This window comes from Micromys minutus (genome assembly GCF_963924665.1).
Source record: "Micromys minutus genome assembly, chromosome: 4".
NCBI classification, from domain to species: Eukaryota; Metazoa; Chordata; class Mammalia; order Rodentia; family Muridae; genus Micromys; species Micromys minutus.
In genome coordinates this window covers 77,067,757-77,139,845 of record NC_137973.1, presented here as the reverse complement: position 1 = coordinate 77,139,845, position 72,089 = coordinate 77,067,757, and the positions used below count along the sequence as shown (strand labels likewise).

Genomic DNA, 72,089 nt, shown 5'->3' with positions numbered 1-72,089 from the left:
TGAAGGAGCTTGAGTAATTCAGCTGTATGGTCCCATGGCAAGTGATGACTTGTAAGCCACCCATCATCTACATCCAATACACTCTAGCGTCCTCCAAACGTATCCGGGGCAGGAAGGGTCTGTAACTAGAATCCTGTCTGCTCAAGCTCCGTGTCTACACCTAGAGGCAGCCTTTCAGTGTTGTTGCCATTTCTGCAGATTCAGCAGTCACCATGACATTTTTTGGTCTTCTTGCTGTGACCGTGCGTCACTGTACCGTGGTTTCATGATGCTCAGTGGGCATGTGGTGAGGAAATATCTACACTGCAACACTGCACTCTTCATTCATGGTTTCCGACCTGGGCTGCGTGTGACAGTCACTGAATGTATCCATAGATCCCAAGAGAATCTACGCAAGTCTCAAAAAATCACATCGCTGGAGTCTACATATTGCCCAATAAAACAATTCAACGCTGCTTATCTCACAACGTCACTCTAGGATGGAGAGAATTTATTGTCTTCCTGTATGACCACACCCTAAATATCTACCTACAAGGTTCACTGTAGATTGGACTGGAATCTCTCTACCTAGTCCTTTACCCCCATGTCTTTCTCTGTTTGTTTATGGATATGACAGCATTCTCTGGAGCCTGTACAATCTACCAGTGGCTACATCCTTAAAGAAAAATGGCTTCGCCTTGCCAGTAGCCATCAACTACCAACAGCCCCTTAACTACTCGTGGGCATACAAGCCCATCCTCCACCCATGCTGGGGTTTTGACTGACCTAATCTTGTCCAAGTGGTGTGCAGATAATTACAGCTGGCATGAGTTCATGGGTGCAGTGGTTATGCCATGGTCAGAAACAACATTTCCAACACTCCTCATATTCTGACTCTTTTTCCATGAAGTCCCTTGACCCTTATGGTGGTGGGAGATTGACATAGGTGTCCCATTTATAGCTAAGTACTTGATGGTCACTGGCTATAAATATTTTTGACAAGTTATGAAACTTTGTATTAATCACTTATAACTGTGAAAATAAACTTCTTTGATAAGAGAGTGTCACTATTATGAGGTGTGGCCTTGTTGAGGTGTGTCACTGTGAGTATGGCTTAAGACCCTCACCCTAGCTGTCTGGAAGTCAGTTTTCCACTAGCAGCCTTCAGATGAAGATGTAGAACTCTCAGCTTTGCCTGTACCATGCCAGTCTAGATGCTGCCATGTTCCAACCTTACTGGTAATGGATTGAGCATCTGAACCTGTAAGCCAGCCCTGATTAAAAGTTGTCTGTTATAAGACTTGTCTTGGTCATGGTGTCTGTTCATAGCAGTAAAACTCTAAGACAGTTATCCTTATAACATTCATTTGTTGCCCCAGTAGGCACATCTTGCTTTGCAGGTCAATGTTGTATTGTACAGGGTTGTCTACATTGCTGTCTTTTCTCCTTTAGTGACCTGCATGTATCATCTGGCTCTATGAAAGCTAGCCAGCAGGGAAACAGTTTGTGGCTGGTTCCAGATTGATTATTCTAAGTTCTAAACCACATACCTTTATCACTATGGTCTGACTGTCTAGTTAGAGCAGCCAGGAGCAACAATGACAGCTAGCATTGTTTTGGGGGCTCTAGAGTCCCTGTGATCAATAATTTAATAGGGAGATACCCTATGCCTATATAGAGATTTTTTTTATAAGTGTGTCTTCTTGGAGCACCACACAGGTTACTTCCATTTGAACACTTAAAGTATCTTTAATTAGTTTACAAAGTACTGAGTTTCCATAAGGTTTTCTTCATACATATCTGTTTTCAGATAAGAGTTTGTCTGTCTTATTTTCTTGCAGTACCAACTCTTTTTTTTTATATTGTATTTGTAGTTGTCTGTTTCCATTTTACTAGTTTGAACCCTGATGATTTCTTGTCCTCTACTGATTTGGGGTTTGGCTTGTTCTTAGTTTTCCAGAGCCTTAGGTTATCTATCTAATAGCTTTTGATTTATTAATGCAGGCACTTAGAACTGTAAATGATCCTCTTAGGATTGCTTTCATTGTATCATATTTTTATTTCTTTCCTGATTACTTTAAGGACCCCTTTGTTTCTCAATACTGTGTTGTTTAATCTCTCTGAGTCTGTGTATCTCTAGTGTTTCCTTTGGCCCTTGATTTGCAGTCTTACTCTATTGTGGTCGACTATATCACAGGAAATTATTTCCAGTTTTCCTGTATTTGTTAAGACTTGCTTTGTACCCTAATATATGGTATATTTTAGAGAAAGTCCCACAAGCTATGTGGAAAATACAATTTCACAGTCAGTGTCTTTTTGGAATATTCTGTGGATACATGTGGTCTATGATATCATTTTATTCAGATTTTTTCCCTGCTTATTTTTTGTTGAGATGACCTGCCAATTTGTGAGACTGGGATACTGAATTCTCCTCCACTTCTGTGTTGAGGCTCTGATGTCACGTTGCATCGGGCAGTGCTTGTTTTATATAATTGGCTATGGCTGTGCTTGGTGTGTTTACAATCATAATGTCCTTCTGGTGAACCATTCCCTTAGCCAGTATAATGTGACCTTTATTTTTCCCACTTCTTTACCTTGCAGTCTACTTTGTCAGCTATGAGAACAGTGATACTTGTTTCCCAGATCCATCTTCTCAGATGTCTGTTTCCATTCTTTTGCCCTTAAGTAGCATCTTCCTTTTGTGATCATGGCCAATTCTTGGAGGGATCAAATGGGTAGCTCCTAATATTTTTTAAAAATCCATTCTATTAGCGTGTGCCTTTTTATTGGGGGGAATTGAGAATATTGATGTTGTTATCGATATTAATTAAATCTATTATAACTATTTTAATAGTGTTACTATTGTAAGGTGTGTGTTTATCCTGTCATTTTGTTGATTTTGTAGTATTCACATTTTTCTTCTTTCTTGCTTGCTTAATTGTTATTCTAAAAGTTTATTCTTTCCTGTAACCTCATGCATTAATTCTTCCCTCAAGTCTGAACTACTTCAACTATCTTCTGTAGAGTAAGCTTAATGGCCACAAATTTCCGTAATCTATTTTTGTCATGCAATGTTTTCATTTTTTCCTCAGTTAGGACAAATAGTTTTGCTGGGTATAGTAGTCTGGGTTGGCAATTTCTTTTACAACTTGAAATACATCTTTCCAGGAACCTCCTGGCTTTTAAAGTTTCAGTTGACAAATCAGCTGTCTTTCTGATAGGCCCAGCTTTGTATGAGACCTGGTGTTTCTCTCTCACTACTTTTAATATGCAATTTTTGTTTAGTATAGTTAGTATTTTGATTATAATTTGAGGGAAGTTATATATTAAATACAATAAAGAGAGGTTTTTTATGTTTGCTGTTCTAAATACTTCTTGAATATGGATTGTTACCCCTTTTCCCAAGGCTGGGACATTTTGGGATATGATTCTTCTGCAAGTGTTTGCTATGCCCTTAAAATAAGGTTCTTCTCCGTCCATGACAATTATCTATAGATGAATCACAAATTAGCACCAGTGACTTTTATTGGTTTGTTTGATCCTTCACATGTCTTTAAGCTCAGATAATTTGTACTGTCCTCGAGTCATACGTAGTAATGCTGAGACTTCCCAAAGAGGTTTTCACTTGACTTACCGTGGGTCTTTTCTGTTTTGTTTGTTCGTTTTGTTTTTTTAATTCCCAGTACTTCAGCAGTTCTGCCTCCTTTGCATTCTTCTTCCACACAATTTATTGCCTTTCTCATTTTATTCTACTGATTATGTCTTTGAACATGTCTTGAATCATAATTTTGACTCCTATGTCCAGAATTTAATCTAACTTACTCTCATTTTGGTATTTTTACTGAAGGGTTATTAATTTTTGGAGGAATTGTCTTAAGTTTCATTTGTGTGTATGTGTGTGTGTTTAGATTACTGCATTAGGATTTATACACCTGGGCTTATCTATATCCATGGTTTACTTATTTTATCAACTGTTTCCTTTAATCAAAGTATCTGAAATGTTCATCTGAGATGTGGATACAGTAGACTTCAATGTATAACTCAGAATGCAGTTCCTAAGTCCAGGAGTTCAGGTGTCTGGTGTTGAGTTTTACGTTGCTCCCAAAGTACAATATTACCTGAGAGTAACAGCTCAATACAACTGTTATGTAAATGTCATAGTTGCCAGTTAATAGCAGTGACCCCCTTGCACTTCTATAGTTTTTGGAGGATAAACAACCAAAGATGAGATTGAGTTCACTCAGATCGTGGCAGATGAAGTAGCTGGGAAGGGAAAATTAGGATACTGTTATGAGCCACAGACTTTAGAGATTGTGAAAGTTATGGAAGATTATAATTAAGAGTAAAAGAAGAAGAAAAGAAGAGAGCAAGAGAAAGTGAAGGAATAGAAGAGAGAGTCTGAGGTGTGGCTGAGAGTGTATTGTGTGACACAACATTCCCCCAGTGAATAAAGCTTTCAAGGAGCCAATCACTGGGTGAGTAGGCGGAACTTCCGGGGAGGAGAGAGGAAAAAGGGAAGGAAGCAGGGGAAAAGATGGGGCTTTTTGGACAGGAGAGGTGATGGAGGTTAGAATGTAGTTAGTGGAGGCCCCCTGGGTGATCCACCTGAATCTGCTACTGGAGGATTTGTAACTTAGAATAGCTCACAAATTAGGATGCTAGATGCTGCGCCCAGCGATTGTGTTACCTGATTCTAAACTAAGTTTGGGTGGTGTTTTTCTTCACGTGGTAACTCAGTTGAGTTCCAGAGAGAAAGGTGTGGCGGCAAAGTGTGGGTTTGTGAGAAGTGCACCCCAACTAGCCGTGGGAATTTGGAAGCGTGAGGCTGGCGTGACAGTGACCCGCCATGGGAACTTAGCGAGCCAGGAGGAGAGATTTCAGAGCTCCGGGTCCTGGAGTCTGTCAGGCTGAGAACGGGACTGTTTGTCCGCAGGTGCCGGCAGTAGCGTGGATTGTTTTTTAAATATTTTACGCTACAGTAGTGAAGTATGCTTCCTAGAAAATTGGGTGGAAAACATACAGTATTCCTAAGACTCGACTGAACAATACACAAACAAAAGCAAAACCATCCCGAGATGTATCTGCAAGAGTGGGACCTAAGTAATGGGAATAAGAACTTTAAAAAAAATGTGGAAAGTGGATTTCTGCCTTAGCTGCCCTGGGTTGAAGAGCAATGCTCTCAAACCCTCAGGCTCTGGTAGGTTCCAAGTAGTGCCAGGGTCAGGCAAGTGGGAGAGGTTGGTGTCTGCAGCCTCAATGCTCCTGTGTGTGGAGTGATGTGTGGAGAAGGGGGGATTATAAATCTGTTCGCGGTGGTTTCATCCTCTCTGGCCTCACCTGGCTCTGTAGGTAGAGTGATGGCCAGAGGCAGGATGCTCACTGGAGCTGGGCTTCCTGCAGAGCGCTCCAGTTCTTCCCTGGATCAGTAAGTTCATAGCATTGTCTCTTGAAGGACAAGATTACACTGTGTTTTATCTCTGCTATTTTCATTCGTGGAGTATCCATTGTAAGACCTGGGCCACGATTTGTTATCCTTAACTGACCCCTAACTCATTCAGATTTGGCTCATTCTCTGCTAAGAGAGCCCAAAATACTCATTGACCCACAACATAGGAGGGAATACGAGACCACATCTCTTTTTCACTGTCTTCCCATTCATGAGCACAAACCTTGCCTTCCGGCATCTTACTATGTGGACATCCCTGTAGGACCAGACCCTTTGTGAATCTTCCCATCCCTTACATCGCTGTCATTGGTGTCCTGAGTTATCAACCTTCCTCTCCAGCATCTAATCCCTCGCAGACCTCACATGCCCTCCAGCTGCTACTCTTTTTCTGTGGTCCCACTGAGGAAAAGCAAAACAAAAACGAGAATTGCCTCAAAAAAAAAAAAAAAAAAAAAAAGCGCCCTGGCTGCTTCCAAGCCTCTCCTCCCATTTTCCTGTGAACCCGTTCCAAGCTGGCTCCTGTCCCCACCACACCGCTGAACTTCTGTGTCAATGTCCTCAGAACTTCTGAAGCCAAATTCGCAGAGAAACCTCAAGCCTTAACTTGGAGTGTTTGACATTAGTTGTGCGCTCCAAGGTCTCTGTGGACTTCTGGATCTTTTCCTTCAGCATGGGTTTTGCCGTCTGTCTCCTTGATTGATCTCATGTTTCTCTGTCTTTCAGACACGAATCCTCAGGGGCCAGTCCCCCAGCCTTTCGTGACTGTATTCACTCACGAGCTAAGCGAATGCTCGACCTGGGGCTTCAAAGTTCCCCACGCACACGTATCTCTGAGACGGAAATCTGCAACCTTGATTTGTTTACCTGGCTGTTTCGTTGGAATCTCCACCTGGTATTGTCTCCAAAAAAGCAACTAATGTCACAACTAAACCCGAATTCTAATGGGGTGTTTCTGGTGTCCTGTTTCTGCAAAAAGTAATTCTACTTTTATAGTAGCTCTGACCCAAGTCTTTAATGTCATTCTTAAGACACATCTCTTTGTACATCAGGTCTGTCAGAAAAGTCTGTAATACACATGCTTTGGGTATTAGATTATTCATGCCTGTAATTTTAAATGGCTACGCAGCATTCCATTGATAATAAGAAGTAACCTTCTGCTTCCAGTGCCCGGTTCTCTTCTACACCTGAGTATATGAAAGAGCCATGATTGTGGCCTGGATTATGGTCCATCACATTCTACATTTGAGTATTTACAGTTTGCAAGCTCCTGGTTGTCATAAATCATGCTTTACTAGTCACATTTGCATACAAAGTCTTTTCTCAGTTTAAAATCATTTCTTTAGCATATATTCTCAAAAACTGGATTACTCTAGGAGTAAAATCCTTCTTCACCAGGAAAACGTATTGTTACCAAACAGTAGCTTTTGGAATCTAGAGTTAGACATAGTTATTTTTTTTTTTAAGATTTACTTATTTTATGTGAGTACACTGTTGCTGTCTTTCAGACACACCAGAAGAGGGCATCAGATCCCATTACAAATGGTTGTAGTTGCTGGGAATTGAACTCGGGACCTCTGGAAGAGCAGTCAGTGCTCTGAACCATTGAGCCATCTCTCCAGCCCCTATACATAGTTATTAAGAAATCAATATTCTTGTTAATAGAGAAGACTGCACTCTTAGTCACATCTTATTTTGAACCTTCATCCAGACGTGTGTTTTTTAGGCTCCCCAGGGGTTATATTGAGATAATCTCCATGACAATTTCCTCCCAGGTGCATTAATCATATTTTCCTGTCAAATGAAGAACCTTTACTGTTACTGTCCCTCAAAACATCAATAACAAACCCCACACTCTACTCTTTGGTTCAAATACTGCTGCTTTCTACAAAAGGTCACAGGGACAACGTGTCTTATTTTTAATGACCTACAATGTCTGAATTTTATACCTACCTTGCTATTTGTTGTTGTGGCAAGATCCTAGAGATGTGAGAGACTGATGAGGTCAAGAAATACTGTCCATGGTCGTATGCCAACTATGACCATAAAGAATGTCATTTGAATTTTGATGGGAATTACACCACTTCCGTTGATTACTTTGGTGATATAATAATGTCCATACATTAATTCTGCTGCTTCAGGATGATGAAAGGTCTTTATGTTTAGTATCTTTTAAATTTCTTACTGTAACATATTAAATTTTTTATTTTATACCTCGAATAGGATATTTTTCTTAGTTTCCATCTGAGCAAGATCATTATTGGTATATTTGAAAGGCAGTCGGATTGAATGGTTTTGTCACCTGATATGTTGCCAATCAGCTATCGCTAGGTTGTGGAGAGACCCTGCCTCAAAACCAAGCAGGGACAGCATCCAGGTGAGTGACATCTGGTCTTCTCATACATGGATAAACATGTGCACGCATACCGTACCCGTGAACATGTGCCAACACAAACCAATGTATGCACACATGAGAAGTAGAAAGTGACGTCAGGGAGCAGCAGGTATTTCCCTGTGTGCACAACGATGCAGCAGTGGGGTGTGGGCACAGCTCTCCCCTTTGGAGTCAATACACCCTGCCATGTACTGTTCGAGCTTTAGTCTCAACAGCACAGCGCAGGTGCATCTTAAGCACACTAGATTGTACAAGTCTGAGATTGCTGATACAGAAAAATAGCATGTGTCACTGCATAAAACTGCAACTTAAAAAACAACAACAACAACAACAAAAAAAAAAAAAAAAACAGCCATGGACTGCACGATTCAAAACTAGGCTGGACTGGTGAATGAAAAAGTCAGACCACCGATTGCCACCCACAGTCACTGTGTTACACGGTACGACGTGACCCACACCATTGGCGTGCTGAAACCTCGGCACTCAAGTCAGTGCTGCATGCATCACTGTTTGCATGCTAAGCCTCATCCCAGGTGTTACAGGCAATAAACCACCCAAGCTCCTAACAACTGTAATCGATAATCTGTCATCTGATATTTTGAGAGAGAGGGTGCACTCTAAGATGCAGTGGAGAAAAATAAAACGTAGCAGCAGGGACAAAAGATAAACCCACAGCCGCAGCAAGCCTACGCATACCTATAGCTCTGTGGAAACTAATGTTAAATTATGAGCAAATCGTGTGATGTGTTTGGGAGAGCACCCATCACGCAAAAATGCACTTTCTCTCCCTTTAAAAATCCTCCTAGCAATTTCAACCCCAGCTTCTGTGCCTGAGAGACAATATATAAGACTGGAAGGAGCTTTGGGGATTTCCAATTTAAAACCATGTTTGGTGATCCACAAAGGGGATGAGATTCTATGGTAAGCCCCCCGGGAAGCCAGATCTGCTGCCTGTGTTTTTAATTCTCTCCGGGACCCAGTGAGATGCTTCAAGTTCTGGGGTAATGTCGAGGCTATTTTTATTCCAGATTCTAATGAGTCTCCAGTTTGTTACCAAGTCACCTTCATGGGTGTCTTCACGAAGCTTACCTTCATTTTGCATGTTCCTCAGTGGGGAAAGGAGAACCACATAGTCCTATGCCCTTCCCTGGAGCAATCAGAGGACTAATGAGCTAGCAGGCGTAAGGTGAGGCTCATCAGCAAACAGCTCAGGGGAAGCTGTGGCCTGCATGGAGCGACAGCTGCAGGTGAACAGAATCACAGCTGTCACCTATGCTGGCCATCTTAAGTTAACGTAAGATGGGCATGTACTCAGCGCTCCAGGGAACCCAGGGCATCAGAACTGACCCCGGACCTATTTGACCTTTTAGCATTTGTAAAAAGCATCAACCTGGGAGTTCACACGGTTGGAGACATACAGAGATGTTGGAAGTTAGCTGGACTTGTGCAAACGGAATAGGGGTAGTTCTGTTATTGTATTCATGAACAGGCCCCTCACCTACCACTCAGTTCCAACAAAATTGTTTCTTACCAAGAAATTTCAAGCGCTTATTTTCAATTTTTTTTTCTTTCCAAGATAGCAGTTTTGATACAGGACTAATTTCTCCCAACATCACAGATTGATCAGAACTGCGCAGGTAGTGCTGGAGATTTAAAGAGATGAGGAGTGTTTGACCTGTGCTTAGACACAGACACAAACCTGATAAAGTCTGGGTGAGACGTTCAGTAAGAACAGTGCAATGAAGGCAGGTAAGACTTGCAGACTCGGGGCCTTACAACTGCTTTGTCTAAGGGAACACGCTTTGTCTCTGTTCCCCTCACACACTAAACGCTGGATTTTCTGAGTGGTCTTGTGAACTCTGTAACCCCTCCAACCATCATTTCCAAATATACATGAATTCCCTATTCCTCTGCAGCTCTCCAGATGTGTGTGAGCATACTAACAAAAGCTATATATCCCCACCCTGTGTTTCCACATTTGGAGTCCCTCCAGACACCATTCTGAGTATGACACTCAGATGCAGGACACTAAAAAAGGTTCTTGCCTCAAAATAAAACCTTTAAAGATCCCTTAGTAGCTATTCGGGGACTGGAATTCAATTTCCATTCTCCACCCTTTGGCCAGCTGTAGATTCGGAATGCTCACATAAAACACCGAGAGTACGCACTTCGTAGCAAATTTGATTTTTCTTCTACAATAGGAGTGTGAGTCCCAGTTACCACAAGCTGTATTTCTGCTTACAGAATATACAAAGCAATAATGGACCTCATCAAGGGATAACAGAACCTTTAAATTTTTTATTTAATAGGTAGCTTTCACATAAGCTTTGGGTACATCTACCCTACTGCATCAAGCATGTAAAAATCTAAGATTTCAAGTCATAATGCTCTGTATTTTAGGCCATTGTATCTCAAAGCATTACTTCTTAAAATCTTTTATTACAAGTAGTTTGTGCACATAAATGTTACATCACAACAGCAGGGGAGAGAGAGAACATGTAAACGTTTGCAAACTACATAAATACTATACCTGCCTTGAAGTTATTCTTACTTTAAGTCAGAATATACTCTAAATGTGTTACGTAGAAAACACTGGTCAGTAGCCTATGCGTGTGGAACATTTTGGTTTTTAACTGATCTGCCCTTTCCTAGGTCTTTAAAGGAGAAAAATACAAGATCAAAAGTTCAGTCCGAAAGTAAGATTAGGTGTGGTGGCAGCTTTGGGTAAAATACTAGAGGTGCAGTCAGCACATGGGATCCAGCCCATCAGTGTGTCCAGATAACCAAGACTGGGGACCTGATCGTGCTCGTATGTGATGCTATCTGGAAGAGGTCCAGCCTGACACATCTCATCACTTACTCTGCTGTACCGTCCCATTTAGAAGTGAACGGTATTTTTTCTTCTCCAGCTGTCTAAGTAGAGGTGTGTGCACGCCCGTGTACAATGTGCACCCACACACACTAACAGGCACAAAGCTCTTCCTACAAGTGCTTCTGCACTTCCGCCCCTGCAGTCTTCTCTTTCCTCAGAAAGTTCATTTGGCTATACATCCAGTTTACTTCAGAGCCCGTAGTGGGTTTTGCCAGATTTCTCCAGTACATCTAGCTCCTGGACATGGCTTCTCTGGGGGAAATCAAAGTCCACTGCTAAAATATTTTCCGAGCATTTTAAACCCGTGTGGAAACTTCTAGAGTCTAACAGCTACACATGGAGGCTCAGGTACCATTATTTACTACCTAGGACCTTCAACACCATCTTTGAAAACAGTCAATGGCGGCAAGATGGCGGCAGAGCCCAGCATGCGCTTCACCACGAGCTGGAGGACGTTCAGAGCGGTTCACAGACAGGAACCCACTGTTCACCTCTCCCTTTTCTGTGCGCTTTTACTAAATGCCGGCTCTTACCTTCCTTGACAATGAAAACTTTAAAAAGCCCCAGCAGTGATTCCCGGAGCCCTCAGACCATACTGTCCATGCGCTTTGTGAGACAGGTGCGGGTTCTCAACAGCTCTTCCCCCAGGGGCAGGGGGCAAAGGCGTCCTTGGCTTAGGAGCTGTTTTTATTGCACCCCTGACCCTGGCTGATGCTGTCCTCCAGGTACTGGCTGCCCGTGTCGCTCCTGCTGTGGATGGTGGAGGGGATGCGGGAGGGGTGCCTCTCAGCGTTGCTGTCCTGCGGGCCGCAGCAGATCATCTTCCGCATGGTGTTGTACATGTCCTCGTCCTTGTAGGAGTAGATGATGGGGTTCATGACGGAGTTGAGCAGGGCCAGCAGAAGGAACCAGCGTTTCACGTGCTGCACGTTACACTGCGTGCAGTTCAGGCCGTCCAGCAGCAGCACAACCAGACCCGGGGTCCAGCACACCACGAAGGCGCCTGCAGGAAGACAGAGTTAGAGGTAAGGGCTGCTCAGACCTCCGCATGCCGACTGGGGGTTCTGTCCCCTCCTTTTGTGTTTTGTCACCTGCCACGGGGAACTTGCATCTTTTAGTGGAAGGTTAGAGGTGAGTGGGTGGGGCCCCCTATATCCATGGTGTTCCAACTTAGTATTTCACAGACAGGAACTCCCCAGCAGTGAACCACGTTAGAGGGCTGTTGTAGTTATTCACATGTGACAGAGAGGAAACTGCAGTTTCATTATTAGTATGTGTGTGCAGGGCTCCAGAACTCTCATTCCCACCCCTTCTACTCTTCCCAACTTCAGACTTTCTAGACACTCCCTTGGCAATTCTAGCAATGGCTAATGCACCTCCCCCCCCCACCAACTCCCCCAAGTCACCCCGCCACCACCAAACGACACTATACAATGGGCATTGTCAGAGGCAGGCAGCCATGGCCCCTACTGCATTCTCCTTAGGCTTGAACGGAGTCAAAAGTTCCATCCATCACAAATGGACAGGGTTCGCCGACATGTTCACAGGCTGTTTACTTAATCACTTACTGAGATCTCCATTGATTTTTGTAAGAAACAATTCTCTCTTGGTGTGGCAGACAGAATTGTGCTTTGTAGAGCGTGGTGAAACATGAACTCCATCCACCAGTAGCTGGATCACACTGACCTTACCTCTCAGCTCAGTGGTGTTAAAACAGGTTCAGTATTATGCTTAGTTAACATAGCCTTGGGCAACAGTCAGCAGCTACCTTTTATAGGCCTACTATGAGCCAAACCTGGTGGGAGAAATGTTTTTCTTAATTAACTCATTGGATCAGAGACACAGGTGCCAATGGAGGGAGGCATCTAAGGCATCAGACCCGGAGCTGGAGTCACAGGTGGCTGTGAGCTACCTGTGGTCGGTGCTGGGAACTGAACCCAGGTCCTGTGGAAGAGCAGCATGCCCTCTTAATCACTGAACCAGCTCTCCATACCCCAGGGCATATATTTTTAAAAAGAGTTCTTTCTTCCTTCCTCCCTTTATTTATTTATTTTATGTACATGAGTACACTGTAGCTGTCAGACACACAAGAAGAGGGCATTGGATCCCCTTACAGATGGTTGTAAACCACCATGTGGTTGCTGGGAATTGAACTCAGAACCCCTGGAAGAACAGTCAGTGCTCTTAACCTCTGAGCCATCTCTCCAGCCCCAGGGCATATTCCCTGTTGCTGAGCTTGGTGAAGTCTTTAAAAAGCACTAGTGTGAACATCTTTGAGGCACTATCCAGCTACAATGATTTGTATTTCCTATAGCAAATTTTATTTTTGGTGTTGTTTCTTGAAGAGGGTTGCAGCGCTGTTAAGACAGAAGTGCTGAACAAGCCAGACATCAAAAGCTAAGGCTGGTGAAGAGTCTTTTCTGTATGAGATTGCCTAACTGAAAAAACAAAACAACAAAACAAAATAAAACCAAACCTCCAGAGGGAATGTTCCAATGTCCTTGGGGAGAAAAAAAATTAATGGGACTAAAGAAAAAAACCAAAAAACAGTGTCTGATTTCGACTTTATTAAGCACACAGTAACATTTAATAAACATGGAACTTCTAAGCCAATAACAATGGGGACAATGGAGCTGAAGAAAAGAGAAAAGACATCAATACAAAAGGCAGTTTTCAGATAGGGTGTGTGAGTGAGTGAGTGTGTGTGTGTGTGTGTGTGTGTGTGTGTGTGTGTGTGTGTGTGTGTTCTGTCTCCACGAATAGACAGTTATTGCTAGGAACTACCAGGGTTCAAAAGAAGCCATAATAAGATGAAGTTTCCTCCTAACAATAGAGTCAGCATTAATCAATAGGCATCGGTCCATGGGTACCTATCTAGGAATAAGTAGGAGAAATTAGGAATGCTTTTCTGGGAGAAGATTAAGAGAAGACATGGTGGGCCAACTGTCTTCTAAAACCCGCATGTTGGTCACACAGAAGAGACAAGCACAGAGTGTCCTGGGGTGTTTCAGGAGGTCACCTGGAGCAGATGGAGGTGCACAAAGAGCTAAGAGTTGAATGTGAGGCTTCAAGTAAAGGGAGGGATTTAGGAGAAGCCTGCTATGTGCTGGTCGAGTCTTTCTGGGCCACATATGTTCTTTGTCTACATCCCTCTAGGATGCATAAAGGGAAATTTTAATGTTAAAAGTAAAGATATCCTAAATTTCTTCTGCACCTTTTTCACTTAGGAAATTGTCAAATTCTATGTAACTGTTAGATTCAACTCATTAAAAAATTCAAACAAATTTGGCTGTTTTCAGGACATATGCAGTTCCTGACCTAAAAACTGATCAAGGTGAATTCTCTAAACTGTTAGTTAACTTATGAATTATAAGGGAACTTGTGTGCATGTGCAAGTATGTGTACATGTGTGTGAAGGTGTACATGTGTGTGAGTGCACATTTACATGTGTCCACTTACAGACAAACTTGGATGCTATGTCTACATGTTGTCCACCTTGTGTTTTCAGAATGGGTTAGTCCTGCTATCCAGCAAGTGCCAGGGATGTGCCCTGTAATCTACTCACCGCTGAGATTGCATCATACAACACCACATTCAGGTTCTTTTTTCACATGGGCTCTAACGATCAAACTCATGTTCTTATGCTTACAAAGCAAACACGTTACCCACTGAGCAATTCCCCCATCCCAGTAAGAGAAAATTTTAATATTTTACCTTCTGGTCCACTAGTGGACTTAATACCAGCATCCCTGGAAGTGTGCAGGACTCATCCCATATTGTAAACTATCTGTAAACTGACCCAAATGATTCAAACAATCTGACCCAGACGACAACGTCACAGACTCCATATTTAAAAGGGGAAAGAAAGCAGAATTTCTTAAAATGAGAAAAACATATCTCTAGAGATCAAATTCTTTACCACAAAGTTGGGGGGGAATGCTTGTGTTCACATGTATAAGTCAGTAATGCAAACCCTAGCCTCAGAATTAGTCTACAGGCAGGACACACACTCTTCTGGTCACCATCAGCCATGTTTTGCTTTGCCAGAAATTCCTTCCCAGCCCCCTAATCTGAAGTCTAGTTTTCTTTCCAAACTTAGCTGCTATCCACCTCCCACGGCAATCAGTCCTTTTTTTCCTCGAGTACCTTCGACTGAAACACCCGCATGCCTCCAGGTACACTGCCTGCTTCAGTCCATATTACCACTCCCCCCAGAGCCTTAATGTTTCCCATTTAGAGCACAGCCATACAAGTTCGCTATCTTAGTCTCCTAGGTGACGAACTTTGATATGTAGACTAGCTGGGCTGGAGCCCTGGATAGAAGGTCCTATTTCCCTGCACAGGTTCTTAGCCTTGTGCATTACTCCAAGTGATTTTTAATGTACAGCCCTTATCTCCAGACCTTTCATAAGTCCCCTAAGCAAGCAAGCTTTACCTTAGACATCTTTGTTATCCTTAGTATGAAGCAGCATACTTCAGCAGCAAAGATAAGTCAAATGAACCTGACTGGAGGCTACAAAGAGTCACATGGCCAGGCACTATGCTAGCTAGCTGCCATCACCTGCCCTTGTTGACAGTATACTAGCCTGCCTTGCAGGACTTGGCAGGGATGGAAACCAGGCCCCAGGACTCCAGCAGCTCTTGAAGAAGAGCTCAGAGGAACAAAGATTCTGTTGAGCTGGGTACCGGAGGTCAAGAATGACTGTGCAGACGGGTCAGAAAGAGCTAGAGACGCCTGGGGAATCCCAACATCTGCAGGATGGTTTTAAACCTGGCAAGCCAGAGAGGAAGTCAGATGGAACCTGAGAACTGAAATCGAGACATGCTCTTGTGTGGTGTTCAGCAGTGTGGGTTATGTAGCTCAGACTCTAGATGCCTTCCTCAACAACTTCACCCACAGAAATGAGCTAGAATCCCCTCGGACATCCATTCTAGATGATGAATTAACTTCTCTCCCAAGCATCTGAAATGGTGTGAGTTACATGCCCTTCTTGAGAGGATTAAGAAAAATTTTCTCTGTCTGGCTCATAAAGAATTCCAATAAGAAAGACTAGGTCAAACGTTTCTCTGTCTCTGTAGTAGCCCAATGAATCGTGAAGTCAATTTAGTGGTTCACAGCCGGCACTGAGAAGAAAAAGGAACTGGGCATAAATGTAGTAAACGTGTATTTGTTTTATAAACATGCATGCATGCCATCCCCATCACCTACTGTTAGGGTTTGAATCTGTTCCCAGGGTTGTCAGGCTTTTGAACACTTACTGCCTCAGCTGGTGACGCTGTTTTGCCAGGCTGTGGAGCCTTTGGAAGGTGAGGCCTCATTGGACCAATTAGGAGACAGATGCTTGGAGGCACAACAACAACGTCTTCATATCCCACCCTGTTTCTTATCTGCCCCCTCCTCTCACCAACACGGACTAAGCAACATCTAATGTGCCACCTCCCTTACTTTGATGGACTAGAATCCTCTCTAGCGCCCCATTTATGTTGCTTCTGTCTGGTAGCTGGTTACAGTGACAAGAAAACCCCAGCTCACCTCCACTGACCACACTCTGGGAACTACTGATGTTCAAGGTAGATTTTTTGATGCTATTGACTTTTAAAAGTCTGACACCCCATAGCCAAGCTCTATCCACTCTCTTAGACAGACAGGAAGAGGGAGCCTGTAAGTATGCCCCCAACCGCATCACGGTGACCTCCAGAGGGGAACCCATTACCATGTCAGTTGCCACCAAACAAAAAGGAGATGTGAGCTGGGTATCTCCTGGCTTAACCCATTCCCCTGGAAGTGCCCATGGGTGGTAAGCCATGAGAAACACCAGCCTGGCCAAGGCATCAGAGGACTGGCAGATGTTCAGATGGAAAACTGACCAGGATCTGAAAGGGCTTTGGTGGATGGCATGAGATGTGTCTGAGGTTGAGAGGAAGAGACAGAACTTGAAGACATGTTGCTTTCTTGGACCTAGGCAGAGATGGTAGAGCAAGAATCAAGAAGAGCTAGGAAGCACGTGTCTGGGATTGCCGAGCAGAGCAAACTGAGGGCTCTGTCTGGGGGTGGTGGGGAGAGAAAACAGTTATTTCATTGTAGCCGCTTAGAGTGTGTGTAGCTTTTTTACTGGAAACAAGGTTGTGACTCTGAGAGCATGCATAAAAAGGCTGACTTGGGAGCCTTCAGCTGTAGGCTGCTACTGAAGCCATATGCTGTTCTGTCACTAAATATCTACTAAGTGCCTACCACAGCAGTCACCAGAAGTGACTGTCCTCATGACACTTGAATGAGAAACCCAATTCCCTTCACTGCCAAGTGACAGGTCAGTTGTGCTAATCACACACAGTTATTTCTTAATGGCATTTTACGCTCTCTTGGTACCCGTTGTAGAGACTCACTAATAGTCTAGTTAGACCATAGGTGAACTTTCTTCTCGTAATCAAATAAACTAGTTTGAGTGCCATACTTAAAAACCAAAACCGATGAGCTATCAAAGTTAGTTTTTAATCACACACAGCAGGTTTACACCAAGCACCAAGATGAGATTTTGATGGCTTCAGTTTAAGGTTATCGAAAGCATCCAATTAAAGACACATCACACACACATTAGAAGTCACATCAAACAGGGCAATGCTCCAACCAGGCAAATTGCCCTCAGTCATGTACTTAAGATGGTTTAGCATTCCTGGGGGCGGGTAACCGTCACACTAGCTTCATTTGTCAACCTGACACCATCATTGGGTCATCTAGGAAGAGGGAACCGCACACGAAGAACTTCCAGCTCACAAAGGGCCTGTGACTGTGTCTTGGAAGCATTTTTAAAAGTGCCAGTTGTTGTAGAAGAGCCCAGACCATTGTCAGCAGTGCCATCTTAGGGCAAGGAGCGCTAGGTTATAGAAGAAGGTATCCATGGAGGGCTAGCCAGCCATGAGTGCCCTCAGTCGTGGCTTCGGTTCCTGTTACAGGTTCCTGCCTTGTTACAGGTTCCTGCCTTGTTACAGGTTCCTGCCTTTTGTCCCTTCCCGATGGGCTGCAGCGTGCACAACCGAATAAAGCAGTCCTTGCCCAAGCTGTGCTTGCTCACCGTGTTCGTCACAACAGAGGAACTAAAACAGTTTGTGCACGTGATTAGAGTTTCCAGTTGCACAAAACCCGATCTCCAGGACTCAGATGTTTCTACTCCCGCCTCTTAGATGTGTATCTATGTATATTTCCATCTGTTTAAAAATCCACGCATGCGATTTAAAAAAAACAAAACAAAACTTCGACACGAGAGTAGCTCACAAAACACTCATAACAACAACAACAACAAAACCAGCCACGCAGGCTCGTCTCACCCTGGCACATGGACTGCTAATTTCATCAAACGGGAGGATGTATTTTAAATCTGTTCACTCCGCCAGTCTTTGTTTTTAGCCTAGGAAAAAAGCCACAGAGTGAAAAGCAATAATACCAACCTAGGAAGCCACAGGGCTGTCTGATTCACTAAAATAGAAAATTACAGCCCCACATAAAAATCAGGTGGCGGCCCGCATGCTGGCAAAGCAGCCCTCATATTTACAAAGTAAAATCAAATCCGAGCAAAAAAAAAAAAAAAAAAAAAAGCAAAGTAAACAGGTGTTTTGTGTTGAAGCTTTACAATGTATACGTCAGACGCTGACAGAATATTTAGGAGAAAGTATTCTCAAAACATTAAAAGCTTTGTTTCATGATTTTAAAATGATGCTTCCAGACGCTGTTTGTATTCAAATTTATTTACCGACAGCGTTTTAAAAGTCAGATAACTGCCCATGTCTGAAGAGGTATAGATGTATAGGTGAAGGAATGGAATGTACAAGCTTTAACAAATCAGAAGGGCTTCAAACAGTTGCTGACCGGGGACACTGCCACAAGGACCCACTTGACACTGTCGTTTCTACTGTCAAGACTCCCGAGTCTAACAAATAGTTTTCAGACACTTGTTTTCAATTTGTGGCCAGCTTCAGAAAGCTGGATCTCCTCTTGCCAAGTCCTTATAAAACAGCCTGAAGCAGAGGCTCAGGAGCTGGAGCCGCAGGCGGCTCCTAATTCTAGTCTTTAACTCGGGGCGAGAGCTGGAAATCATAAACTTTGTTAGCAAACACTGTCTCTACCTCTAGATCTCATTTTTGACAGCTTGTGTGTGGACCCCCGGATCTTACTGAGTGTTCTCTCAAGGGTGTCCCACCGTGTGAGGAAGGTCACCTGGGCATGAACAGAGAAGGGGCTGTTCAGACTAATCTAACACCGACAGACACCGATTTAAACCCAAGGGTTTATTTGAAAAGGGCTTCCCACAGGAGTCCCGCTTTTTGGAGAAGCCATCTTTGGCCCCCTACCCACAATGTTATCTTTTCAACTCCAGGCATGAAATATTTTATGACACCGACTTCACTTAACACAGGATGGGATCCTGGAGGAGATGTCTTTGATGGGTTCATATTTTCAAATAACATGGGAAGTTGGCCCAGGTAGGTACCACTGAGAACTCAGAGGAAGTTGGCCCTGGGGGAGGATGAAAACCACACTGCCTTACAGAGACTGGAAACTGAGGAACTAAGCACTGTATCTCAGGTACCGCTTCCCACCTCACACCTAGTCACCTTGGCCAATCAATCGCTCATGATGCTACTTGCTTTGGTGCAAAGATATGTACGTTGTGCTGCTAACCGTCTCTAACAATCAAATACAATTCTTCCTCGGGAGAAACTCTTACCATTCTCATCATAGAGAGAAAAAAGCTTGAGACCTGGAAGGCTCCTGAGTTGAAATCCTGTCTATGAGCAAGGGCAACCCAGCTCACTTTCCCCAGCCTATAGAATATATAGGCTACAGAACGAGCAGATAAGGCACCACAGGAGTTGTGTGAGAATTTAGTATGATGACCTACGGACAGAAAGCACTTCCAAGATGTTGGTTCTGACTGCCCAGAAGAAGCTGGCTCCTTTCCACTGCTGTACTTCTTAGATAATTTATAAGCAGACCTGGTAGTATGCTTTGGCTTCTGTAGTGTGTTCACATGTGCACACGCATATGCACATGCGTTATTTTCAGCCTCCTTCTGCCCCTATAACAATGTCGCATAGTGGGTGAATCATAAACAATAGAGGTTTGTTTAACTTATATGCTGGGAAAACTAAGTACCACGCCTGGTCCCGGTGATAGCTTCATGCTACGTCATAACACGGCAGAGGAGTGAGCAAGCATTCGTGAAACCAGGGCAAGAGTGTGTGATCTGGTCACGAATCTACTGTCAACATAATTAACCCGTTCTTGGGATGACATTCATTCTCTGCTCATGGCCCAGTCACCTCTCAAGTGGCCCACCTCAGAACGCTGCTAGAGCAGTGTCTGGGTTTCAACATGACCTTAGAGCAGATGGTCAAACTGTTAATGAGCACATTCAAGTGCACCATTCCCCACACTCGGCCCTGCTCCTGCCCAGACCTGGAGGCCCTACTGGATTGACAGCAACAACAGCAAGAAGAGATCCATCCCTTTGGAATCTTACTCAGCATGGGATACCCAGTGCTTACCTTAGGGCCTCCCAGCCAAATAAATGGTGTAAAAAGACTTGTTATTTTAAGAGTAAATAAATCCCAGATCTTGACTGGGGCCCAGATCCTCATCACTATTGTTGGGATTCTGTAAACCCCACCCCTCAGTTACCTGGCAATAGCCAGGTATGCTCTGCCCCAGTGACCTAACACTATAAAAGGAGCTGCTTGACTCCTCTCTCTCTCTCTCTCTCTCTCTCTCTCTCTCTCTCTCTCTCTCTCTCTCTCTCTCTCTCTCTCTCTCCTGTCTCTTGCTCTCTTGCAGCCTTGCTCTCCCACCCCTCCCCCTCCTCTTTCCCTTCCCTTCCTCTCCCTCCCTCATGGCCAGCCTCTTCTCTCTCTCTCTCTCTCTCTCTCTCTCTCTCTCTCTCTCTCTCTCTCTCTCTCTCTTCTCTGCCTCTATCACCCTCTTAACTCTCCCATGACCTAAATAAACTCTCTTCTGTACTATACCGTTGTGTGGCTGGTCCCTCAGGGGGAAGGTATTTCCAACATGGGCCCCTCAGAGGCATCTCCCTTGCCCCCAGGCCTCAGCGCACCTCCATGGGCCATATGCCCCCCACTCTCTTCATTCGTTTACCTAACATTGGTGCCGAAACCCAGGACATCATCTTTTTACAACATTGGTGCCCTGTGACTTTTCCTTTCAACTATAATTTTTAAAGATCAAAATGGCTATTCTTCATAGCTTCAGATGAAGGAGGTTTTGGGCAGACTATATAGGCAGCACAGAAGACTTTCAACAGAATGTTTCAAGGGTGTTTGTTGTCTTTGCTGTTGCTGTGATAAAGCACCATGACCAAAAGCAATGTGGCGGAGGAAAGGGTTTATGTCATCTTATAGCTCATAGTCTCTCTTGGAGAAAATTCAAGGTAGAAACTCAAGGAGGAACTCTGGGGGCAGGAACTGAAGCAGAGACCATGGAAAAACACTTCTTACTGGATTGCCCTTCATGGCATTTTCTGAAATAATACAGCACACAACTTGAAAGAGTACCCGTGTGTAATATGATGCCCACATGATGAGTTATACAGGGCTTTATGCATATACTTGTGTGCATCATTCTGCTCAAGGAAATGCCACTCACAGGAATCCATTATTAGTGGAGAGCTCTGGACTTGTATGATAGGAAGGCATTGCTCCTCCAGAGCTTAATGAACATTTTGTATATAAATATTATATAAACACAAAGCTTCGTACTTTCCAATGGCTATAGTTAAATCAATAGTTGTGACCTCACGGATACCCTGATGAGCGTATTTTGCAAAGCTAAAACTTGCCATTTCTATTAAAATGTTTTTAAAGGAATTTCACCTACAAAATTACTCTGGATGCCAGAACCATTCTGTGAGTATTCTAAGTTTCTCGGATTCTTTTTCTCTCCTAGTTGAGGTTTTTGTTGGGTGATTTTTAAGAACTCTTATTTTTTTTCCTTTTATTTATTTTTTTTAAATCCTTTGGAAATTAGTGAACTTTATGTAATTCAGCTCATAAGTCCCCCAATCAAAATCAGTGGTTAAAAATAGGTCATAGTGGGAGATTGGATTTAGACTGAATATGATCAAACTATATTGCGTGGATATATGAAATTATCAAAGAGTAAGCTAGTAATATTCTAAAATCTAAGACTAAATTAAAGAATGTATCACATCAGCAGAGTTTGAATGAGTAAATTATGATTTATCCTATAACATAAGCTGTCAAGAATATTAATATGGATATGACATATGCTCCTAATTTATTACTTAAATAAAAATAGACCATAAAACATTATGCATGGTCTGGACATATTATGCTTAAATGAATTGATTAATTCATTAAGTGTGCAGATTCATCAATTATGCATTCGTGATTATGTAGTTGTGTACTTAGAAATGCTCTCAAAGCAGAAATATAAAATTCCTGGCAGGTGTATGTAATCTCTAGTCGGCATATCCAAATAGCCTTTGCTTCTTCCCTACATATTTTTCATTGGTGTGTTCATTCTTGACACAAGCACGTCTTCCTTTTAAATCATATTCCTCCACTAAAGCTATTTCTGTTTCAATCCTGGGGATAAGCACGTTGTCATACACTGGATTTCTACCGTAATAAGTCAGATTAGCCCCTCAGGCTGAGATGCCAGTAGGGTCCCAGCTGCCTCTCCATTGTGTGTGTGCTTAGTTCACTAAACGGGAAATGCAAAGCAAGGGCACGAGTCATCGGTCTGTAAAAATCCCGATGCAACCCTTGACACAGGGTCAATACAGATCAATTACAGAGAGCACGGCGTCTGTTGTTAGAAGACTCATCCTCCTTTCTTTGTATTTGTTGTGACGTAAGGTTAAACACAGAATGTACCCAGTGCTGGGCAGTCTGTGGCACAGGCCTATCATCCTTGTTATTCTGGAGGCTGAGGCAGGAGGATCACACATTTAAGGCCAGCCTTGGCAACTTACCAAACAGACCTTGACTTAAAATATCAATTTAAACAACCAAAAGTTAAAGGATACCTGGGACTGTAGCCCAGCTGGGAGGCATCTGCCACATGCAAGGCTCCAGGTTCAGTCTCAACTGCTGCAAAGAAAACATAAGCGATGGAAAACAAAGAGACCTGGACAGTGTCTTGAGCCCAAAGGTCCCAAATGATCACTGAACCTCTGCCCATAGAACACAGTGATGGCAGCTCCCATCTGAATACAAGGGCACCTGGGAGGTGGAAATGCCAGAGAATTAGGTGTTGTGCTTGAGAAGGATGCTGGATCTTTTCAGTTACCTAGTCTGTCTCCCAGGTAACTGGAGCTTAAGACTGCTAGGTGGAAGCATCCCCACACATACTCGTGCTGGTCTGTTCCTGACTACTGTGTCACAGCAGCAGGCTTCGCCTACCTCGCAGTGTGGGTGCTATCTCTTGTCACAGGTACAGGAGGCCATCAGCTCGGCTGTGGTCTGAATGAGAAGCACTCTGCACACATGGTCATGTGTTTGAATGTTTGATTCCCAGTTGGTGGGCTGTTTGGGAGATTAAGGACCGTAAAGACATGGAGCTTTGTTGAAGGAATTATGTCTGTGGGGATGGACTTCGAGCATTTAGAGCCTTACTCAGTTTCCCTTTTGCTCCGTTTTCTGCATTTGGTTGAAGATTGGGTCTCTCGTCTCTCCGTCTGTGTTCTGTCATGCCTCCACTATCATGATGGGTTCGCCCGTGAAATTCTAACGAACTCTTTCCCCTTCAGTGCCTTTGGTCATGGTGTTTTAGTAGAGCAGCAGAAGTAACCAGTACAGGCTGTACACTCCCAGGGGTCCCTAGACCTTTCAGAGCCTTGTTGCCCCTCCCATTCAAGGTGCAGTTCTGGGCTGGAAGCAGCTACATTTACTAGGAACTGCAATTGAATTGTCAGACTAAGCCAGTGGAGCGTTGGAGGGTGGGGTTATGAACAAGCCACAAGGAAAGACTTCAGGGAAACATTTTGTGTTTGCAGACCATTCTCCACCACAGCCACTGCCGCTGATCGCTAAGGGCACTGAGGAAACATGAGTCATTGCTTTATGCTACGGGTGCTGAATTAGGACCAATGTACCACTAGAGACACATAAAAGATGGAAAAATAATTCATCGTCCAAACCAAACCAGCTCTCCCTCCTTCTAGCTCAGCTCCAGAGTTTAATCTGAGATCTAGACACTGGCGCTAAGATACAGGAAAAATACAGTCATCCTCTTTATTCCAAGCCACTTGGTGAGAGTAGAGCAGGTAGGCATTGAACACACAAACAGAAACATGAGAGAGTGCCTGGTAAGTCTTAAATCACCAGCTTCCCCAATAACTCATACTGTTGTCATTGTGTTTTATTGTTTTCTGTTGCTAGAAGTCCAAATGACAAACATCTATAGTTTTTACTTGGCAAGGGTAACAGTCAAAGGACCATTCAACTTCTATTGAATACGTTCTTATTTCCGATCATATCTGACTTTTCCCAAAGCCAATTAGAATTAGTATTTACCCGAATTTGTTTCAAGGAACTGTAATGTGACACCATCTTTGCCTTCTAAAGACTTTGAGTTCAAACTTTATGTTGTAAAGAACAATGAAAGTGAGAGCTCAATGTTCCATCCCAAGAACATGGCAGCAATAGCCGAGCAGTCTTAGAACTTAGAGTGCACTGCACCAGAGGCAGAATGGAAGCTTGTCCTCTTAATCCCTGTTCCTCCCTCCCCACTGCTTCTACTGCCCTGTGTGGCCCTTTCTTCTTATGTGCATGTATTTATTAATTTTTATTCATTTTGCATCAGGAATACTGCTTATATCCTATTTGAGATAGCAATGTCGTCTAACTAGGTAACTTGCGAGTTTAAAAATGTAAAACGTCGCTTGTGTTGGAGGTCTAGCTCACACTGCTAGTCTTAGGTTCATTCCTCAAGCCCAGCCCTTCTCGATTCCAGTACGCAAATCAGTCCTTAGAATAACATGCTGTCTGACGACTGTGGAGTTATCTTACAAATCAAAACTCCTAGCAAACTCTTACAAGGAACCAGCATTAACGTTAATTGCTAAGGATTCAAGTAAAGAAGAAAGACACAAGTGCTCTCTCGTGCCTTCTCTCCCTCCCTTTCTCTTTTCCTTCCTCCCTCCCTTTTTCTCCCTCCCACCTCCTCCATGGGAGAGGCCATTTTTCATTCCATAGAAAGCAGTGTCCACCCTGGTCAGAATATTATTCTGACTGGGTGTCTTCTGTTGCTCTCGACAATTATTTTGCTTTGTGGGTTGCACAAGCATGAACACACACACACACACGCGCACACACACTCATGAGAAAGGAGAGGGGGGAGAAGGAGAAACTACTTAGAGAATAAGGAGGCCAAAGGGTAGAAGGACAATGAACTTTGACCCCATTCCTCCTTCATACTCTTCCCCCTGCACTGTTACGGGTCCCTCCTTTGGGGGGGGGTCAATTTGGCTTGCTTAGTTTTGTTTTTTTGAGACAGAGTCTCACTCTGTAGCCAAGACTGGCCTGAAATTCAGTGACCTTCAACCTTAGCCTCTCAATACTGGCATCATGGATTCGAGTTGCCCACTTCTGGCTTCCCTCCATGTCCTTTAGAGCTTCATTCATTCCCTTGTTACTATAGCTTCCCTATTCTGTCTTGGGCTGTGTCGAATGTCGCCCATTCCATGTCTCTCGACATACTACATATCGAGATAAACAGCAGCAGGTCATCCCCAATGTGCTTGGTCAGACTGAGGGCACAGGAGGGTGGAGGCTCACCGCTGTCACAATGATTCCTCACATGGCATGGGGTTCCCATGGAGACCCTGTTTTTAATGGAAACTGGGTTGGGCTTAGTTCCTAGTCTTCTGTTCTGGAAAACACAGCACAGGCTTCCTTGTGACCAGTGTTGCAGCCGTCAGTGCTGCACTGCTGGGTCTTCGTGGTTTCCCACGGAATATTCTAGTTTCTATAGCCAACCACGGACAAGCTCCTTCCCAACCTCAGAACAGAAAGCAAGCAATGTGCCTCTTGTCTCTTCCCCCAAAATGACCATGGTGAGCTTCCGAATCCCTACAGTAAACGTCTGGAGTTTAAACAGTGCCTGACCTCTTCTGATTTCTCTCAGGCTGGGAATAACTGTCATAAGGTAACAGAGAACACATGTCAAATGGATGGGACAGGCAAACAGAACAGGAACTTGGAGTAGAAATGTCAGATGATAAACGATGGAGAAGTTAATAGTCCAGAGGCTGGTGAACAGAACACTAAGATTGGAATTATTAGAAAGAAGGAATATTCATAATTTGTCTCTGTGCTAGCTGGCTAAACTTACGCCATATAAACACAAGCACCTTCAAAATTAGGACCATAAATGGCACCTTAATAATGACAAGCTGGGTAGGGGCCACAGCAAGGGAACCACAGGCTGTTATTTCAGGAACCCGAGACACCAGGATTCCTCCTCTCTTTTTAAAGGGTTGCCAAGATCTGAAACACAGGAACCAAAGGCTCTAACTGTAACCTTTGCTTGCCCATATTTGGGCAGTCTAACACACTTGTTTTTATTGTTGTCTGTTTTTGTTTGTGAAGAGGTCTTGTTTTACTGCCTAGTCTGGCCTTGAACTCCTGGCCTCTGGCCTTAATGTTCATGTTTTAGCCTCTGGAGCAAGAACAGGAACTGTACTGCGCTACTACATTCAGCTGTGAATAAAGAAAATATTTAAACTGTGCTACACCATGATTAAAGAATTCTCTATCTAAAAGTTACTTTTATTAGTAAGTGAATTATTCGAGTCTGACCACTGTAAGATTAGTAAGATAAGATAAACAAACAACTGTAAAAAATGTGTAAGCTGTTAATGAAGAAAACCTTCAGAGTCACATAAGTACGGAAGCAGACATAGATCATTCCAACTTTAAAGGGGGTTTATTGGATGACTGATCACTGGGCCATTGAGGTGGCTCAGAAAGTAAAGGTGCTTGTAGCCAGATCCAACAACCTAAGCTTGATCCCAGGGACCCACCTGATGGAAGACAGGAACTGACTCTCACAAGCTGACCTCTGATAGCCACACAAGCCATGCCAAGAGCTCCTCCCCAATAAAAATAAGTAAATGTTATAAATTAAAGGCTTCCCACCTTAGTCCAAATACATATAGGCCACACACCCCATCTTGATAAAGGAATCTTGGGATAGAATCTCATTTAAACCTGGAGTGAGGACATCTTGAATGGCCTCTTTTTCTTGCTCTGTAGGAGTCCATACTCTTTGATCTCTTGAAACACCTGTGTTTGCTATACGCACAATGACTAATTTACTATTTAATGATATGCGTTCATGGGCGAGGAGAGAGAGAGAGAGAGAGAGAGAGAGAGAGAGAGAGAGAGAGAGAGAGAGAGAGAGAGAGAGAGAGAACTCTTCCCTTTGGCACACGGCTTTGAGTCAGCGCCTTCAGGGTAGAAATGACGGATGCTTCTTACTCTTCCAGGAAAGGCTACTGTGGTGTGATAGGCAGTTGATAAAGGGGCAAGGTAGCATCACACACTGACAAGTGTGCCTCCACAGCCAGACCTCTGGGTTCAAATCCCAGCTCTACTACTCTCCTGTACCAACCATGTTTAATCAATTCACCAACGTGCACACCAGCCATCTGACATGTTGCATGGACTAATATGGACACCTACCTACTTCAGTGACCCCCTCCCCTCAGGAGGGAGTGTTCCACTCTTATCTAGCCACAGTTCCTGGAGTGCTTCCAATGTGCTGGACGGCCTTTCCCCCCAGGAAGAAGTGTCCCAACTTTTGTCTAGCACCAACCCCTGGAGTGTGGGTCAGGAGCCCCAACACATTTCAGGTCGGTGGCAGCCAATCACCTAAAAGGTCAAATGATCCCACTGACGTTTGTATGCCTAATTTCCACCAATGTAACCCATCCTGTATGAAATGTATAAAAACTATACTAATAAGGAGTTTGAGGCTGCTTCTCTGGATGTAGGTCAGCCCCAGCCTGCCAGACAAACCTTTTTCTTTTGCATTAATCTCTGATCTCTCAGCTCATTCACGGGAGTCTCCTGGTAGTTAAGGCTTGATTTGAGTCTTGCAATAGAGGCTACTGGTTGGCTTTAAAGATGTCCAGAATGAAACCTGATCTTGGGAAATGCTGGAGAAATACTAATAAACCAGAGCTGTCTAACTTACAGAAGGTAACTGCTGAGAAATCCCAGAGTGGTAGTTGGGTGTGGGTTTCTGTGCATGTGTGTTTGTGTGCGTGTATGTGTGTGTGAGTGTAGATGTATGTGGAGGGTCCTGTAAGAGGACAGCCTCAGGCATTGGTCTTCATCGCCCATTTTGTTTGAAACAGTCTCTCTCCTTTGTTATTTTTGCACCATATCCTATGTAGCCTGTGAGTATCTGGGAGCTTCTCCTGCTCCTTCTTTGCATCTCTTGTACAAGTGGTGTGCCTAACAGATGCCTAGCACATGTCTGGCTTCTATGAGGATCTGGGAATTCACACTCAGATCCTCACACCTGTGAGGAAAATACTTCTTACCCACTTAGCCATCTCCCCAGCCTGAAGGGTAATGACTTCTTAAAAAATAAACTTGCTCGCTTAAAGCTGGGTAAATAGAACAAAGCCAAAATAATAAGTTCTGCCAAAAGCCTATCCATTCGTAACTTTTTGTATTAACTCCAAAATGCTGTAGGCATCTGGGTTTGCTGTTATTACTTTTGTTTTTCCTTTTCATGTCTATTTTCTCAGTTAGACCAGGCACGTATCAAGAACTGAGACTGAATGGAGCAAATTTACTTTTAGATTCCCAGTTTTTTTTTTTTTTTTTTTTTTTTTTTTTTTTTTTTCCACACAGTATCATTACAAAGTGGGCACTGGATCAATATTTATTCATGAGTCAACGATCAAGTGACTGAATAAATAAATAGTCTTATTGATACTTGTAGACACTTGCCCAAGTGTAAGACGACCTTTGGATAATAAGAGAGGAGCAGTTTTCAACCCTTGAAGAGAAGAGCCAGGCAGGAGCCACTAACAGTTGAGAGGGTGGATATGCCAAGCCAGTCCTCTGACCGTTGGACCGGGAGCCTCGGTCTTGCTGTCCTGAACAGCAGTTGTGTTCCGAATCAGCCTGTTTACTCAGCGGTTCTAATTACTCTGGCCAGAACAAAGGTATTTCATGAGCAAGGTTGTTGTGCTTCTGGCAGATGATGTGCACTTATGCAATTAAAGTGCTTAATGTTATGCCTTGGTCTCAGCTGAGAAGGAGTCCTTGGCTCCTCTCGGGAAGAGCGCAGGGGCATGCCTGGTAAAGAGACCGCAGCATGGAGGCCAGCAGAGTCTGCGTAGATTGGTAGCTGCCTTTACTTCCTCCTGTGTCACGTGTTATCTGGACCAATGAGAAAACCAAATGGGAAATGGTTCCTACTTTTGTGTAGAAATGTGTACTCTTGTTTGCGAAAACGGAAGGAAAGAATAGTATCTGGAGCCAGAATTAAAATAACATGAGAGATGGCTCAGAGGTTAAGGCTGCTCTTCTAGAAGACCCAGGTTTGGTTCCTAGCATGGACTAGGCAGTTTCCTACTCTCTGCAACTCCGGTTTCAGGGGATCAACGCCCATTTCTGCCCTCCATGGGCACCAGACATGCAAGTGGTTCACAGACACATATGCATATAAAACACCCATGCACATAAAAAAAATTTAAATTATTGGACTGTGCAATGTTTAGAATATACATACATAATTCAATCCTATGACATCTACTTGTAAAATATCCTCTTTGATATGATCAAGACACTTTACATGAGTATATGAAAATATCATAATGACACCTATTATTATGTGTAATTAATCTGTGCTACTAAGAACATTTAAAAATGCAAGCACACATATGCAAATGAATAGCGTCCTCGAGTGGGAGGGCTGAACCTGCTGATATAATAGGATTATGATCTGAAAGCTACCTGAGAAATTAAAATCTGGAAAATAAGGTCTTGGTTTGGTATGGGGCAGGAAGAACACTGGATGAACAGCCTGGGATCAAGCCAGGCCCTGGGGACTAGGGAACAAGCAGAGAAGACTAGGGAATGGCCCAGTGACAACAGCCTTGTCATTAGCATCTCAACATGAACCCTAAGGAAGCTGTCCTGACCCAGACCTACATCCATGGCATATGCTGGTAACATCATTCTCTTGCTCTGACTCTTTGCCATCTTCCTTTGGTCCTATGAAACAGTGTCTGCAACCTATACTCACACTGGGTCAAATGTCCCAGCCTACAGACCACGCCCGTCTGCCCAGTTGTCCAAACGAATAACAGGTATCTCAGTGCACCTTATATAAGGAAAATTACCAAATACCCAGGATCCTGCATCTTTCATCACTCCCTGATCTACCCGTCTCTAAAAGGGTGGTTACAGTCCTCAGATCCCTATCAAGTCTACTATATTAACTTAATTGTCTCGTAGATGGCCTCCTGTCTCTGGTCTTAACCATTTCAGTTCATTCCCCTATGTGGCCAGCCATTTCTATATAAGACAAATCTCACAAAGCTACCCTGTGCCACTCACAGCTACACAGTTCACAGAACTACAATTAATAATGATAATAATAATAGTTAAAAACAATTCACACTTACTGTGCCTGGCTCCATTCAAAACAATTTTACATGTGCTACCACTAAGTGCTCACATGTTAGCTCCTTTAAGGTAGGTGTGTGGTCATGCTTCCATTTTACAGAATAAGGAAACTGAGGCTGCTGAGGAAGAAGCACCATCTGCCCAGGAAACCTTGCATGATTCTCAAAGCAGGGAACCTCTTCCAACTGCTCCCAAAGTTCTGCACTGATGGTGAGATTCACAGTGATTTGGCTTCTCTGTTTTTAGTACCATAGACTAGGTCCTTAATGAAAAAGACCTGCCCGGTTTGGAGTAGTGTCATATAGGATGCTTAATAAATATTTTGTGAGATTAATAAATATTGACAACTCTGTACCTCATGGAATGCTAGCATTCAAGTCTCAGCTCTTCCAATTACTGACCATGTGACCTTCGGCAAAGCAGTTAAATTCTCTGCCTAGAGTGTGGATAACGGTACTCCGCACTTTAGAGAAGATACATACTAAGCCAGTAAACATTTGTGGAGTGCTTCAAGAGTCCCTGGCACCAAGTGAGGACTGTCTGAGTGCTTGCTTTCTTGTTAGAAGCGGTTAGCAACAATGAACTATCTACAGGCACTCATGGGATGGAATGCAAGTTATCTGCAGTGTTTTACAGGAAAGAGACAATGTGACAATTTTTGAACCAATGCATCATTCAAAGACTTGTTATGAAGCATTATGTACCACCATAAGGATGCTTATCAAACCGAACTCTAATAGGGGGTGACCGGGGACTGTCATCCTGAGCAAACACACCACTAACTCACAGGAAGAATGTATTTCTATTAAGAAAGACCAACCAGAAAGTCGAAGGGATAGCTGGGTGTTGGTAGCTCATCTGTAATGCCTGATCTCTAGGGGAACAGGGGGATCTCTGTGAGGCTAAGGCCAGGCTGGTCTACAAAGCAAGCTCCAAAACAGACAGGGCTACACAGAGAAACCCTGTTGCAACAAACAAAGAAACAAAACCTGAAGAGAGGGGGGGAGGGGGAAAGGGAGAGAGAAGCAGGGAGGGGGAATTTCATTGTATAAGAATTTTTACTAATGACAGGAGAGTTTTGTCTTTAGATGGGGGTGGAAGGGTTTACTTCTCTGTACTCCCCAAAGCAAAGCAGATGTTTCATTAAAACAGTAATGTGGTTGAAGGAAAACTAACCAAAGGAGTTGACAGTGTGCCAAGGGTTTGTGCAGTAATTAAACACTGAATTTCTTGTTGGGGCACCTTCTCTTGTGCAAAGATATTGAAACACAGACCTTGTTTCCAGAAAACACTGCCTGGTTTTCACTTAGAATTTTGGTCAGAGGTGACTCTCCGCTATGCCATCCCAAACCTGCATCCCACATCTGTGACATGAGTAAGGTGTCACTGGTGCTCTCTTCTGGATGATGCCCAGGCCCTCAGTTCTGAGCCACTACCCTGCCTCTGCCAATGCTTGGCCTGGCAAATGACATATTCACTGGGTCCACATTTTTCTTCTCTAGAGCACAGACCATAACTGAATTCCTGAAGCCTCCTTCCCCATTTTGTGAACTATACTTTAAATGCATAATCATGAAAATATTTACCTAAGAGATCTGCAAAGATAACCAGTAATTTCTTATGACACAGTGTTTGGTTTGCTCATTAACTTAATCAAAAGTCTTTAAAGCAACAATAGCCCATTACGACAAAAATTATTGGCTACAATATCAACACTCGAGATATGGAAGCAAGAAGACAGTGAGGTGAGACAGGCCGCTGGGGTTGGAGGAACCCCCTCTCAAAAAGGACGTTTCTTTGAGAAAAGTTTTGAGAAAAAAAGAAAGGAAGAAAGGAAGGAAGGAAGAGAGGAAGGAAGAAAGGAAGGAAGGAAATTTTAAAAATGTTAACAACAAAAACCTTTACCTACAGTGTTTTTATATTTTACTAAAGGGGAAAAAAAAAAAAAAAACAGATGAGGCCCTCTTTGGGGATTTAGAAAATTCTCCTGGCTCCTCTGCAAGCCTAGAACCTACCTGCTTTAGTTTGAAGTTAGTTCATGTATTCAGTTTGTGTTCTGAGACTAAAACGGACAGATACGAATTAAAGATCTTCACTCCATGGTGGAGTCATAACCATTATGACCACTGTTATATAGACTTCTCTGTTAGCCTCCCTTCTTTTTCTCCCCCTCTCCCTCTTACACATACACACACACAAACACACACACACACACACACACACACACACACACACACACACACACCTCCATCCAACCATTCTTGCATGATCACACAGATGAGCATCATGGCAAATCTCATTCCCCTTCTGATCAAAATTGTTCTCTTTGAAGTACCTGGCCCTGACTATGCTGGGCCATCTCCAATTCCTTTCCTAGATCCCAGCTTCTGGACAGACAGAACAGTCTAAATTATTAAGGGATGGGGTCAGACTGTAACTGTAGGCAGGATAAACTGAGTTAGTTAAAAGGAATATGTACATGGAAGACAGGGGCGTTTGATACAGGTGCGCAGTAGCATTAGGCTTCCATGCTTTGCACAACATAAACAGAAACAGGAAAAATTAAGTAAGCATCAGGAGAGAAGCTCAGAGGAGAAGCAGATAAGAACTTCCCGCATGCCCAGGACATTCCAGCCTTATCCCAGGCTGCCCCTAGCACTTCATCTCCACAGCCTGGCATTGTTTGGGACTGCCCCTCTCTTCTTCACTGAAGTGAATGTGAGTCCATTCCCGTTTCTCCAATCAGAAGGATAGCTGATGTGTGAATGAACGCTACATTTAAATAGAGATACCAAAGTTGAAATAGCGTTCCTTCAAGATCCACCGGGTGCTCTCATTGCAGGGACTCAAGCAAAAGAACTTCCTTCACCAACCAAAGCCCAAAAGTTTCCAGAAAATAAGAACCCCCAACACTGTGGAGTTATGCAAGCGGCTTTAACGATTGAACTTGCAGATGACATGTCTGACACTTCCCTTCTGAAGAGGTGCTGTAAGAGAAACGTACTTAATAGATTACTTTTCATTCTGATAAAGTAAGTGGCACAGGAGCAAATGATCAACCTTCCTGGCTAGCCTGCCCATCCTGCTCTCAAAACTGTCCTCTTTCAAAACAGCCAGCTGCTGAAGCACCCGTGAGGGAGCAAGTTCTTTTCCTCTGTGAGGGTAGAGTTGGGAATTCTTTTCACAGAGAGAAGATAATGGTAACTAGTCCTGCGTTTGAATCACGGGCTTACTGTCACATGTGGTGTTCATAAGGAGGTTTTTCCTGTCTGAGTCTTCTGGCAGAAGGTTTTTGAAGGACAGCAATGACTGGTCAAGTTACCTTACATGCTGAGATGTTGCAGAATCGGGCCAGGGAGCAAAGTCCACTCAATAAGCAACGCTTCTGTCTTCCAGAGCTTCTTCCCAAAGCACCTTTCTCTAAGACAAGGAAGCTTACATGATGGGGTCCAGGTGCTGCAGAGAAACGACCTTCGATGACCTGGTCTTCATAGGTGAACATCGGCAGTGTTTGGGTGAGCGGCAGGATGGAGCCCCGAGTCTGGGGCTTTAGACACTCTGATTTGTGGTGAACTCTCTCCATCTCCTGTTGAAACTGCCCATGTCCTTCACGCCCCTCTCCGTGTCTTCATCGCCCCCGCCCCTCCTGCTGATTTCAGCCTGCACCAGATTCTCTAGGTAGGGGCAGGACCTCCCTTAGACACAGGGCTAGAAAGTTGAAGGTTTTCTCTAGGACCTCCTTCTGAAAGAGTTAAATTTCAAGCACGAAGTCCCATTTTCAGTGATGTTCAAACACAGCGATGACTTGAGTCTGTACGAGGCATCCAGGCAGGAGCAAGAAGCCTGCAGCCAGAGCGTTTTTCTAGGGTGGAGATACAATGAGCTGTTTTACCCTTGTGTAAATAAACTCCGGTCCCTAGTCTTTTTCTGGGGACAGGAGTCATACAAAGTGGGGGATGGTGGCAGGAATTCTCTGATGGTGTCAACAGTGATAATCCTGCTCTTCCAGCACCGCTTAAAGAGACTTGAACAGTTCACAAGGTCACTCAAAACAAAAAGGAAGTTGCCCAATGTTCTCTTTCTGGCAAAGCAAGCCAGCGCAGCTTTAGAGCCTGCTTCTGGAACTTTCCCAACTGGCTCCTCGCTCAAGCTTCTGCTCTTGCTGATGTCAGCTCTGTCTAGACACAGCTTTCTCAGGTAACCGGCATGCTCAGCCTCTATGAGGTTGGGGTTCTATTCAAGTAGAACAGTAACCTTCCAGGACCTCGCCAGCCCTACCACCCATCTGTCTGTCTGTCTCTTTTTGTTCCTATGGCGTGTCCTACTGTGTGTGTTTGTGGCTCACACACACCGCTATCCAAGCTCATGAAAGCAGGGACTTGTCCCTTCCATGGCTCAGGGTTACTGAGTGCCTTCACCAAACTGATAAGAAACATTTTGAGGTCACTAAAGGTCAAACAGCCATTGTGGATGCTGTTTAAACTTCTTATTGACACTGTCTTTCATTTAGTCCCAAGGACACATTCTTCGTTTTATGACTTTATGAGGGAAAAGAATTTTTTTTTGCATTTTTTAGTGTTTCTGCAAATATATATAAGATTAAACACTAACCTTGAAGCTCTGATCTCTTTTCAAACTCCCTGTGCTTCAGCTCTCTCAATGTGCCAGAATACACTCTTTTGAAATTTGAAAGGTCTTTATTTTTTTTAAGAAAATATTTTTTATTGGATACTCTGTATTTACATTTGAGATGTTATCCCTTTACCCCGCCCTGCTCCCATCCCCCTCCCCCTATGAGGGAAATGTTGTGAAAAGTTGAATTTCTTCTTGGGAAACACAGGCTTCCTACCCTCATCCACCTCCCACACTCATCTGAATGTGAGTCCCCCAGAGGGAATGGGTCAAGTGAGAGCAGACCACGAGGTCTGATAGCTTGGCCCTCTGGCCATTCCATTATCCAAATGCAGAAACATTGTAGCCAGTTGCCCTAAGAGCCCGCTACAGTATACCCCAATGCACCATGATGCCTTTCAAAAAATAAAGCAACAAACATCCTTCCTCCATGATGGTGCTTCTCCTCAGGTATGTGGTCACAGCAACCACATGTTAATATGTTAACAACTACATACACTATCCAGAAAGCACATGAGAACACCCTGAAGTGTACATCTGTCAAAGACTCGAGGCATGAGGCTACCGGATGGTGGGGCATTGAGGTTACAGGCGCTGGGGGTGGAGGGATCACTCTTTGAACTACAAAACAGCATACACAACAGTGAAAATGGGTTTCTTATATTGCAAAGGGTACCAAGAACAATCAGTAATTTAAATCAAATGCTGATAATATGCTGGTAGCCACCCAAAATGAGAAAACAAACAATTTACAAAAACATTTTGGCAATCGTGGAGACTTAAAAGAGGAGAACACAGGCCCTGATACAACACGCTTTATTAGAGGAAAGCATGGGGCACTGGGTTCACCACCCTGCCAAAAGACACTGGAGCCACCGAGGAGTGACTGAAACTGTGCTTGTTACCACAGCGCCACTGTAGAATACTCGGAATGTGCATTAACACGGGCACAGAACACGCTCAGCCAGTCTCACACACCACGCCACACCCCAAAGAGCTACTCCTACTAAAGCTTCCCACCAGGGATCTCGTGTCTAATGGCAGGGTGAGCTTCAGCTTGGCAAGGGCAGCTCATTTTACTCTGATATTCACAGTTCAACAAAATTCCAAAGAAATGTGCATCCGTGGGACTCAGACAATGAGGGCGAAGGGGGAGGGTGGATATCATTGAAATACATTATCTAAGAATGAAAATGTCGTGATAGATCTTTAGTATGTTACTATGTACCACTAAAAATGCTAATAAGAGAGAAATTCAAGGTAGAAGGTTTATAGCATTGCCTAGAAGACTCCCTGAAGTGTCCTAAGAATTAACAGAGATGTCTTAAAGATGTCCCTGCCACCAGGGTCACACTCTCCTTAGTAAAGGTCACAAATGCCCAGCCTATTTGCAATTTCTCAATCACTGCAGTCCCCACGAAGGGTCACTGCAGAACCTGACTTTTTTTTTTTTTTTTTTAAATACTGCAATGGTAACTCCTTCGCTCAATTCAGACATCCTGGTGTGGTGACGTGCCATTTAAAGCTAGTAAATTCAGCCACAGGGTTAATTTTAAAAGGCCTTTCTTGCCTCGCCTTTAAAACCTGCCTCTGCTTTTCTTCATGGCTTTCCACATTCTCTCAAATGTTTCAGACTTCCTCCCTCCACCCATCCTCAGAAGTGCAGTAACACAGGACGTACAGTTCGCAGGTCACGGCACGAGGCCGTCGACCAGTCCCACGGTATTAACAGTCTGAGTAACAGTGCTTTCTCCTCCAGACCACACCATTAAATTGCACTCATCACCCACAAGGGGGTTGTTTGTGTTAGTGTAGATGAAACTTGGTACGAATTCACACTGGCTAACTCCAGCCTAACAAAACCATTTATTCCTAATAACTGAAAGAATAAGCGACAAAATATAAAGATTTTTTAATGATAAACAGGTATAAGAAATGTATTTTAAATGTGGAAGCTGCTGGATCAGAATGGTATGGCTTCAACCAGCTATTGAGAAGTTGTGTGTGTGTGGGGGGGGTGCCTTATAGTTTATTCTCCTTGAGATCAGGACTGAAGGGTAATCCCTGGGGTTCTACAAGAATGGATCTCTAGGGAGGTGGGGGTTTTCACTGAAGGACCCTATTCTTTTATTGGTTTTCCTCTGTTTCTAAACCACTATTTTATTGGTTTGTTTTATTACTAACTAAACTGGATCATTCTACCTCTCTCCCAACACCATCTCTGTCACCACCTCCTGGGACACCTGGCATTTCAGTGCCTTTTAAACCTATTTTTCTTTTTCCCTGCTTGTCACCATCACAGTAGCTCTTGCCTGTGAAGTCGTTCTCCTTGGGATAAGAGTCATCAGGAAACCTCAGCTATTCCTACTAAATCCATATGAGGGCTTAGCCAGGAGACTATGGAATTAGCAGCGTGTGTGTGTGTGTGTGTGTGTGTGTGTGTGTGTGTGTACTTGTTTTCATGCCTCTGTATATATGTGCCTGTGTGTTTTCACACATGTATGTAGATGCCTGTGTGTGTGCACGCATAGGAGGAGACACAGAACAAGCTAAAACACGCCTCTTGACACCAAGGCCACACTACTCTCTAAATTTCTGTAGTGAATTGTCTAGCTTGAAAAGCCCTCTAAGCCCAAGCCCATCTGAGGCCACCAGCACGCATAGGAAGAGAGTCACCTATTGATCAGGAGAGACCTGATAACTCACAGGTCTCAGGTGGGCATCTGCCTAATTCAGCATCACTAACCAGTTTTTACAGCAAGCTGGTTATTGCCCCCAGCTCCTCTGGGGCTGTCCTGACCCCTGCCAGTCTTTCTGGGACTCGCTGGCTCTCCAGAGGAAGTATTGGCTCTTCCTGTCCCTGACTGATGATCCCCGCGTGCACCTAAGCCAGCGGCCGTTAGGAAGAAGCCTTGCTGTCCTCTGCTCTCCTAAGCACAGTGGAGGGCCCACACTGGTGCTGGACCATCTTCAGGCTGCAGGTTCAGGCTGTCTGTCCAGCCAACCAGCACCTCACCTGGATCCCACATAGCCTGGTCTTTCCAGAGCTCACAAAGCCACATCAGAGGGAGCAAACGGTGTCCACATCCCTGTGCTCGGCCACTTTGCTGTGCTTCCTCACCGGCAAGTTGCCTTGCTCTCGCCTCCTCAGATTTCCTGGTCTTCCATGTCAGATGCTGCACAGGATGCCATTTCCCCCTCCATGTCTATTCCCTCATAACAAGAAAATGGCCAGGGAACTCTCCAGGAAACTCAATCAAGCCCAGAGTTGCTGGTAGATCTTATCAACTATGAGAAGTAAATATATGTTATGATCTTAGCACCCACCTTTACTTCATGAAAGGGTGTCACAGCCCACTCTCCCCCACATTGATATGGTCAGGCTTATCTAGAATATCCAATATGTCCTCAAGGAACCATACAAGAACGAGGTCTCTCTAACACAATACTCACGCTGTGGCCTACTCCCCTGGTGTTGTGGCTACAGCTTTCACGTAGACCCTAGTCTCTTACGTTTCTGATTCTTACTCAACTGTACAACAAATACTGATGAGATTCTCCTTTAAAGCTTTTGCTTTTTTTGAGATAAGATGATCACAGCCATTCCTCCTTTCCTCCTTCCATACTCTCTTTGTTCCCCATTCAGATTTGTGGCTTCTTTTTTCAGTCATTATTGTTACATAGTATCAGAAGCCATCTTTGCTCAAGTACCATGGTTCCTCTATGTTCTCTAGACCTCATTAGGTCTGTCTCTGAGTCATAACATAGCTGTTTGTCCTGAAGCTTTTTGAGGCTGGTCAAAGTCCCCATGTCCCCAGAGTGCCTTCTTAGGAGTTTGTAGGATCCACAGAGCCACAACTTAGTGAAGCTCCCAGCTTAGCACTCCTTCCTTCTGTCAGCTCCTCAGTCCTCACCGGAGACAAGCCTAGGTGGCTCTCTCAGCCAGCAGTGAGCCCTCCCTTGTCTCCCTGCCTGAGTCTGCAGTGATCCCATGAAGCTTCAACTTAACTTACGTTTCCCCTTGCTGCACCCCAAGGCTGGCTGCTTTCACCACAGAAGTTCAGAACCCAGTGGTTGGTTCCTGGCACTGTTCTGGGGACACGCTGAGAGAGACTGTCTGACCTAGGAGTGTGATCCCGTGAGCAACCTTAAAGCACAGAGACATGTTTTTCCCTTTCAAGTCAGCACATACAGACAAAGGCCCGAGCACCACTCCATAAATTGTCTTAGAACCTCTATGTCCCTTGATGGCCCATCTGCCCATTCCACCAAATATATATATATATGCATATATATGTATGTGTATATATGTGTGTATGTATATATATATGTGTGTGTATATATATGTGTGTGTGTGTGTGTGTGTATATATATACATACATACATACATACATACACATACACACACACACACACACACACACACACACACACACAGACAGCTTTGGAGCAAAACACAGACCAAATGAGTTACAGTTCAAAACTGGGGTCACCTTAATTTCCCAGTATTTGGCCAAGTCTCAGCAGAAAACAGTTTGGGGACTAGGAAGATGACTGGGTCAGAAAAGTGATTCCGATGTAAGCATGAGGACCTAAGTCCACAGTCCAGAACTTGCATGAAGCCAGCTATACTGGCATGGAGGTCTTGGGTAGACAGAGACAGCCAGATCCCTTGGGGCTCATTAGCTTGACAGAGTTCCCTGATCAGTGAGTTCCTGGTAAAAGTTAGAGACAATGTCAAAACACAAACAAAATCTCTACCAAGATGCTTCTGAGAAATGACACCTGAGGTTGACCTTTGACCACCCTATAGATGTATACAAGTGTACATGCAAAATTCATACACATGCTCCAAGGAATGAAAAGAAGGAAGGAAGAGAGGGAGAAAGAGAGGAAAAAGGGAATGGAAGAAGGGAGGGAGGGGAGGAGGAAGGGAAGAAGGAAGGGAGGGAGGAAGAGAGGGAGGAAGGAAGGAAGGAAGGAAGGGAAGAAGGGAGGGAGGGAAGGAGGAAAGAAGGAAGGGAGGAAGGGAGGGAGGGAGGGAGGGAGGAAGAAAAGAAGGAAGGAAGGGAGGAAGGGAGGAAGGAAGGGAAGAAGGGAGGGAGGAAGGAAGGGAGGAAGGGAGGGAGGAAGGAAGGAAGGAAGGGAGGGAGAGAGGGAAAGAGGGAGAGAGGGAGAGAGGAGGCAGGGAGGGGGCAGGCAGATCTGAGCAGGCTCATACTCCCAGGAGACAGCCTGTTTACCCTCACAGACAAACCCAGCATAGTGACACTGAAGCTCAGAAGTTCCGAAAGGACAGCAGGGTAAACTGTAGGAAGCCCTAGGAACAAGGAGCTCAAGGTATTTCCTGGGGAGGAAGACACTGACCCTCCAAGGGAGGGGCTGCTCCAGCTGTACACAAAGTTCTGAACTTTGGTCCAAGGCTCATGTGTGGGACTCTGAAAGGTGAACTCGGTCATGAGGGAGATGTTCTGGACATTTCATTGGCCTTGTCTTGGTCCAAGTAGGCAAGCTGAGAACAGAGCAGAAAGGATCTGCCCCTTGGTGAGCCCAGCTTGGAAATGCCAGGAATGTAGAAACAGTAAGGAACCTCCAGGACTCCCTCTGAGCGGCCAGGATAACACGGGGAGTTCCCAGCCACACCACACCACACACTGTGGCTGTCAATGTCCCAGCTTGAAGACAAGGAAAAAGATACCAGAGAGAAGAAAAGACCACAAAATCAAGATTAAACACTAACCAACACACACAGCAAGTCCTCATCCTGCGGACACTGACCGAGCACTAGGTCTCCCGACTCCTGGAAGGGTTAGCCCTGTTTCTAAGGTTCAGAGGTCAGTCTCCTGGCCAGGTCACCGTGGGCTGGTCACAAGGGCCAGCACTTTAAAGAGCTTAAGTTTTCTTTAAAGCACTATTGTGGTTTCCTTAATATCTTCACTGTTTTTATCTTGAATTGTTCTTTTTAAGGAGATGTGAAAATGAGCTAAGGAAGCAGGGAAAGAAAAAGAAATGGCTTCGTGATTTTTCGAACATTCGCTGTCCTTCCCCTGCCACCTTAGACGTAACCCCAGTCCACACAAGCTGTCTTGAGGAGGAGACCTCATGAACTAGGATGAAGAGCCCCGGAGATCCTGCAACCCCCAGGACCAACTCTAACAAAAAAAAAAAAAAATTCATGCCTTATGGTCAGTGAGAAAAGTCAGATCCTGTTCTAGAAGTTAAGTCTTTCCACAGAGTCAGAGATGACTCTGGACTGAGAAGCAAGTGTTTCCCACAGGAGGCCCGGTATTACTGGTGGGAACTAGAAAGGAAGCAATGATATCACGGCATTTGTATGACAGGTCTCTAGTGACACAAACCAGACCCCACAGCACTGGGACTGAGGATGAGGAAACTGCCCTTCCAGAGGAGACTAAAGGGAGAGACCATTGGCTAGTCAGGTACACTGTAGGTGGAGAAGGTAACCACTGGGCTTGCGCACTCTGAGGAGGCAGAGATCTGGGACAGAGAGGGTGAACTTCAGATGGGTACTTCTATGCCTCTTTGGCTTGGGACCTTGAATGGGTTTCCACCTCTTTCAGATTATGTCTTTATACGCAAAATTGGAGGCTTTCCCTCCAGTGATGGACAAGTTCCAGTATGGTACCTATTTAAACACAATTCTGTGCTTTGTTTATTTATGTCCCATGCAGTTTAGAAGCGAAACAGCCAGGGCTGAAAGAGGCTCAGTGGGTAAAGCGTTTGCTGCATTTAGCATGAGGACCTGAGTTCAAATCCCCAGAACCGATGTAAAGCCATACAGAGTAGCACACATGTATTACTCCAGAGCTCCGGTGGAGAGATGGAAGGCAGATTTGCATGGTACTACATAGCATATGGTCTGCCAGGATAGCAGCCGGACATGCCCTCTGTGCACCCTCACACCCAACCAACCAGCTCCCACTTTCATACCTTCCCAGTCTCTGCTGCATACAGGGAAGTCATACATCATCTGAGGATGCAAGACCTTCTGTGCTCTGGCTGAGGATGCCTTTCAAACAGAACTCACTACTGTTTAGAACATTCTTCTATAAACAGCCTACCCGGCTCCCTTCCCACCCACGGCCCTGGCATGGCTTCCTAGCCATGTGTATATATATATGCCTGTCTTCTCCCACTGGGATCTGGCTTATGTCCCACCTCCAAGGGAAGCCTCAGGAACCATCCATGTCCACAGTATTCTGCATCGAGCCTCTGCTTGGTCCTTTGGTTAATCTCTTTTAGTTACGTTTCCTGGGTAGGTATCACATTTCCTCAGACAAACCCATCATTCGGGTTCCTGTGAGTCATCCATGGGGCAGCCACGCAGAACAGCTCTGACTTAATGTGACCGCTCATATGACACACTGTTGAGTCATAAGCCCTGACAACCATCAAACATTAGAGCAAGGCACATGCAGATTGTCCTCGGGGTAGAGGCTGGGTCTTTGGAGGCAGTCGGTAAATGTTGAGAATAAGAAGACACGAAAAGCTGAACTCTCTTCTTTTTGAGAAAATGGACGAAGGGAAGAAAAGCGCCCACAGTTATATGGTAAGCCCGGTGACCAGACTCCTGCGCATCACTGTTACTTGGCATCCGAGACAGGTCGCTTCATGGTATGAGGTTGGGACCTGCTGCAGGAAGAAGGAACCAGGAAGCCCTGAACCCTGACCACACGCTTATTTACAATGATTTACAAGGTGAATTTAGTCGGCACGTTTAAAAGTTAACCACTCTTTAAGGCCACAGGACTTTTCTTTTTCCTGATACACCACAGAGCTCACAGAAATGGTATGGTAGCAGAGGAAAGCTGGTGGGAGCCGGAAGGGGGTTCCTTTGGGGTGTCTCCAGTTATTACTTCTTAGTTCTCCTGCCCTTTATTTCAGAGACTTTGGTCTCTCAGTCTGTAGTGGGCTGAGATTCCAGAAAATCCTTTGTCCTTGACTCCAGCCCAGCCTTCTCGCCCTGGTTTCCTGCTGAACACATTAGTCCTCCCTTGAAATTTCCAAAAGTTACAATGCTAAAGAATTTGATAAAACTCTCCCACAGCCCAGCATGTGTTGGCTATAGTACTCTAGCTATTAAATTAGCCTGGAGGGGTCGGGCTCTTGAGTGGTGGGTAGTGACCATACTGGCAAAAATTAAGCCCCCAGAGGGGGGACTGCAGAGATCTACAGCTCTGAGCCTTCAGCGAGCTTGGTGCAGGCCCTTTTCCCAGAAGCCTAGCCTCTGAAGGTCCAGTGTAAAATATGCTTCTAACCTTTGCACACAGAAAACATCCAACAGTTACTCACAGCTGAAGCCTCCTTGGGTTTCTAAAGCAAGATAAGTCAGAGGCAAACCCAAAGACGGGGGCACAAAAGGGGGATTTACAATGCTGGCTGTATTTAATACAGCGGTGTTCATGGGGGTACTGCGGGGAGAAACAGGAGTTGGCTGAGCTGCTTTGGACAAATGAGCGCTGAGCTGGCTGCAGAAAGAGGCATCTGAAACCCTGAGATGCCAGCAGAAGAAGGGGGTAGAGATGGTAAACAGCCGTGGAGGAGAAGCAAAGGAAGACAGACTCCTAATTAGGCTGTAGAGGAGAAGGTAGCAAAGAGTGGGACACAGAGGTGTAGGACACACATGGTGACCTTCTTGGTGCCTGGCGCTCCCTGAGAAGAGGGTGTGGAGGATTAATCTGAATTGATATCTTGATTATATTAAGAAACACTATGGCTTCAATGAGGTTTACCCTTGGGTGTATATTGCATTTCCAGGGAGGATCAGCAGAGGGGTAGGAATCTCCTGAGAGGTAAGACCTCTCCTGGATACTGTCAGAACCATCCGTGAACTGGATCAAAAGAAGAAAGGTCAAAGTCAAGTGAATGCCAGTCTCCTTTCCTCCTCCTGGTCCTCTGAGAAGTGGGTGAGCATCCTCAGACCCCCACCACAGAGCTGCTGCTGCCTCACTATGGAGATGCCTCTGCCACATCCTCCCTACTGAAGCAAACCCTTCCTTTCTTAGTTACCTTTGCCAGGCGTTTGATCACACTAATAAGGAAATGAACAAATCCAGGAGGGGACAAGTCCAGCAACATCACTGGAGCACCAGCCAAGGGGTCTTTGCCCTCGTACATCCCAAGCCTGCCTGACAACAAACATCTCCAACCCACAGAGTCCCGCTGCACCAGGAAGCACCCAACAGTACTCAGCGACTTGAAGCCAAAGTACAGACACCCTGAATGCTGTACTACACCGGTGCTCTGATGGCTCCACCCTGAATAGGCCTCGTCATATGCCATCTGATATGACTGTCTGCGCCCTGATATGGGAGGCAAGGTCACGAATGGCAGCAAGCTGGTCATTCCACAAGACAATGCTGTGGCATGCCTTTCTTCTCCTTCCAGGATTTGACTGCTGAGGCACCTGGTTAGCAAACACTGCAAACAGACTCCTGAGCTGCAGAGCATCAGCACTGGGCAAGACCACAAAGGCTGGAAACAGAACATAAGAATTCCCAGGAACTTTACTTAGCTTCACAGACTTTTTGTCTTAAAGTATATGCATGTACATGTGTGTGTACATATGTGTATGTGTGTGCATGTATATACACGTGTTAATGTGTATGTGTACATTTGTGCATGTGTACATGTGAAGATATATGTGTACATGTGTGTTTGCATGTGAATACATGTGAATGTATATGTGCACATGTGTATGTGTGTGTGAATGTGTATGTATACTTATGTGTACATATGTACGTGTTAGAATGTGTATCAAGGGGCACTAGAAGGGTGTGTCTATAGGATGGAGACAATGTGTCATGAGAACATATTGTACACACCAGAGATGCTGGTTCTGTGTTGCAGGACTCTTACTGAGTTGACTGTTGTTCACTGTGGCATGATACACAATCTTTTAGTCATAAATGCTACAAGATGAACTATGAATGGAAACATCATCTGTCAGAGATAGGAGTCACTGACAGAATTTGGTCTGCGGGAAGAACGTAGTTCACAGAAATTAACAAGACTAGAGATTTCCAATTTGTGCTGGCCACAGCCGACACTGCAGATCTCCAGTGACAGTGACAGGGTTTACCAGCTCTCAAGACCCTTCCGTCAGCCTCCTTATTACCTGTCCATATTCCAAAATCTTACATTACCATGGCAACACCAGCAAGGCTTTAGGCTCTGTCTCTAGCGTACTTGGAGGCACTTCTGGGGATAAGAGAAAAACCTGCTTCAATATACCATGAGCCTCACCCAAGTTAAACTAAGTTCTACGATGAAGAGCTAACGTTTTCTTTTACTTACTATGGGTCAAATGCTAACTGAATTGTTTTATAAGCATTGTGCCTTTGCACCTTTGAACCCTCACCGTAACAAAGGTACTGTCTTGTTGGGCAGTTGGAAGCTCCAAGTTACAGAGTGGTTAGCTAAACTGCCCAGGATCACACAGCCTGAAAGTCACAAAGTCAGGGTTAAGTCTGATTCCCTCCCACGCTCCAAGTTCTTTCTCTTACTGTGTGCTCTGATGAGCATGTAGTTTGACAGCTGTGATCTTCCAGAAGAGGGTCAGAGCCATTAGGACCTTGCTTGCAGTTTGCTTGTCTGTCGGAGCATCTACACTGCATTATGAAGAACACGGGAAGCAACAGTGAAGTGCTCGCAGCACACTGACCTCATGGCAGGAAGTACTGAAGCACCGCTCCCCTCTCGCCTTCCCAGAGTGAAAGTCTCCCTGACTACTGTCCTTCCTCGTGTTGGAAAATGGGGTGCCTATTTGTTGTTGACTATGACATGGCCCCCACAGGCTTTTATGTTTAAACATTTGGGTTTCATCGGGTGGCACTGATTCAGGAGGTTTGGAGACCTTGGAAAGTAGAGACTTCCTGGAGAAAATCACTGTCCAGGGGGCACATCTTATAGCCTGGCCCTGCCTCCTGTCTTCGTCCTGGCTCCTTGGGGCAAGCAGCCCACACCTGTGCTGCCTGGGGACAAGCTGCCACCACAGCACAGCAGATTGCACCCCAAAGTCATGAATCAGAACAGTCTCTTCCTTCCTCAAGCAACTCTTCCCCAAGTATGTGGTCACACCAAAAACACTGACAGCACACTCCTTCTAGCCGCTGCCCACTTAGTAGGCATGCCTCTGCCTCAGCCGCTAGAGACTAGGCACGATGTGAACAAGCCCAAGTTCTTCTTCTTTGAGGCCCAGGTTTTCAAAAGCCACTGGACTTCTCTAAATCTCAATTTCCTCATTTATCAATTCTATCGAAGTCTAAAGTAGCGCATACCAGGAGAACAAAGGAGGGTCTAGCACCAGTCCATATGAGATGGGAGGAAAAAAGAAGAAAATACTTAGCTTCTTGTTGTAATTATCACAGGCCTTTGCAACAGCCCTTAGCAATCATGTGTGCATGTATGTGTGTGTGTGTGTAATGTGCATATATGTGTGTATGTATATGTGTATTTGTATACACATACTATATAGTACACACACACACACACACACACACACACACACACACACACACACACACATGCTTTTTGTTTAGGAAGAGAGACAGAGAAGAGGCAAAGGGAGAAGAGCAATCTCTTTGACCCTAACACCTGGCTTCTCAAACATCCTTGCTCATAAACCATGGAATAGATGCATTGTAGATCAGACTCCAGCACATACACACACAAAAATAAAGATTAGCACATGATGCTCAAAACTACTAAGTACAATGCATGCTGGCTTTCTTTTATTAGATATTGTTGGTTTTTTAAGGTGCTGATGCTGATTACAGTCTTGCTACACCACCTCCCCTGTGTTTAGCTTCAGTGGCTGATAATCAACTGTGGTCTGGAAACGTGAAACAGAAAACTGCATAAGTAAAGAATTCATAACTTTATATTGACTGCATTCTTCTCAGTGTGACACTTCACCTTGATCTCACCTGGGACACAGCTGCCCAGCACATCCCCACTGAACACAACAACCTTCCTTTTGTTACCATGATTCGAGGGGCAAACTCATGGCCAGGTCCTCACAGTGGTTACAGTTGAGGAATCCTTACATCACTTCGCACTGACCCCTAAGAGCAAGAGTACTTATGCTGGCCACTGGATATGACAAAGAGAAGCCATAAAGAATTACTTTAAATGAGAGAGAGGGAGAGAGAGAGAGAGAGAGAGAGAGAGAGAGAGAGAGAGAGAGAGAGAGACAGACAGACAGACAGACAGACAGGGAGATCCATATGTTGAAGTTGATGAGCTCTGAACAGTTTCTTGTGTTAATCTAATTCATACATTAAGCTTTATCATCAGTATGCATAGGGTTTGGTACTATTAAGTTTGGTATATGCTATCTATCTTGGAGTACGTTAATGGATTACAGCCCACACATTGAATCACCCTATGGAACAGGAAGTCTCCTGAAAGACTTTAAAAGCATAGGTTCACAAAGCCTTTCACCTTTTGCTTTGTTTTGTAAGACATTGCAACATAGAAGAAATTCCAGCTGGTTTCTGATCCCCATGCCCACAGATCACGTGGTACGTTGTTTGACAATAAACATTGTTCTGTGTGTATGTTGGTTATTGCCGCTGATTAGGGTTGAAGACAAGCAGGATTTCAAAACCACGCCTTAAGCAGGGGCTCAGTGCTCTTTGGAAGGAGAGATCATAAGTCTCCAGTGTCTTCCTACTGGGTACCAGTAAGCAACTTCCTCCGTGGACAGGGCTCCACACACATCAGAGCCTCCTGGGGGCTGCTGATGTATGACCAGGATGCTGGCTTGACTTTCCGATCAATCTTCATGGCACCACCATCGCCACTGTCAAGAAGTCGTCTACTCCTGATGCTGCCCTGCATACTGCCCTGTCCAACCCTTCTGGCTCACTGCTGGACTCTTCCTCCAGCGGTCAGGGCAAACATCTGCAGTCCTGGGCGCTTCCTGCTGTGCTACAGAAGCCTTGGGTATTTCTACCATCACCTTGTTACAAACCACGTTCTAGATTGATTATTTAATTTTACGTGCATTGAATGTGTGGCCTGCATGCATGTACACCATGTTTGTATCTGGTGAGGGTAGAGCTCAGAAGAGGGCATCTGGTCCCCTGGAACTGGAGTTAAGGATGGTTGTGAGCCACCATGTGGGAAGCAGGAATCAAACTCAGATCCTCTGCAAAAACAAGTGCTCTTAACTGCCGAGTGTCTCTCCAGCCCTCTAACGGATTACACTGTTTCTCATTCTTAAAATGTCTTCTCCCCCACACCTGAGTTCTTCCTTTCCTTCCAGACTACACCCCAGACTTTCTTAGACCCTCCCACTTTCCTCTCTGGACGTCAGACAAAGCTCATGAATTCAGGCAACCACTTGCCGCCTAGAGCTGCTTATGAATATTTATGGACTGACTTTCTAATATTTCAGAAACATTTCTAAGAAACCCTGGGACCTAATCCTCTATGAGTACCCCTTACTTAAGAAGGTTTATCATTTTTATTTAGGTGCCTAAATCACACAACCAGTTTTAATCACCCTGTCTCCACATTCTGAGAAGCAGGGACTGAGTGTAGACCACAGTGAAGCAGGGACTGAGTGTAGACCACAGTGAAGCAGGGACTATGAGTGTAGACCACAGTGAAGCAGGGACTATGAGTGTAGACCACAGTGAAGCAGGGACTATGAGTGTGGACCACAGTGCTGATGGCTTTTCTCATGTCCATTACTTGGGAGACATTTGTGCCATAACTGAATTCTCACAAAAGGAGAGCCTCTGGGAGCGTCCTCTCTGGGATGCTGTGAGATGTTCTCATGGAAAAGGCTCTACGTTTAGGCACAGTTAACCTATGACTCTGTGTTGGCTACTGCCCTGTAGGAGTCTTATTCATAACACAAACACACACTCATATACATATACACCACATATTGCACACATACACACACACACACCATACACATATACAAATGTATACCACATACACACCATACACATCACACATGGTCACACACCACACACCCATACACACACACACACACACACACACACACACACACACACACACTCATACACAAATATACACACACATACAAACATACATGGTCACATACCATACACACACACACACATACACACACACACACACACACACATACACACACACACACACACATACATACACACACACATCTTTTCCTTTTCCTTGGCTACTTGCATCTTGGAAAGAACTTAAAGACCGTCCATTCAACATCAGATGAGGACATTTACCACCCTATGAAGATGAAGCAGTGTGCCTCAGATCACTGTATAGAAAACTTTCAAAAGATCTGGGGTCAAACCTCAAATCTGCATTTAAAGAACTTAGAAGTTAGAAATCTTAAAACATCACTACCTAGCTCTTCAGTTTCATTTCCCTCTCCCTAACTTCCTGTCTTCCACCAAATCCCTCTGTCTCACCACCAGGGAAACTTCCCCAGGTCCCCAGCACCTAACTGGCCCCTTGTCACCAATGCCCCAGCCTCTTACGCTGGAACCCCATGACTTCTCCTATCCTTCTTGGCAATTTCACGGCTTATTCTGGTTTTTCTCTTACCCAGCACCACACCTGTTAAAACCACACAAGTCCTCTGTTTTAAACTCTTCCAAAATTGTCAGCAAACTCACACATGGCACTGAAGCCAGTGATGGTGACAACTGCAGACTATCCCTGACCCCCGGGGCACAGAAGCCCTACCTGCCTCCTGCTGTGTGGTACAGACAAAGTGCCCAGAGAGAAGGTGTTCTTTCAAGCAGACAGGTAATTCCACGGGGCCAAGCTTAGCCTTACGAACTGAGCAGGACACGAGCTCACCACATTCACATACCTCTTCATGCTAGCCTTCTGTCTTCACCAGAAGTGTCAAGAGCCTGCGTGGCACCAGGGGAAGTAATGACAAATGCAGGCTTGTCCTTCCTTGCACTGGGGACATGCAACAAGGAGAGTGAGGTGGCCAAAGGAGAGGGCTGGTCAGAAAAGATTCAGCAAACAGAGTAGGGAGGGCTTGGAGTTTGTCTGTTGGTAGAGCATGCCTTGCAAGCTGTGGAACTGAGACAGGACCAAAGAATATATATTTAAAAGCATATTCACTTATAATCCTAGTTCTTATGAGAAATAGGTGGATTCCTAAGGCCTGATGGTCAGAAACTTAGCCTCTGAGACACACACACACACACACACACACATTCTTGCTCTCACACACATTGAAACCTGCACACATGCATGCTCACACACAAACATGTTTGCAATCACACACACTGAAACCTGCATACATGCACACTCATACACACATACACACACATATACACACACATTCTTGCTCTCACACACATTGAAACCTGCACACATGCATGCTCACACATACATACATTCTTGCAATCACACACACTGAAACCTGCACACATACACACATACACACACAGAGACACACACTTGCTCTCACACTCACTGAAACCTGTACACATGCACACACACTCCAAACAAATCAAAACTGCTTGCTTATTATAGTCAGTGACATGGAATATGTACATTCTTGAGGCCTTGGCTGACGGCCAACAGGGAAATGACTTATGGCACATTGCTTAAACCCTGCATCTGGCTTCTTTATCTGGCTGAGGCAAGATAATTAAAACACCAGTCTCCCAGAGCTGCCATGAGGTTTACATAAATTAATACTCATAAAAATGACTCAGGGAAATACTGGGCACATATTGGGCACCACAGAAATACTTATTAAACAGACCCTTGTTTTGAGCAGTGCTCCTGGGTTCCCGCTAACCTCCAATCCTGGAGACATATGGTGGTTTCTATCCACACCACATGCACTGAGTGGCCAACAGTGTTCCAAAATCTACAATACTTTTCTTTTTCCACACAAACCACTGGAAGCGTGGAACCCTCTGTCCTACTGTATAGGATCAAGGAGCTTCACCTTGCCCTCTACCTTGCTTTTCTTTCCTTGGTGGCTAACGCTTGGCTTCCAGGCTGCCTTCACTTTCCAGGTATTCTCAGAAGCCCGAAGGCTGGCCATTCCTTACATCTGTGCTCCTCCGGGGAGCCTCTTCCCAACCACACTCACATTTACTTCCAGTGTAAGCTGAGAGTACGCCGTCTGGTGGTACAGTACCATTCTCTCCCTACAGAATCTCTCAATGGTAAGCAAGGGACCCAGGCTTCTTCCCTTGAGTTCAGGATCTCCCCTCGGCGTAGATGTCTGAACGGATCTTAAACGGACCTCGTCTGAATCCAAACTCCTAACCGTCCATAGCTCCTCCTCTCCCATCTTCATCACCTCAGTTAACCATATTCCCCACTGTCTCCTCCTCCTCTCACCAGGTTAGCATTTCTTCACACGCACACCACTTTTTTAAAAAGGGGCATCACTCTTTGCCCAGGCTAAGCTTGAACTCTATCATCCTCCGGCCTCGGCCGCCCAAATGCTTTGTTTATAATCCTGAGCCTGGGAAGTCCCTTCAACCTCTTTAAAACACACTGGGGATCTGCTCTTCCTCTAGTGAACCCTGTGTCCCAGAGTGCGCTCTTACACAGTTTCTGCTTCTCTGCTCTCATTTCAATATCTCCCCTAAAAGATGTGTCAATCCCTGGTCCGAACCCTTCAGTCACCTCTCACCTCATCCAGAAACACCAAAGTCCTTACGGTTGCATGGCCCTACATAACCTGGGTGGGCCACCCTGTCAGATGGCTGTCTGGGCTCATACTGTCTGATGGCTGTCTGGACTCATACTGTCTGAGGGCTGTCTGGGCTCATACTGTCTGATGGCTGTCTGGGCTCATACTGTCTGATGGCTGTCTGGGCTCATACTGTCTGATGGCTGTCTGGGCTCATACTGTCTGATGGCTGTCTGGGCTCATACTGTCTGATGGCTGTCTGGGCTCATACTGTCTGATGGCTGTCTGGGCTCATACTGTCTGATGGCTGTCTGGGCTCATACTGTCTGATGGCTGTCTGGGCTCATACTGTCTGATGGCTGTCTGGGCTCATACTGTCTGATGGCTGTCTGGGCTCATACTGTCTGATGGCTGTCTGGGCTCATACTGTCTGATGGCTGTCTGGGCTCATACTGTCTGATGGCTGTCTGGGCTCATACTGTCTGATGGCTGTCTGGGCTCATATCCTTCCACCCTCCCCTCTGCATCCTCTGTCTGGTGACACATCTCAGAGGTCCAGGCTGTCCCTTCACTAGCACGTTGCACTCCTACTCCAACACCATGTGGTCTGTCACAGTCACATTCCTTTGACTGTCACAAGCTACACTTGTGTGGCACCTAGTCTTCCTGCTAGCTACATTTTTTTTAGCACAAGACTTAACTTGTAGATCCTGTCTGCATTGTCTCCCCATCAGAATGAGTGTTTCCCCACTCTGAGAATAAGCTCTGTGAGTGGGGACTTATGTGTGATCTCTTCACGGCTGCCTTCTGACTGTACGGTGAGTGCCTGGCACACAGTGGACGTTTGTTGCCCGCCGCGTGATCTCCTGCATGCGTGGGAATGCTGGCTCCCTGGTTGTCTGCTTACCTAAGACAGTCATTACCGTCTTCATCAGCTTCATGGGAGCCCTCCGGCGGCTGATGGAGCCACTGGTATGTGGAGATAAGACGTTGGTTTTTCTCTTGACATACATGTAGATGCGCACATAGACCACCACCATGATGAAGAAGGCCAGGAGGTTTGACACGGTCCAGAAAATGAGGTAACTCCTACTGTAAATGGGAGCCAGAGAAGAGCAGGCAGAGATGTTGCAGAGACAATTCCAGCCCAGCGTGGGGACGGCCCCCATGAAGATGGCGATGGCCCACACCAACAAAATGAGCAGCGTCACCCTCTTTTTGGTCAGGTTGCTGTGGATTCTCATTCTCATGATGGACATGTGCCTTTCCACAGCAATGACCAGCAAATTGGCCAGGGAGGCAGTCAGGCTTGTGTCTAGGAGGCCCTGGCGGAGAAACCAGCGGTTGACAGTCAGTGTTTTGGACACTGGGCCAGTGTTAAACATCAGAAACACGTAAGCGATGCCGGCAAAGAAATCCGCAGCAGCTAAGTTAGCCAGCAGGTAGTAGAAGGGAAAGTGGAACTTCCTGTTTGTGATCACCGCTGCGATGACCAGGGAGTTAGAAAAAAATATGAAGAGGCAGAAGAATGTCCCGACACACAAGACAATCACAAGCTTCGTCCCTGTCCACTCGTCAGCCGTGTCTGTGTTGCTCCTGTTGTAAAAGAAGTCCATCCGCTTGTCGTAGTGACACTCATTCATGGTGGACAAGAGCTGCGGATCCTGGAAAGGAACAGAGGAAGACCGACATCACTCTAGGTGAAATCACTTGCTGAGCCACCAACTGCCACTGTGACACCCTCCCCCAGGCGACTCCTTTCAGCCTCCCCTGTCTCGAGGTAGATGCCCCTTGCTCAGTGCATGGCTGAAAGTTTCAGGAGGAAGTCTGACTCTTTTACTCACATCAGCATCTAGAGGCTGTGCCCAGCCTCACGACAGTTGATTGAATAGTTGGCTGATAAATGAATGGATGAATGATCCAGGAGGCACCAGCATGCCAAATGAGCTGTTTTCCCATTCCCACTCTGCACCAGCGACAAGAACGGTGTAGCAGGAATCATTAATGAATGTTTTCTGCTGGTAGCGACCAGGCCAGATTCCTTATTTATGAGTTCTGTTTTGTAATTAAGAGCAGGCTGTTATGCCAGGCATATTATTGCCAGGATAATGGTATTGAATTCCTCTCCTGTGGCCAAACGCCTTCTCCAAGAGATTGATTTCCACCCCTCCAATTCCAACCCTGATCATTCTATCACCAGCATTTGGTTCCAGGCTACAGTTACAATCATTCATTAAGCATATGGTGTCTGAAGAGAGACTGGTCTCAGTCCCCTCCCTTATCTTCTCCCTCACTTTCTTCCTCATGGCCCTCTCTTCTCAATGGCACCAACGTGAGTTTTTAGTGCTGGATTTTCTAGTCTAATCACCCCAACTCGATTCCTTTCCCAGGACACTCTATGACCCACAGGCAGTAGAAGACAAAACCTTTACGATGCTGCTGACATTTAGGGTTTGTGCAGACAGCCAACCCCATACACTTGCTATATGAAGACAAGTCCTTGAGACTTGTGTGAAGGGGGACATCAAACTGTGGTATCAGGTTTGCAGGGATGGCATTGGACCTTCTCAGCATAAGACTTCTTGGACCCCCAAAGACAGGAGATCCTAGACAAGGCAAGGCTCTGAGGATACCAATTTCTGTGTGCTTTGTGTCCTGCCTGTGCTATGTGTGGTCAAAACTGTGAAGGGTCCTGTCAAGATCCACCAGAGCTGAAGGTCAAGACTCTAGCTTCTGGCTGGAAGGGATCCCTCATGAAAACAAAAACAATACAAACAAACAAACAAACAAACAAAAAAAAAGGTTGGTATTTATCCACTGAAGACCCGTAGGCTCGGCAGACCTAACCTTTCTACCTTTGGGAATGAAGTGTGTGTAACCAGGAAAGTGGAGGAGAAAACGCAAGTTCTGAAACTTCCTGTCGATTCTGAAATCTGATACCATACCAGAGCAGGAATGGCCAGCCTAGACAACAATTTGTAAGTAGTCCAATGCTGCTATATCTCAGGTAGTCTGCTTCCCAAACTATATTTTAATTGTATCGTGTTATCTTACTCTGAATTAAACGTCAGTGTGCGATAAAAAGTTCATTTGATACAATTAAACAAACTTTATACTTTTCACAGCTTTTGAACATCACGTTACATGTTCTAATAACCAATCCCTAGATTTGGACACAAGGTTATTTTACAGTGTTTGACCTCTATAAGCATTTGATCTTTATATAGATGTGACCAATTATAGGAATTACCCATGGTTCTCATAATGAGATAGAGGCCCCAAAGCATCTTAGATTGTATTCCTAAGTTTACCAGCACCATAGGAAGGGTCAATAGAATATAACAACTAGAGATTCAATTGAATACGTAAGGAGAAAATTTAGCTTAACAATGCTACATAAAGGTTCAAGACAACCTGAGGTGCCCGTGCTGCGAGTGGTCTGCTTGTACCACTCCAGATTTGCAAATTCACTGTGGAGGGAACACCACTCTGCCTCAGCTCTGAGCTTCTTTGGAGGGCCCTACAGCAAGGCTCCATTTTTAAAGCAGAGACCTGGCCTCCCCAGATATGAATTCGGACAGTGCCCTTATTCCAAAACTGAGAAATGAATTCTGTTTATACATACCTAGTCTGAGTTACTTTAGTTATAATCACAGGAACTGACCAAAACACCATGAGGAGTTTTAATGATACAATGATACTCTTTCCTTTCACTAATTAAAGATGATTTACATATTTTGTATTGTAACATGCTCTAGATAGCTAAGATAAGCATTTTTCTAACTAAAGTGTAATGTCCCTCCTGGGTGATTTATTAGGAATATTATATTAAAAGTAGGGATTAGGATGTTGTAAAAATATGTGGAGTTTTTTCTTATTTCTTTAAACAGAGTTTTAGTTTCAGTTGTCACATTTGGTCACATCTGTTTTGGAACTCCTCAATGGTTGGTACTTCAAAATCTTCAGATTCTACTTTTCTTCCATAAAAACTATGTTATAGATTCGCGAATTTTTTTTTTTTTTTTTACTGGAAAAACTGTTCTGAGAATAAGAAATCCTTTTGTCTTGAAAAAGTTGAGCTATCTCAGGAAAACCGTGATTAACAGAATTTATACCAAGTGGTTTCCTTCCTGCTACACAGAAGTCTATATCTGAGAGAGACAGAAAGTGGGGTGGGGGATGGGGGCAAAGTTCACACTGGGAATGAGTTTAAAGCAAAAACAAAAGAGACAAACAAACTAAAAGCAGAAACAATGGCAGCAAAACCAACAGGAACTACCAAGCAGTAAGGGCAGATCACGCCACAACGCTGTGTCGGGACAAGAAAAGGCTCACAGTTATTTTAATTATAAACAATTACATGCATACAAACAAAAACACTTAACTCTAAAACCTAAACAGTTAACTTAAAAGGCAAAATTATGAGTCTGTTTTTTTTTGGGGGGGGGGGCATTGTTTTTAAAATTCCATTTTTCTATTTCATCCATCCATCCATCCATGAATGACACAGGATTTCTCTGTGTAGCTCTGGCTGTCCTGGAACTCACTGTGTAGAGCAGGCTGGCCTCGAGCTGAGATCCCGCCTGCCTCTCCCTCCTGGGTGCTGGGATTAAAGCCTGTGCCACCACTGTCCAGGGGCATCTAATGACTTTTAAACAGGAGTTTACAAATTTTGAGTTCATTCTTCCCTCAGCTGTGTGTCACCGGCTCTGAAAACTAAGCTCAAAAGGAAAGTCTGGGAGAGACCTGTGTCTCAGCCAGCGCACACCAACTCTGCTGACTCGGGGTTTTCCACTGAGAACAGGATTGGGTGGGCTTTGTGTAAAAGCTTCAAGTCACTTTCTATGCAGACGACTGACTGACTGCATCTGGACACAGGCTCCATCGTGAAGGCTTCTGGTCACCATCACCCCATCTCTTGCGCTCGCTTCCAAGTTTCCTGGTGGTTCCCAGTGCACATCAACGGTACATTATCATATCTAATCTGGAAATCACCAAAAATCCTCATCCATTTATAACTCATGGCCAACTGAGCATTTCTCGACCTCTCTCAGACCTTACAACATGATTCTGTGATTTCAAACAAGGGAATAAGTCACTTCACTCCTAGCCTAAAGTGCTCTCTGGAAGATGCCACTGAATAATTCAACTTGCCATCACTTGGGAACCTAAAGGCCATGATGGAGCGTTTGCACAGATAGTCCAGGCGATGGCTAGGACTTACTTTCATGCTAATGGGATCGTTGGTGTCCAACTCCCAGCCCAGCCCATTCTGCTCTGAGAAGGGATCTGTCTATCATGCCCAGAGAGGTGGATCTGATAAATGAATGGCTGAGCTGCTCTGTCCCCTTCCCTGAACTGAAAAGTCTGAGTGAGGCAACTCTTCTGCCTTACACAGCAGCCCACTAAGCACATCCGGGATCTCCATCACTTATTAACCCCATGTTCTCCATGAGTTAATACCTGCACTCTGGTTCAATTTCATTATTAATATTAAGTGTGCGCAACCCGGGCCAAGCGTTAGACTAAGCATTTTACATGGGTCACTACACTTCATCTTCCCAACATGTTGCGCAGCCATTTTTTTGGAATAGGAAACACAGGCCCCTGCTGGAGGTCACACGGCTGAGAAGCAGATGTCTCGACGTGGGCAGCTCTCCCAGAAGCCCACACTACACCGTGCTTCCTCTCAGCCAAGAGCAACGCCAGGCACAATTGTGAATCCCAGTCAACCATACAGTGGCAACAACGGTTCTGAAAAAGAAACGATCTGATGGGGTCACATTCAAAGACGCCCTGCCGTGTAAAATACTAACCGGCATCCTAAACAGCCTTTGGTCCCCTCCTCTTTTAAAATAGCCTTGAGGTGGAGAGAAAAAGACCTTTAAAAACAGTATGTGTTCAATTTTTACAGCACGTGGAAATGGACACGGTCGCACCAACGATGCGAACTCTTATTTCGGCGACATCTCAGCTGCCGTTAGTTTTTATACCAGAGGGCTGAAGGGTTTAGACGTTCTGGCCCAGACCCACAGGAGACACTAAACTTTGGAAGGATGACCACAACTTCAAACTCCAGTAATGTAAGACTTCACAACATGGTGGTTTGGAAAGTCTATATGTGGAATCCAAATGAAAACTTCATGAGCAAAGCTCTCATTTAGATTCTCCCCAACTTGTTTCTCTGAAGAAGGAAAGAAAGAAAGAAAAAGAAAAAAAAAAAAAAAACCAAAAAACACGATAACCAGGCAACTTGGAATGTGGAAGCAATTACGGAAACAAAGCCATCAGAAAACTGTGCAAGTCACTTTTATTTCTGGTTACATCTTAAGAGATGTGGCTTTTCGGGGACACACCTCTCTCTCCCAGAGGGAAAGAAGGGATAGAGGATATAGGGTGAGGTGATGCTGTCTGCATTTTCTCTCTGTGGCCCACAAATGTAGAACAACCCTCTCCTCGTTAGAAACTTTGTCTAGGTGGGAGTTGAACCTTAGTTTAGCCACTACCTTAGGAATGCCTGAATAGATTATCATGTTGTTCAGAGAATTCAATAATTCGTGGGAATGGCAAGTCGGGCCAGCAAGAGTGATGTAAATGCACCTGTAATCCCTGGGGTTGACATTTGCCATTACCTTCTAGGCTGCACTTGCTGCTTTGTCTCTGCAGCCACCTCTTTGCCCACATGTCCACACGGATCATTTTATACCTCATTCCTGTTCAAACATCACTTCATCAGACGCCCCTCCCTCCTAAGCTCTCTAAGTGGAAGCAGCCAGATACTGCACTCGGTCCCTGCCCTCTGAGCTGCACCATTTCTCACCACCTGACAACTGAGCTGGGGCCCTGCCTGTTCTCTCCAGAGAGAAGGCACACTTAGGAAGGCATGCTCTTTATGTTGTTTTGACACACCCTGGACCCTGGAAGACTGCCCAACACACACACGGCCTCAGTAAATGTTTGTTAAATACAGACTTAAGTGAAGAGACCCCCTCAGATGCCCATACCTCATGACTCTAACCTTCTAACCAAGCTGACCCTTTCTCCTCTCTTCCCCCACATGTGTGCCCTCTAATTTGAGTCACACAGTCTTTCATTTCCTTGGCTTGACTCGGCACCAGATCCTGCCAGCAGCGAGGTGTGAGGACGGTATCTGCTGCCCCTGAAATGTGGCTTCACACGAGCAGATGAGCCTGGGTGGGTTGAAGAGCAACCGCACCGCAGAGGCTCCCTTGACTGCCAGCCTCAGAAATGAGGGCTCCTCCTTGACCATAACTTCAAAAGAGAAAGAGAGCCAACTGTCAAAGCTGGACCCATTCAAATCACAACACAAAGTCGGAATTACAACGTGAAGTAAGCCATCCACACCCAGGGCTCGGATCTGGATAAGTAGTCGGACAAAACCCTAATAAACCACAGGTACACCTCCATTAAAAAGGGAAGCTTGGCGTCCAGTCCTTAAGATGCTACCTAATGACCGTCCTTTTTTAAAGACACCCTGTCCAACTAGGGACACAGAGAAAGCAGTGACTCTTCAGTTGAGAAACAGGGCAAGCATTTCAGTCAGATGACCAAATTCAATGTCTGTTGATCGTCCAACTCTTGAAAACTTGTGTGAGAAATAGTCATTTACTTCATGACCTTCTGAAGCAACCTTATCACTCTGCTAATCACGTAAAGAAAAAGAAAAAAAAAAAAGCAGAAAAATCTCAAGCAGAGAAGTACCTTCCAGAACTATAAAAGTCTTCAAAAGTAGACAATGCTAAGAGCTTTAAGAGCTAAACAGAATGTGTATCCTAAAGGCTGAGGGGATCTAAACAAAACAAACATTTTAATAGCAATACTAGATCTATGTCAGTTCAATAACTATAACAAATGTTCAGCATGAATTTAGAGTTCAACACTGGCAGCCACTGTGTACTCTGTATGGGAATATGAACTAGGAAGCCTACGGTGTGCTTGGCATTTCTGCAAATCTAAAACGCATCATTCCTAAACATTTTTTTAAAAAATTAGAAACAAGGAAGAGGTTATTGACTCCAATTTATTTACCTAACTTCTTAACAAATTGAAAGCACCTGTTTTTACGCCTGCCACAGTAAAATGAACAGGAAAGTAGCCATTTGTTAGAGCTTACATGTAAGCCGATCAGTTGGTAATGGGATAGTAGCTACCCCTGATAATCTTTGATAAAGCCAGTGGGTTTAGTGTAGGGGTGCCTGCTACAGGGAGGGCTGCCACAGGTGGAGCCTCTCATTTCATTATAGATACCCCATTATTTCTCTCCAGTAACCTGTGCCCTCATCTCTGTTATTAAGACTGCATCTACAGTTCTGGCGCGGACCTGTGTCCCTCGGCAGCAGCGGTCCCCACCCTGTCTTCTGCACAGTCCTTTAAGCCTCCTCGGGAGTGGCCACACAGAGGACCATCAAATGCTTACCTGCTGTGACTGGGAAAATCCCTAATAAAATGAGAAACTGGAGCTAAGGGGAGTGGTTCAGTCAAGTGCTTGCAAACATAGGATTTTGATTCATGTATTTAATAAAACTCATATACCGCCCTGTGTAGTGGTACATGCTGGAATCCCCAGACCTGGAGAGGAGGAAACAGGAAAATCCCTGTGACTCCTGGGCCAGGCATCCTAGCCTGATTGGTTACCTCCAGGTTAATGAGAGGCTCTGTCCTCCCAAAGATGTAGAGAACATCCTAAGGATGTCACTGGAGGCTGTCCTCTGACTTCAGAGTGTACGTGTTCTCCCTCCCCACCTCTCTCTATGTGTCTGTCTCTCTGTATGTCTGTCTCCCTGCCTCCCCCCACCCCCTCAGAAACTGACTTCCCAAGTCATCATTAACTGAGAGATGGTGGCATTCAGGGCAAAATTTAGGCTAGGCTTGGGAGAACAAACAGGTTACAATGTCAGAAGCAGCTGCAGAGTCCTTTAGGCAGGGAGGGTAGCGTGAGATGTGTCAGGGAGTTTACCTACCACCATCTCTCCCAGGGAGTGGATGGGCTTACAGCTTTTGGTAGACAACACAGCTCTGCCCTTGGACTTGTTTAATAAACAGCTGTAATCAAAGGCATTGTTCCCCAGATGTTCCTGATGGCCGAGGACGGTCTTAAGCCCCTTGATTAAACAGGAAGCAGCAGAAACACAGTAAAGAGAGGAAAACACATGGATTTTATATGATCAACAAATTCCCTGACTTTGTTTATCCAAATGTAATGTAACCCTTTGTGTTTACTTTGTTATAAAGTTGTAATCTATTTCTAATTCATTAAGCTAGCAAAGATAGGTTTTGACCTTCAAACTTCATATTTTACACACTAGTCAAATGTTTCAAATTAGTATTATTTATATGTAACCCCTATGACAATCTTTAGATCATTATATAATCACATTTCAGTGGCTTCACTATTCAATGGAGTTGAGAATGTAAAAATTAGAAGTGTAGACAGTCATACAGAAAGAAATACATTTCTGAACCAAAGAATTTTCTGTCTATATAAGATATTTTAAAAACTTTTACATAGCAGCCTTAGCACCAATGACTTCCCATGAGAGGAAAATTATAATCCCTCATAGTATAAAGTCTGCAACAGGCAAATTTGTGGTCCAAACCATTTTACTGTCATCTAGCTGTGTACCACATCCTCTCAAGTGGCTGACTCTAGTCTCCAGAGGATGGTCAGGAGTTCCTTGCTCTGTGGGACTTGTCCCATGTGGCCCAGTGCTGTGTCACTGGTGGCCTGCGGTGATTCCGTCCTGTTTCTAGAAGGTTTGTCCACCCAGGTAATTCTGGAATGTTTGTCCATCCAGATAAGTACCAGAGCACAACCCCAGTCTCTGCACAGAAAAGAACATTTCAAGCCAATGAAGCTGCAGCAGGAAACAGTTCTGACAGAGGCTTCAGATTCCAGGGAGGAAAGTTTCGATACCAAACAAATCCTCCAGAGGAGCATGCGGATAGAAGGGCTGCCTGTGCCAGAAAGTAGACTCCATCCCTGCCCGAGAAGCCTCACTATACAATGTGTCACCCGATCCTCAGGCTACAGTCAGGGTCTAACAGGAACCCATTCTCCAGTCCTAAGAAGCCCCCTGTTCTGCACGATGTAACAGTATGCTAACGATCGTTTCTAACTCCTCTGCCCCTAGCTATAGGTTACTCTGAATTCTTGTCTCTTTGAATGGTTGTTTAGCTCTAACCTCCACAGCACAAACTATCAAATTGTGCTTTATTGTTTATGTGTGTGTGTGTGTGTGCATGTTTCTGTTCATCTGCTTGTGCATGCAGACAATCTAGTATCAGGAATCTTTCCACATACTGTTTTCAAACAGGGACTCTCCTTAGCCCGGACATTTACCCAGCTGGGGAGGCTGGTGGGCCAGTGAGCTCCAGGGGCCGAACTGTCTCCATCTCCCATCTCACCAGGGACACAGAGCGGCACCTGACTTTTTATCACTGAGGTTCTGGGACCAAACTCAGGTCTTCAGGAATGCAAGGCAATCTCTTTACCAGCACAGCTATCTTCCCAGCCCAAGGTTTTTGTTTTGTTTTGCTTCTTCATAAGTTGTAACCTCGTAGCCCATATCCTACCAGGCTCATCTCCCAGCCTCCTTGTAGCTGGGTGACCACGGGAGCATATAGAAAATGTGATCTGCACAATCAGCCCTGAAACACAAAGCTGGCGTGTTTCTCTATGTTCTTCCCCACCTGGGCCCAGCACTGAACACAGAAGCAAGGTCAGAGCCCTAGACATCGAAGATGAATAAAAGCACAGACTCATGTCTATGAAGAGGGAACAGATACAGAAGCCGAGAAAAAATACTTAAAAATGCTTTCAGCAACTTGATGCTACAAAATAAAAATGCAGGACACGTGGAGTCTCTGGAAGTAAACTGACCGTCGGCAGAAATATTTTCTTTTCTTTTCTCTTTTTATTTCTTTATTGGTGCTGTGGCCTGAACCCAGTGCCTTGCAAACACTAGGCAAGCATGTTACCACTGAGCCACACTTCCCCTTTCTAAGCAGATTTGATAAGCAATGTCCCAGTGTATTCTACATAAGTAGGAAGAAAGGAGCCCTTAAGCTAGAACTTGCAACACTAACTGAATAGCTCCAAGCAAGACAGAAAGATAAACTTCTGTTTTATTCATATCACCACACCCAAGATGTCCTTGCTTGCGGCTTCAGATGATGGATTAGAAAGAACCTGAGCTTGAGGGAATGGCTGCTCCTTGTGGCTTTTAGTAAGGTACTTCCAGAGAGAGATGATCTTGGGTGAGATGTGTCTGCCAGCAAAAGTAGACAGAAACAGAGAGGCACCCGGAATATTGAAAACATGGGTGCCTCTCTAACCTCAGAGTGGGAATTTTCACGAAGCACTCGCAGTCTCTACAGGGCCTTTTAGATGCTCCAGTGGGACTAGGGAGAGAAAAGCTTGGAGTGGATGGGAGTCAGGGTACATCCTTCCTCCCATGTCCCTATCTGAGAAAACCTCAAAGTAGATGCCAGTGGGAGAGTAATGTACGCATACTGGAACTCACATGTGGTAAGTAGAATGTAGAACTCATCAGAAGCAAAACAAACCTGAGAAACGGTGTTGGCAAGAAAGCCAGAGCTTGACTTGCAGAGATTCATGCATTGTCCTCTGTCATGGGCCACGTGGTCTTCAACACTCATATTAGATGTGGCCAGAGACCGTCAAGGCCAGACTCTGGACTCTGGAAGTTCACCCTCGCAGTTCACTCCTCTGCTGGGAGAGCTCGGAATTCCTGCTTAGCATTTGCAGGTCCCTGTCGCTGCTCCTTGTCCCTGAGCATGTTGAGTGTGAGCTGTAACTGTGTTTTTTGTTTTTTTTTTCACTTCTTCCCTGTGGTACGGCATGTTCATTACATGAAACGGAAGCACGGGCGTTTGAAGTAGGTTAGGGAAGGGGTGGTCAGTACTGCACAGCCCTCAACAGGACACTGGGGTGTGATGGTGAAGAGACATCTGCTGAACCTGCATCAGAGGTGTGTTCCTCCTTCTAGAAGTGGTTCTATCTGACACTCCATGGCTCCTTCCTACTTCTCAAAACTTGGCATATGCTTTTTTAAAAGCACACAAGGTCAGCAAAAGGACCAAATCAAAGCAACGCTTCCAGAACTCAGCACAAAAGCACATCCCCAAGACGACTGTTGGAGAAAGCCAGGAGGCATAGAGATCGCCAAGGAGGAGGTAAAACTGCCTTTGTTCACAGATGGTATGATCTTTTGTGTAGAGAACTCTACAGATTCAATGAGTCTCAAAATGAATGAACGAATGCACTTGTCAAAGGCTACAAAACAGAAGTCAGCCACACAAAGCACATTCACTTCTGTATACTAGCAGTGAACAGTCACAACAAAGATTAGGAAAGCAATTACACTCATAATTTCATCAAAACAGAGCCAAACACCACAAAATAAGTTCAGCCAAGGACACAGAAGCTTGTTCACAGAAGACAATAGAACGCTGTTGAGAGGAATTAAAGAAGACACAGATAAGAAATGAAAATACAGAAAACCCTCATATTCATGGGTCAGAGATTTAAACTTATTAGAATGTTCCAGATCATTCAAAGTGATCGACAGATTCAATTAGGGGCAGGGGGTCAAAAAACAAACAAAGCAAACAAAAACCAAAACCCTCTCAAACTCATATGAAAATGCTTAATGCGCAAATGATCTTAGGAAAGATCAAAGTTAGAGAAGCTACACTCTCCTTTCAAACAGCATTGCAAAGCTATAGTCACTAAAACAGTAGAGCACTGACAAAGGACAGATGCACAGACAGATGGAACAGAAACGGGAGTCCAGAAATAAGTGTCCGCACAGTCAACTGGTGCTTGATGAACGTCACGAGACTAGAAAGTAGGGAAAAGCTTGTTCTTTGACAAATAGTTCTAGTCACACTGCCAGTGATCATGGCCTCTGGAACTAGTCAGCCTTTGAGAAGCCTTGCTTATCAATTAGAAATCCACCGAGCTACTTTGTGCCTTTATTTGCTCATCTGCAAAATGGGGACAATAAGAAAGCCTTCTTCCTAAGGCTATTGGGAGATTCAATGTGTTTAGAACATTCTCACAGTCTGTTGACTTGATCGCTGCTGTTATCAGCAGGGCCTGAATGCAGGTATTCCCTCTGGAGGCTCTGGGTTTGTTGCTGTTACTGAAGGGAGACAAAGTGGAGCATAGGCTGTTGGGATGAAGTGAATGTCACAGTGACACACAGTCCTATTCCCTTCAAAGTCTAGAAAACTCAGAGTTGAGAGATCCCAAGGCTGGCTGTGGAGGTGAGGGAGGGTGTCATGGAGGGAAAACAAAGGAATCAATCTGCTCTGACTGTTGGGTGAAGGGCGGTGGTCAGAACAGGTGCCCCCTCCTCTCCTCTGCTCTGTTCAGAGCCCAGTTGATACTTTGTCACCACCAGTGAAAACAGAAAGCTGGGGTGACTATGAGGGAAGGGGCTTTCTAGGCAGCTGCCCGAATCCCAGTTTAGCCTTGTTTTTGACTTACAGTGAGTGAATTTAGGATTTATTTTCATTTTATGAAGGTATAGAGCAATGCCCATTCCACAGCAAACGTGAATTTCAAATTGTGAATTTGGACGTTTTTTCTAGGCTAGTCCTATGCCTCTCCTGCCTCCAGGCAGTTCACGTGCCTTCTGTGCTCCACCGTCTAGTGTGTCATTGAGAGACGGTGCTTGATGTGGGGGTCTATCAGAGGCATTTCAACCTGTGACACTCTCAGCTACTGCAGGGCTATCAGGACACAAAATTCAAGTTTCAGCTAACCCTTTTGTCACAGCATTGGAGTGCTACAAATGGGGTGCTAATTTACTCTGAATGGCTCCCCACTTTCCAGCCCTTTTCACTGTACTAACCATCAAAGTCTCTTGTTTTAGCCAATTTTCTGCTCATATTAAAAAACAAAAAGAATACACAGCATTGTTCTCTTTAATGATGTTAATGCTTTCCACAAGCTTTTTACTGATTCCAGAAGAAATATGATCTGACTGTGATTTTAAAATTATCAATTTTATAAGTGCATCTTTTCTTTTAAAATTTGCCCAAAGTTTCTCAGGGAAAAGCTCTTTTGACAAAATGGAAATGTCCAAATGAAATTAAACACATTACAGAAAACATCAGTAACTAGCCACTGTTCTGATTTCAGAGCAAGCTTGGAAGAGAGTTTACATCTGTCCAGTTCAACAAATGATTAACTTTTAAAGGGCAAGAGACTTCAGTTATCTGACAAGGATAGATTAAAGTAGAAATGAACCGGAAAACTCCTGGGGCCTGTCCGTGGAAATGTGACTTTCTGCCTTCTTTGGCTTTCCTCTGGGATCTGAACTTATGGATAGGCAGGTTCTAGGACTCCTCAAGATCACCCACTCACCGATTCCTCTCTTTCCTGCTCATGCAAAGATATTTACAAGGCTATAAATTCCCTCGGAAAACTCATAATAGAGAACAGTAGGCTCCAGCTAGGGTTAATTCCGCCCTCCTCCCAGAGACACCCCAAGACATTTAAAGACACTGGCAACGACTTAGAGACACACGACCCGTGCAGCCAGCACAGAGGCATGGGCTGTGGTTGAGAGCCACAGAACCAGGAAAGGAGATGGACACAGAGTTGTCAGGGAGACACAGTCCTTCATGGCATGGAGTCTGATTGCTCTGGGCAAACAAGAAGAAACATTTGTGATAACAAGAATTGACTCTCCAATTGTCAGAGAAGCTTTGTGTGTGCACACACAAACATATAAACACACACACAGGGAAAAGAAAGATTCTTCTTGGGTCTTACAATACAACAGTCGCATGGCCACACATTGAGGTGTGTGTGTGTGTGTGTATTTGCGTGTGTGTGTGTGTGTGTGTGTGTGTGTGTGTGTGTGTGTGTGTTTACTTCCTAGTTCTGTCTTCAGGGAGTTAAAGAAACTATCACAGCCCAGGCAACAATGGGCATATAAGCTTTGCATATGCCAATCTTCTTACTGTTTCCACTACACCTTCTTTTGCTACACCTTCTTTTGCTACACCTTTCCCCTAGGGTTCATTCACTTGACCTCTGGCAACTTTGTGCCCCACTCCTGTGGCCTCCCACCTGTGGGGCACAGCAGAGGAAAACTCTCAGTAACATTGCAATGTGTAGGAGTGATTTGCCAAGAAGACAGATTTTAGGTGTTTTTCACACACACTACCACATACAAACAACTCTATAAGATGAAAGTATGTTAGTTTACTTAACTATAGAAATCATTCCGATATATACGTGTATTGAGAAAAGTATACCAAAAACAACACATCAAAACCTTAAAAATGCACAGTTATAAAAGGAGAAAATAGCATTGCCTACTAAATAAAGGATGGATTAGTTTAGAGAAAGAAAGTACAAGATGAACCTGGATTATACTGTGGCAAAAAAAAAAAAAAAAAAAAAAGGAAGAAAGGAAGGAAGGAAGGAAGGAAATAAGGACCAATAAATGACAACATGCAAGAGCAAGAGTCACAGAATTTCCAGTGAGTACAATATAAAGATCAAGATGAACACAAACGTAAGATTTCAACATACTGAATACAAAAGGTGTCTTTCAGGTGTTTCCTACTGTAAGTGAATCTAAGCATGAGAAGACACATTCCTCCTTATGGGAGAATGCCAGCTTACCCTTGAGGCATGTTGGAAAGGATGAATCACCACGGCAACCCTCACAGACAGAACTGATATAAGACAGCTCTCAATGTGGATGGTCAGTGAAGAGCAGCCCGTTAACATAGTCTAGAATACTTCCCAATAAACAATAATACACTCAAAAATGAAAACAGGCTGGTTTAAGGTGGGGCAATCTGGCAGACACAAAATAAAATGGTGGCTGAGGTCACTGTCCCAGAGATGAGACAGGATGACTGCCCGCACCCTCTGTTGTAAGAGTCTGAGAATGGAGTTTTATTCTGCAACACTTTCACTAGCGGTCAAGACTTGAGTCTTGAAATGAAGCCAAGGGATTGCCTTAAAGTTTTACTCATAAAAAATATTCACAAAAGAAGAAGAAGGAGAAAGAGAAGAGGAGGAGAAATAAACATTCACTAAGGCTGCACATTTGCCCAGAAGGCCTTTGGACAAGCCATCATGCTTATTCATGGCTATGTAACATTCATATTCCATTTCCCTGCCTCTGGCCAAGCCATCTCTTTATAACTGTACAGGTCAGCACGTGGTTGAGTCAAAGCCAGGGCGAGAAGAACCCAGCCTAGTGTCTCAGGAACAATAGAGACACAGACTGTCAGATGAGCAAACAGAGGGCCTGCCTCACAATCTTAGGAAAGAATAAGTCTGGCTGTCCTGGTGGGTAGCATACAGCCTGTCACGTCTAATGAGGGGAGATAAGATGTATGAGAATGGGGGTGATATCAGGAGTCATGGGACAAAGCGTAGGCAAACAGGACAAGTTAGGGGGCAGGAGTAACACAGTCAAACCAGAAGAGAGAAAAAAGAAGACAATCTAGGCCTGGAGGACCATGATAAGGAGGGTGACTATAACCCAGGATGCAGGAACCTTTGCCTTAGGTAAAACTTCTCTCCTGTCTCCTCGTTATGTGGAAGAATAACATATGTCTTTCAGGGTGAAAGACATAAATCGCCAAGGACCCAGCTACAGTGTTGCCATCATTTTGCAGAGTGATTCTTAAAAACTTAAGGCATCAGGAAGTCCCAGGACATGACAGAGAGGATAGTGCAGGGGGCCTGGTGCCATGTCTGCCCTGTCTAAACTTATGTTCCCGTTCTCTTCCTGGTCTTAAGGGTCGCTAGCTCCTGGGGTTTATCCACCAAGAACTGAGGTGAGCGATGGTCTTTCACTTTAAAGAGTCTCAGAACTTGGCTCCGTGCCTCCCCTTGCATGCAGTTAGGTAATCTGGGTTCAGCAATTAACTTCCTAGTCAGGGCAGTTTTTTCAGCTCTGCCTACAGTTCCCAACCTGAAGTCTAATGTGACCTCAAAGAACAGAAGGGAGGCCAGAGGAGAGAGGGCAATGATGTCCACTTGGTTCTGAAGACACCCACAGGAAAATCGTGACACTCAGGTAACCAGCAGCTGAGTGAATCTGTCCAAGATAAATCTGGATGCCCTGCCTCTTTAATCCCCCAATTAAAAGGCCTATCTCAGAGTAAAGTGCTCATTTTAATCCCCCAATTAAAAGGCCTCTCTCAGAGTACAGTGCTCACACATGTGACTTAATAAGACCTATCACTAACCCATGTCGGTAAATGGAAAAGGAATTATATCACATAGATTAGCAAATCAACTTTTAAAAATGAAAAGTCATATATTTAAAGTCATAAATCCCACAAAGATGATGGGATTGCCATGAGAACACTACACTCTCACCTTCCAAACACCTCTAGCCCATCATGTACCAAGCACATAAGGACCAGTGATCCTCAGCCTTCCTAGTGCTGCAACCCTTAAATAAAGTACCTCATGCTGTGATAACCGCCAACCAGAAGGTCATTTTCATTGCTACTTCATAACTGCAATTTTGCTAATATTCTAAATTGCAAGGTAAATATCTGATATGCAGATGGCCTTAGGTGACCCCTGTAAAAGGATCACTCAACCATCCAACAAGGTCATGACACACAGGTTGAGAACCGAGGCTTTAGTTGGTTATGAGATAATTCCCCATCGATACCTCCTCTCACCCAAGATAAGGATGATATATCATCAGGACGGAGAGAAGGCTTGGTGACTCTAGAGAACGCTAGACAGACAGGGGCAGGCATGTTGTAGGTTAGAGATGAAATGCCCCTATAGGTACTGGGGCTGTGGGGGACTAGGCCTAGCTCAAAGAAGTAAGTTTCTGAGGAAGGACCTTTGAGGATCCCCTTTCTGTGTCCTGAATCCCCAGTGTGAGCAAGCAGATCCCTGTTCCTGATCCTAACACCATAATGGGCTATGCCCTCAAATCATGAGACAACACAATCTCCCTCCCTAACTTCCTGTCAAGTCTGTGGTCACAGCAGTGAAAGAAAAGGGACATAATCCAAGGCCCTTGTCCAGGAAGGTGTGTGCACTTAAGTCACTTGTGGACTGGAATCTGTGTACCCTCACTGGAACAACGGGCAACCATGGCCAGGTTTACGTGAATGCCGGGCCTTTAATTGTTCAGGAGGGGAAAGGGAAACCACCATTTTGGTACTTTCTGTATGTGCGGGACCCTCCTGTTTTCTCTTTTAATCTTGGGAGATGAGTGTAATCTTCAATTTTACAGATGAGGAAATTAAGGCCTAGGAAAGTAAAACAATGTGCCTAAGATCACAAAGCCGGCCTGGCTGGAAAGCCTTGTTCTTCCCCCACCCCACATTAATGATGCCACGAGGCTGGTCTGAGCCACCTAGAAGCTTACAATCAGACTTAGCCCCTCTCTTGGACATAATCACAAGAAAGCATTTGAACCAATGTAGATGCCAAGCGCAGTGGCCAATGGGTCGTCTGAGTTCTATCAGTTCTTACTCAGGTTAGAATGACTCACCTCTTGTCCCAGACTAAAGAAGTGAGAGGTTGCCTTAAGTTATGATGGACAGCTGATCCTTGGGAGGAAGCTGAGGAGCTTGGGGAACAAGCAGCCTACTCTTGGGCATGAGTGTTCGACTTTCAGAGAACTGATTTCATTTGCTACCCGGCTCTAATACAGAATTGTACAATCCTTTTCTGTGCCCGTGTGGTTTTGGAGACAGAGACACAGACAGAGAGAGAGAAGCAGAAATTAACATTGTAATGTCTCAAGGTCAGATAAAGCTACCTGAAAAATCGTCTCTCGTTTAATGTTTTCACGAATGAAAACCATGTAAATCAGTTTTTGTCCAGTACTTTACAAAACAGCCAGACCGAAGTAGACCTGATTTGATAGAGAGACCTGCAGCTGCTGAATTCGTTCAGCAAGATTTGGGGGGGGGGGGTGGGAAGTAGGTGTCACTAGATCAAAGAAAAGCATCTAGGTTTTGAACACTGAAGAATAAAAAAAAAAATGAATAGGAAAAAAATTCCTAAACAATCTGCTTCACTGGCTGCGTGGTAGTGGTGACAGTCACAGGGTCTCAAAGTCAAGGGCCCACCTAACAGGTGGCATTTGTTGGTTTGACTTTGTTAGAATGGCTCAGTTTGCTTAGGCAAACATAGTAACTGAGCCCAGGCTGTTCTGACAGAGTCCCTTCTGGTGGGATCAGGGAGGGGAATTTTAGTCACTTTCCCACTGGACTCAAATCACCACAAACCCAAACTTCGCTGAGATTTAAACCTAAACCTCACTCGTGGTAACTATTGATGGAGTGTAAACCCAAGAACTCTCTTCAACAACTCATGCCTAGGGCATTAATTGAAGACTGGGCAAGCGCTCAACCGTCACACACGTACAAGAAGGAGCCTGTCTAGGTCTAACATTGACTTTGTCCTCAGACATATAAACTAAAAGAAAGAGCCCTGAAAAACGGAGTCATACGGCTAATGTGGCGTTCCAAGACCAAAAGTTAGGCAGGAGAAAACTGGAATGACTGGAGTAAATTAGGAAGCACTGGGGGGGGGGGGGGTATCATCCCATTTACAAATTAACCTCTAAGTGCTTTGGAGGGCCGTCTCCATGACCCCATTAATAAAACTAAATTGTTTCCAACAGTCAGTCAGTCCTCAAATCACAAGCCTGAGAAAATTCTAAGCAGTTTCTGATAGCCACAACTTGCACAGAGAAGGCAGTGAAGAAACTGTTATAAAACAAAGCACTGTTGTAGCCTGTGGTGTGGGAGATACCGGGAACCTTCGGCTCATCCCTCGCAACTTTGATAGCTCTCGGAGCTGAGCATTGTAACTGTTTTCCAACTCTTGAGATGCTCATACTAGGCTGGAGCTTTTAACCGACAAGCAGACCACCACTTCAGGGTGGAAAATGTCACCTCCCAGGGTTCCCGGGGAGAACCCATTTCCCATCATCAGACAACTTCCCAGAGTTTGGAAAGAGGCACCCCAGCAAAGCTCGGCGTGGGCGCGATGGAGCTGGGCGTCCCTGCTCCTGGTCTCACCAGCCCACAGCCAAGGCCGATGCAGCCAGACTTTTGCATCTGCATTGCCTTTTGCTCTAGGGAAACACGAAGTGGGAAAGGACAGGGTACGCCACACACCACGGGGAAAGTTCCGTCCTGGGAGTTTGAAGAAATGGATTGGAGACCAGAGAACTCCCAAAAAGCCCCCGCTGGCGGCGGCTCCGGGAACCCCCATCCCGCGCCGCGTACCGCACTCACCGCTGTCGCTCGCCCGTGCTGCCGAGCTCCGGAGCCGAGCGTCCCGCCGCTGTCGCATGCCCTCGGGGGAGCGCGACGGGGCGAGCAGGCTCCGGCCAGCCAGCAGCGGAGGACGCGG

At 44.8% G+C, this 72,089-nt stretch overlaps 1 protein-coding gene across 1 annotated transcript; it reads right to left on the bottom strand.

Annotated features, from left to right (window-relative positions):
* Positions 1–11,363: 11,363 nt before the first annotated feature.
* Positions 11,364–53,313, bottom strand: LPAR3 (lysophosphatidic acid receptor 3; the record flags this gene model as incomplete). The annotated part of the gene is made up of 2 exons (XM_080916126.1): positions 52,569–53,313; positions 11,364–11,692 (listed from the first exon to the last, which is right to left on the bottom strand). Exons 1-2 carry the CDS (start codon positions 53,302–53,304, stop codon positions 11,364–11,366), a joined length of 1,065 nt encoding a protein of 354 aa, XP_080772252.1. The 5' UTR covers positions 53,305–53,313.
* Between the last annotated feature and the right edge of the window lie 18,776 nt (positions 53,314–72,089).